The sequence below is a fragment of the Colossoma macropomum genome, unplaced genomic scaffold (assembly GCF_904425465.1).
Source record: "Colossoma macropomum unplaced genomic scaffold, Colossoma_macropomum, whole genome shotgun sequence".
In the NCBI taxonomy this organism is placed as follows: domain Eukaryota; kingdom Metazoa; phylum Chordata; class Actinopteri; order Characiformes; family Serrasalmidae; genus Colossoma; species Colossoma macropomum.
Window position 1 is genome coordinate 2207589 of NW_023495267.1, and position 62118 is coordinate 2269706.

The 62118-nt window shown below is 37.7% G+C and overlaps 2 protein-coding genes across 6 annotated transcripts; one reads left to right on the top strand and one right to left on the bottom strand.

Annotated features, from left to right (window-relative positions):
- Positions 1 to 18771: 18771 nt before the first annotated feature.
- On the top strand, positions 18772 to 55755 carry plin1 (perilipin 1). 4 transcript variants are annotated; one of them, XM_036561707.1, is made up of 9 exons: positions 18772 to 18852; positions 18963 to 19084; positions 19242 to 19305; positions 20894 to 21089; positions 26188 to 26270; positions 26653 to 26821; positions 33954 to 34141; positions 40165 to 40338; positions 54782 to 55642. In XM_036561707.1, the coding sequence occupies exons 3-9, from the start codon at positions 19261 to 19263 to the stop codon at positions 54986 to 54988; spliced, it is 1062 nt and encodes a 353-aa protein (XP_036417600.1). In that variant the 5' UTR covers positions 18772 to 18852; positions 18963 to 19084; positions 19242 to 19260; the 3' UTR covers positions 54989 to 55642. The 4 variants fall into 4 exon arrangements, with proteins under 4 accessions (XP_036417600.1, XP_036417603.1, XP_036417601.1 ...); XM_036561710.1 differs by lacking the exon at positions 40165 to 40338 and having other exon boundaries at positions 54782 to 55755; XM_036561708.1 differs by lacking the exon at positions 18772 to 18852 and having other exon boundaries at positions 18955 to 19084.
- A 108-nt stretch (positions 55756 to 55863) lies between these two features.
- si:dkeyp-59c12.1 (uncharacterized protein LOC555379 homolog) lies at positions 55864 to 59307 on the bottom strand. 2 transcript variants are annotated; one of them, XM_036561712.1, is made up of 4 exons: positions 58776 to 59307; positions 58569 to 58622; positions 58401 to 58477; positions 55864 to 57631 (listed from the first exon to the last, which is right to left on the bottom strand). In XM_036561712.1, the coding sequence occupies exons 1-4, from the start codon at positions 58846 to 58848 to the stop codon at positions 57206 to 57208; spliced, it is 630 nt and encodes a 209-aa protein (XP_036417605.1). In that variant the 5' UTR covers positions 58849 to 59307; the 3' UTR covers positions 55864 to 57205. The 2 variants fall into 2 exon arrangements, with proteins under 2 accessions (XP_036417605.1, XP_036417604.1); XM_036561711.1 differs by having other exon boundaries at positions 55864 to 57634; positions 58776 to 59302.
- Positions 59308 to 62118: the final 2811 nt, after the last annotated feature.

Below are 62118 nucleotides of genomic sequence, written 5' to 3' on the forward strand. Positions count from 1 at the left end.
ACCCTTATTTTCACCCATTTAAGCTAAAGTTGGAACTATTTTTCCTGTACTATTCCACTTTCAAACACTGGGAGGCTGTAGCACAGGGGCGTGGTGTAAAACGTTACTGCACAGGTATGTAGTGTTAGCACAGTACTACCTTACTTACTGCAGTTAGAGGTTGCATATCGAATAACAACAGACCTACGAAAATGAGGTGTTGCTTTCCATTTTGAAAAAAAAAACAACAGAACACAGAAATCTGCAGGTAGTCTTTTAACTACACAGAGAAGTTTTTTTGTGTTTATAATCAATAATGAGTCTCATTGTGTTCCACACTGGCTTGTCTGTACGACCTGAATTAAGACCCAGATGTGGTTTAAGTTGGTTGGCATTTGGGGTAAGTGGAAAATAATGTAAGTTTAATTTGTTGCCAAACTATTCCTTTAAGCTGGTTACAGTTACTAATAGAGGTTTCAGACAGAGCATGAAAAATCTAGTCTACATTTAGTAAAATACTTGGAAATACATTTACGTCTTACATTTTCTATAGGAGCAAGAAAACAACATAGCTGTCATTGGAGCCACTCTGGGTACAGCATTATTACCTTATAAATACCTTATAATATTCATGTTGAAATACTGCACAGGTGACATGATCTGAAGAGATACAGGTAGCCAGAATAATAGTAATAGGATGGTCACTGTGAGTGGGTGGTATTTTCATGTTTTCTTTGCCTTTTTCGAACACCAGTTCTGGCAGTTCTGGAGTGGTTTACTACGGCTGTGACACTGCTGTCTCTTTCCCAGCCAGACCTATAGCTGCGTTCTCAGGGGAAATGTCTAAGGGCTTCTCCTTGTCAGATCCAGTACACAAACAGGTACATGTTGCAAACAGTCCTCAGTCTTTCAAAATCACCCACAATCTTTACGGACCTTTTCTCATGGGCCTTGAAATGGGCTGGCTGAAAAACTTTCAAGAACAGTCTTGATTGAATTAGCCTTTGTGTGACCTGTGATTCTTGGTCCATTAATCAAAGCTGGAGTCTTTTCCTTCACAGTTATTTCTTGCAGACTACATTCATGGTCATAGAAACTGTAGTATTCTGTTGCTACTAGTTTCTATTTTTGTTCATACCTACAGTGTGTGCCTTTAAACACTGTGTTAACACTGTTGAGCCTTGATAAAAGGTTTCCAATGAGAAAAACTGACTGATGTGTTTCACATTTTCACACACAGTAATGGATTTTAATCATGATCTAAATTGCAATTTATTTGACTGTGTTTTTTTTAGTCTATTCATTTAATCTGAAGTAATGCTTGTGTTCTCCGTTTTAGAAATTAACTGAAAGGTGTTTAAATGGATTCAAAGTGGGATTACAAATGGGTCTTTTCACATTTGATTAGTGTGTTATCTTCATGCCTGTGGTCTATACTTATTGCATTATGTTTTACTTATGTTATTTTCAACTGCAGGTTGATAAACTAAGCTTTTTCAGTGATAATATATTCATTGTAAAACCCTCAAAAGATTTTCCTTTAAGCAGGACATGCACGTAGCATTGCGTTAATTACATGACTGCTGGCTAAATGTAACTAATGCATCAAATTACTGCAGTGCATAATCCACCGCAGGGCAACAGTGATGCCCAGTATGTGATTTGATATACTCCATTAGTTAAACCAGGTGTCATTCACACATAGTCTGAATTACAGAGTAACACCAAATTTGTGGGCATCTTTTGATTAATCATGTGCTCACTTTTAAAGGATGATTATATAAAGAACCATTTTGAAAAACTAATTTTTTTCTTTTTTTTCATTTTGTCTACATTTCAGTTACTAATTTTTTCTCCTGGGGTCCACTTATGGAGTTTGTGTGGGTTTATGTACCTAAAACAGACCTAATTACATTTTACATGACCATTACATGAACATTTCTTATAACTTTGGTATAAATGGGTGGGGCTAAACTGTACAGCTGGATATATGTAAATTAGTTGGTTTTTGACATCATAAAAACACCAAATTCAAAATGGACTGTTTGTTGCAGCTTAGTTTCCCTTTATGGACTGTATGGACTGTATAGAGGAGTAAACGGCACATTTTAAAGTTTGAACCGTGTTTATATACCACATAAAAACTGCTGTATAACATAAAAAGTAAGGACAAATTGGTTTTCTATGACAAATCAGAAATTTCAGCTCCTTAAAATTGATATCAGTATTTACCACAAAATGTTTCATATCATTCAGCCTCTAATTTGAACAGAAGTGAATGAGTGCAGATGCTAACATACCTAAAGGACCAGGCTTGTTGTACAATGCTTAAGGGCAAACCAGAGGCAAGGTAATAAGTCAGTATTTGTGACAGAAAGGGAATTGGGAACCTAACCTGAGAAACCTGCCCACGGTTGCTAATCTAGTAGATGATGATTCTCTTTCAGTAACAACCAATTATGAACCGGTACATGCCCTTTGTCCCCATTATCTCACCGTCTTGAAATGCACGCTTTCATCTGATGCTCTCCTATGTATTTCTTGTCTCTAGGAAACTGGTGCATGCTCTCTTCTGAACTCACATCACTGTGGAGAGAAATAATTATGTTTTATGTAACCGGAAAAGCATAAGGTTGTGAAATGTCACTGCTGTCCAGGAAGAATAAATAAATAAATGAAACAATAAGAATGCTACACCTGCCTTTCTACCACATGTGCTGTGAGTGAAAATGAATTAAAATAAAAACCAGTGAAACCAAATGGTTTTCTATTTGGTGATCTGGATCTAGATCTTAGACTGATGAGCGAAAAACATTGATTATCTTGTCACAACAATGCACGTCAAGGTCTGGGATAGGCAAACAGTTGGTTCTTGTAGTCAGTGTGTTAGATGTGAGAATAGTGGGCAGGCGTGAAGACCCGAGCGATCATGAGCGTCCCATATTCACTTACAAAATGCAACAACTAAATACAAACAACTAGAGAAATACACCTCCACCATGGAAATGTATTCACGAAATAATAGACAAGGTGAAAATTTTCATTCAGCACCAAACACAATGATTCATTTAACCTTTTAGAAGGTGAAAGGGTAGACTTCAATATGAAACTTCAATATGAAATATTTATTTTGAGAATTAAGCAGGTCCAAAAATTCAGAGATCTCCCCAGACACCATACTTCTTTGAATGCTGATTTAGATAGATGACTGGTCCATAGGTCTTGCTCTTTGTCTTATTCTTTCATCCAGTCTCATTTCCTTTGAATATCTGCTTTCATCTGATGCTCTTTTAAAGTGTTCAAGTCTGAACGACTGGCAGAGTGTTTTCCTTTCACATTCTGCCTTCCCATCAATGGACATAACTGCGCATCATTAACAACAGTGTCAATTTGAAATGATATTTCAACACTGTGTTGTAATTTCAAATGTGTTGGAATTCACAAGTGTCACATGACTACAGTTAGAGCAATGCTCTCGGGAAGTCTTCAGGGGGCCATGCTTGCCCAGCTGACCATTTTGTATAATAATACACATGTACACACGCATACATACACAATTGTCTCTAAATGGTATTCTGAACAAACTTGCAGTGAGAACGACGGTGGCAGTAAATTAGTTTTAATAATAAAGTTTCAAGATGATGAAGAGACTGGGGAAAGTAATTCAGACACATGCTATCTTGATCATCCTGAGGGTTGTTTTTTTTTGTTTCATTTCTGAAGCTATATATATATATATATATATAAAACTATATAGAGGAGTCAGAATGATTAACAGACTCTAAAGTAAGCTAAACCTTGGCTAGATTGCTGTATTTGTTAACATTTATTTTAATCTAATATGTAACAATAAAGAACACATACCTCTCAAGTCTCATGCATTGGGCTAGATCTTGTGGTCTCATACTAAACCTTTCAAATCTCACAAATTACAAAAAAATCTGACTTGAAACTGATTAAAAATGCATGAGTACATGTATTATGGACTTGGCCACTGTATGCTGTGCAACATGAGACAGCTTGAAGTCATAAAGCGTTATATACAATTGTGGCGTTCTCTGTGCTGGAGCTTCCCAATCACCAGTACTGGCCTTGGACTGTTTGATTCCAGACTGCAAGAATGTGGCAGTGGGCAGGAAGAGTTAGCAGCAGCCCCCACTCTCAGTTGAAGACATTTTCTGAACTTGAGAGGTATGATAACATTACAGAACAATGTTAAGATCAGTTAGCTAACTAAGTTAGCTTTTCTTAACACGACTATACAGTGCATACATTTGTTATTCAAACGTTCTGTGTAAAGGTAAATATGAATGCACTCATACACATGGCATCATTTGTAATGTTTCATTAGATTTAGATTTAACATTAGCCTTAGTGCTATCTCATCTGAAGGGGTAGCTTCCATCCCTAAAACCTCTTCCCTATTAGACACAGAAAAACCTGCTGCTTTAACATCCAGTGGCTAAAAGATGTCCTTGGTTTGATTTATGTAAACATGGTTCTAGAATATGCCTTTCTGTTTGTTTTTTACTTTCCTGAATTGCCCTACATTTATACATTGTCAGTTCTCAAATTTTTTATGTCTACCATGAACATTCTGTAAAGTTAGTTGATTAAATATATATATATATAGAGAGAGAGAGAGAGAGAGAGAGGTGTACATTTATTATATTGCATTGCAGTGCTTATTAGGCAGAAGGCAGGAAACACCCTGGGCATTAGGTTTATTATTTAAAAAAAATAATAATAAATTAAGTCAGACATTGATAAGTAGTTTCACTGGATGAATTTCAAGAGGCAGGGATCACAAAATAGTTAGATGGACAAAATGCAAGCAATCCATCAATCAGTCATCTGCAAACAAAACCTGTTAAAAGTCAAAAATCAGAAGAACTAATGAGGCACACTTGCAAACTTGGGTAAGAGCTACATGAAAAGTGCCAAGAACAAACTAACACAAGGAGCAGCAGGTTTGAGGATAATGAAGGAGCAAACCGGAAATGCTCCAATTAGATCCAGGAGGGGGTCCTGTGATTTTCAGGAACAGCATCGTAAGATGTACCCATTTGTTTTGTCTTAATTTACAAAACAAGCAAAGCGGCTCTTCAATGCGAGTCAGCTCCCAACGCTCACCTAAAAGAGCCAGCTCAAAGAGTGGAATGTTTTTAAATGCCAAGTGACGTCTTCAGTGGTAACAACATTGCTATGGTTACACAAGTGTGCACAAATCTTTTTTTTTTTTTTCATATCAGCACAAAAAGTGTTCCTGGCAATGCTTTTTTTATCCAAAAAATGTCCAAAAGTGTGAACACAGCCTTTTCCAAACTGGAACAGACACAAAACTATGAAACAGCTAAGATAAACAACACCTACACTGTACTGGTACAGGCCGCATAGTTTCAGTACACACAAAGATGAAAAACAACTTTAAGGTAACTCCTAAATGGGGCAACTGATAAATGTATACAGGTAAGCAATTTGGTGATCAAAAACCCCCATGTTTACCTTAATTCTGATTGGGTGGTTGACAGATGCCTTTGCCAGAACCTGTCCACTGAGATCCAACTGCTCAGAGTTTGTTCCATATCGGTCCAGCTCTAACTGAGGAATTAGCTGTCATAGCTTTTGTTTAAATGAATTACATTTCTCGCTCATTACAGTTCTTTAAAACTCTTCACAAGACTGCAGTCTTCTGGGCCAGCCCTCAGAAGTCTGTTGACAGAAATATGGTCACTGTGATGTGGGTTGTCTTATCACAACGAAGTAAATTTAGTCATTGCTATTGTCAACCACTGAATTGGAAATAAAGAATGGCTTTTGGAAGAAGGGCTGTCATCTATTGGAAACACAGGGCTCACAGTGGGTGACAGTTTCAAAAAGAAATTTTATATAATGTTCATAAACGAATTCATTTCCTTACGTAGAACCTTTCACATTATTTGGTGTGACAACCTGAAAAAGGCTATTATTCAGGGCAAATCAATTATTCCACACCAGACATCTTGCCACATCTAGGCTGTGTGAACAAACACTCGCATAATCACTGGTGGAAATGTGAAGTTCATATAAAGGTATGGATCAGTTACGCCAGCTTGGTGTCTTGGAATGGCTTCAAATGAGCGGTGCTGAAGTGATAATGTCAGCACCCTTCACTTGCCAAGCATTACAGCTAAGCTTCTTAGTGTGATGGGGGTGTTGAGTGGTTTCCAGATAGCTGAGGCCCTGGGGCTACTTAAGAGCAGTGACTAATCAATGATCCATTTGAGTGATTGCTAAATAGCATTTATTAAGACACTCATTACAGGAAAATAAATATAAAAAAAAAATCAAGAGTCAAATGTTATTTCATGGCTCTGTCCTGCCACAACTACCATTTTTCTGGGGTAGAAAAAAGAGTTAAGAGACTTTTTAAATACAACTGTTACTGGTATGTTTCTGCATATCGTTGCTGTCCAAAGAAAAATAAGTGTGTCCAATATGGTAACTTTATAGGAGAGGGTAAAAACTTTCTCTACTTTAAATGTAAGTTAATGTGAAGAGAATTTATTCAAAGCAACTTTGGAGCATTTCTATTGGTCCAATCATTATGAGCTCAAATTATACAAAACACACACAAAATGGAGATACTTGTTTTTTTGGACAGTGACGACCCAAATAGGGCTGTTAGGAGTTGGACAAAAGTGTGTGTCGAGGGCATGTCCAGAACATATGCACATGATCGGCAGGAGCCCGAGACATCTCTGAGGCATCATTTTGCCAGTTTAGCATTGATGAAGTGAGCTTTATGGAACACCTCACATCACAGTAAGCCATGTCTGGCACATATGGATGAGGAATGTACCCAGTCAAGGATGTGAATCCAATTGCCATCCGAAATAGGAATTCCCAGGTCCTGTTCCTGGGATCTTTTAAGATATTCAGTGGGTGCTACATGTAGAGAATTAATTAGATCGTTAATAACAGATATGAGCTGCTTCTGAAAAGGGTCATAGGTAATAAATTGATCAATATGAGATTCAGGAGGATGGTTGGGAAAGGGGGGTGAAAAGGTTTTCAATGCAAGGTCAAAGCAAGATGTTTTTTTAGAATGGGTTTTTCAGACCACGTCATACATCTTTGTGTATTAACGTCACATGCACAGCCTGAAAAAGGTCTGGCTTGATGTTTAGGTGATACTGATGAAGATAGTGATGACAACAGTAAATAATTCACTTCCTTCACCAAGTTTTGACTGAGTTCTTTTTGAATACTCCTTCAGTGTGCAGGCAATCATTAGAACAGTTATACATAAACGTTTATAAAATGTAGAATTTATGACTAAATCTACCTGAATTAGCATTCCAAAGAAATATAACTAATTGCAAGTTGACAGCTGGAGTAACACACATATTCAGCAGTTTATTCACTATGTGAAGTAAGTAAGTTTCTGAAAAATGGACCTCCCTAAGAATTTTGATCCCACTTATGTCCCTGATACCAATAATGATTCTAATATCATTACGCATGCCTGTTAAATATTATCAAATACCATGATGTATTTGAACAGTATTGTGATTTTGAATTTTATCAATATTGCCTAGCACTAGTGTGAACACTCAGTGATGAACAGACCAATAGAAAAGGTCCAAAATTACTTGGAGTAAAATCTTGTTGCATTAACGTATGTTCAAGAGGAATTCCACCAATTTTTTAATAATTCAGTGGTTGAGACGTAAATAAAGTCATTCAGAGAGGTTTGATGTGAAATGGCTCATTGTGGAGAAACCTACCAACTTAAACTTCTTTACAGTGGTGAAGATATGAACCAGGGGTCTCAATGTCTACAACACAAATAAAGCCATTTTGTTTATTTTTCCACAACAACCAGGCAACCTACATGTGTCTTCCAAAAATGGTAAAATAGTAGGAAATCTGAAAAAAAAATATTTTCTTGTGGTTCTATATGGCCTTATAATATCCTGCATCTGCTACCCCGCCATGAATGGTTTAAAAATATACACTTTTGACCAAAATCTTCTCAAAATGATTGTAAAACAATGTCTTAGACCATAGGAAGAGTATTCAGAAACATTTCATATAACAACTTTATGTGATGGAGCTTTTAGATACATTAAACTATTGTTCCTGTCACCACAACTGTAAATAGTTCTGACTCTGCAAGATTCTCTAGAATGGAGCACTTCACATCAAACCACTCTGAATGACTTTGTTTACATCTTAACCATTTAATTATGAATGAATTTTGTATCCCTTTTAATTGCATTTTTTTTTCTTAGCTTATAAAATTGCCATTTCAGATATCAAATGTTGTGTTACAATAGCAATAGTACACAGATGTAGTGCTTTTCCAGCTTTTGGCCACCCTTAGTCCTATATTGTCTCCACTGGAGCAACAGTCTCCTCAGCTATCTGTGCCTTCAAGGAGAGAGCTCAGCAGGGCATCAGCCTCAGGCAGACACCAGTGTGTCAACTTCATTATGAGCCAATGCAAGATTACAGTGCTGCTCTATTAATAGGTGTGCGCTCAAAGACGTGATTATCAGATTATTCTTCCTGCAATTACAGCTATAATACTATCATTTCTCACTGTGTACATTTATCTACACAAAGGGAGAGGCGAAACACCAGTGAGCTAAAACATGCCAGCAATTTACGCCAGGGCAGGCTCATTTATCAGTAGGCAGCAATAATTACTGTGATTATTACGGGGATGCAGAAATATCCTGTACTTGCTAGCATGGTCATTATTTTAGAGGTTAAACTCTACACATGTTAATTACAGCCATGAATTAAAATGACATACATGCATAACGGCCTCCTGTAGCCCCGTGCACGAGCAGCGCTTAGGCTGGCTTGCCAAAGGAAAGCTAAATGTCAAAGTTTGAATGGACCATTATGACGACTGGAAAGAAGCGAAGACATTTTTACAAATGGGCCTGACACCTTAATAGCACTTAATCTAGCACTGAAGAAATCTCAGCTTTAAAAAGTCTCTCGCTCTACAGTGAGTTTCCTTTTTGGGAAGTCGGAGTGTGTGTGTGTGTGTTTGCGTGTGTGTGTGTGTGTGTGTGTGTTTGCGTGTGTGTGTGTGTGTGTGTGTGTTTGTGGGAAAGGGGCTGCAAAGTGTCTGCTGCCTTTCTATTAAAATTGTTAAATCGTTTTCCATCAACAATAGAACTGTATCCTCCCACACTCTATCATACTACACTGCACTATACTGCTGGACACAGTGGTGTGAATCACTGAGCAAGCTGACCATCATCTCTGAATCTTTTCTGCAGGCTTTAATCTTAACTGTGTATCAAGCCTAGCTGAGCTCTGACATTTCACAAAACAGTGTAGCCTCCTCACAAGGTTTCAGACTTGTACAGTTCTCATCCACTGCATGCGAATACATGATGTCATGTTATTTCAATCTATTTTTAGTGGGGAGTAGCAAAAACATTCATGAGAAACTGTGGAATAGATCTTGACTAGCAGCAGAGATTCTCTAAAATAAGGAGAGATGGCAGTCATCTGCTATTTTGCACTGGGGAAAAAGCATAACACCCAGCTTAACCAATCAAATCAAACCTTATAAGTTGTAAGCCAATCACATCTGACCTTGACCTCAGTGAAGCTCTTGCAGACAATCTGTAGTTAAGAGAACTGCAACTCAATAATGTCTTGTGGGCTTGTCAAACGCTAGAGGGCGCTATTGATCCAAAATGAATACGTTTTTATGGAGCTTTTGTGCAAAATCATAATTTGCAAATGCTTAACCCTCTGGGGTTGACGCAAATGCCTGCACGTCAAGTTCAATGTTTCCATACATGGTTCTTTATCTTTGTGATAATACAGAGCAGAACTACGGTTCAAACATTTCCTAAATCTGTAGAGTCTGCCTTTTTGATCCCATCTTATAGCAAGATTGTACATGACTCATATTGGGAGTTTTGAGGCTGTGAATAGAGGTGGAGAAACACGTCATCTGCCTCTCACCATGTGTAATTAGGGGATTCGTCCATCTACATTTTGTGTGAAACTGACCAATGGACACTCAGCAAATCACTAAGGATTCATTACGTCAGAAACCATTCATTCTTCATTCACTCGACATCGGAGACACATGTGAAATGGCAGGCAAAGAGCTTATACCTGCTGAAGTTACTGTAGCGGTAACTACTTGGAAAGTAGTGACAAAAATAACTAAGCATTTTGATATGAAACATATGGGTGTCATGTTATATGCAAATGCCTTTAAAGAAAAAATGCCCTTAGACCCCAGAAGGTTAATCATTTTTCATGTAGAGAAATGCACTATTTTTCTGAAGATGACATACAATGTTTCAACAACTGTATTTATAAGACTTTCTAATGATGCCTCTTGTATGTCCATGATGTCAATGTGAACTGCTTCACTCCACTGAGTTGATCAGCTCACCAACCAATCAGCACTCAGTAGAAGTAATGCTAGCATCCTACTGCCAAAAACCTTTTTCTGTGGAAAAACTGAAAGATACTGGTAAGCTTTCTTAGATTTTCTAATGGAATACATCCCTCTGCTTTCCAAAATTTCCAAAGCGAAGATCCCGAGCAAATGATCTTAGATAGCAAGCACATATCAGTCTGCTGTTTTAATAAGGTCTGTTTGACACAGCTGGTCCACCCTCAGAATAACAAAACAAATATTACAGACAATAGAGAGAAAAAATTGACTAGGCCTAATATAAAATGATTTTGTTACAAATGTTGTTGCAGACACTGTGCTAGATTAGTTACAGCTGAATAAAACAGCTTTGTTTTTGATATCCCTGGCAAAATTATTTACTAAACTACATTACAAAGGATAATGAAAAAATAAATGAAGGAAAAATAAGTAGGTTACTTAGTTACTGTTGATATGTATGTCAAACTTTGAGCTCAGGCCACCTGGTAGCATCTGTACACGTCTGCTAACAGACTAAAAATGTTTGAGTATGAATGTAGTCCAAAAAAAGCCCAAAACAAAAAGATTCTTGAAACCACATTTACATTAGTCAAACCAAGTGAAATTGTTTAGCCACTCAATGTTAAAATTGAAGGTTTGCAAGTCTAATAAGAACAAAATCTGGGAAGCGGAAGCTACCTCTTCAGATGAGTTTATTCTAAAGCTAACATCTATGCTGGTCATTGCAATTTTACATGCTGAGGAGGCCTCATCAGCTTTTACACAAGGTCTTTTAGCTAATTTTAATGATGATGGCATCATATTAAAATGAATGTTTGCAAATGAAATAACCAGATAAAGTTTTGCTTATCTTAGAATAAGCATAGCTAAGCCTGTTAATAGTTTTCACATTGAGCTGTGAGTGTTGTCTTCTGTGTAGTTTAATCTAAAATGTTCTGTTTCAAGAATTTAACTCCTCTCCTGAGGATTATGATGGTGTGTTTCTGAATTAAACATTCCCCTGTAATACATTTCACATCTTTTAACCTAATAATTCTGACTAATTTATTGCCACCACCGTTCTCACCGCAGATTAGGTCTGAGTCATTTTGTCAGAGTTTTATCTTTGTTTGACAAAGGAAGTGCTTAGAGATGGTTGTGATTGGCTGAGAGGTGTCTAATATTTTGCGATTGGTCAATTGTCTACCTCTTGCTGACACAGAAATATATTCCGAGCAGGCTAATGCCTTCCTTAAATTCATTGATTTCAGTAGCTGTGCACTAAGTGCAATTTCTTGCCATCAGTGAGTCTGAATCCTACCTTAGCACTAGCAGTGACTAATTTTCACAAACAACATGCCATTAAACAAAATACTAAAAAAATCAGCAGCATTCCTGCTAGGTCAACCACAATAGGCAAATACACTGTATCTGATTATATGGATCTATGCATATTTCAGTATATTACACCTATTTTATGGTCCATTACGCTTCCCTTAGACCAGACCAACTGAATGTAAGTGCATAGGATGCACTGAGATCATTTTGTGTCATTATCTAGAAAAAAAAACAGAAGGAAAAAAATACAACATTAATGGAAGCCATTAATGGCATATTCTCCCATTGACGTACATAAAGGTATGGCCCTTTAGAAAGACACTATAGAAAATGTCAACTTTGTCTCATTCTGCTGATAGCTGATGTACCTGTATTCTTCCAGGTTCAACTTGAATCTATATATAACGTGGTGAGACTTAAGTGTCACTCAACCCATCTCCCCCAAGCAGAAGCTTCCTTTATTGTCTACACAAAAGAAGATTCTTTGCAAAGATGAGCCACTGTCATAGTGCCACAAGATGACAATTGCACACCATTTAACAGTGTCATTTGAAAGCGTTGACATTTACTAAGCAGATAACATTGTGTCGACCAACTCACCTGAACCAGGTTTCTGCTGATTTCTGCTGATGGATAATACCAAACTGCTGGAGACACAAAGGCTGTTGGGTTTCAATTATGACAGCATAATTCATGATACTATCCCACCGCTATCTATATTGCCGTCTTGAAACAGAGAATAAACATATGAATGCATATTCAATTTGAATATTAAAAACAAAACTTTGGATAATAGCGCATGGCATAGGTGTTGTTTACAGTTTACATGCTGGAGACATGCCCTCAACACATTTTGAAGTGTCCCATTTCGTTCCCACCACTTACTGAAATGGGACAAAATGAGACATTAAAAAGTTCTGAAAAAGAGCAGAAGTCTGTGCAGAGGAAAAGCCAGTCAGTCCTCACAATGCCTCCTGGAACAAGGGGGACAAGCTGGCGTTTGGCCCAGAAGTTTATTAAAGCACTGAGGCCACTTTTTAACTGAGCTTGGGATGCTGGTGAAAAAAATTAAAATCTCCACTCTACTTAACCACACGGACCAGTGACCAGTATGAACAGACAGACTGTCTGGCAAGATTAAAGTTTCCATTTAACCTTATGGTTAAAAAAGTGAAACGTGTGATTTTGTGTTTAGAGAGGACTACTGCAGCTCACTAATCCACCGAATGTTTTGCTGACTTTGTGCCTGTTCAGTAAAAGAGCACTTGTGAGGTCGGGCACTTGTGTTTGACAAGAAGGCCTGGCTTACAATCAGCGTTCCAGTTGATTGTGTTCAATGAGGTTGAGGTCAGGGCTCTGTGCAGGCCACTATAGTTCCTCCACACCAAACTGTTGCCACCAAGTTGGAAGCATATAAAAAAGTTCCTTTTCAGACAATTATAGGCTCATTATTGCTGGTTTGCTTTCACACACAATTCCATCCGAACTGTGAATCGATTGCGCAAACCTTATGTCACTTTTCTGCATGCAGGTTTGCAAAATGGTAGCGTTAAAATGGTAACTTCACCAGTTTGCTGCTTTTTATTATCTTTCTTCAATACGAACCCTCAAGTAGTGAGGAGCAGCGCTTTTTGTCCACAACAATCCTTTCGCTGCCATAATGAAACTTGGAAAAGGAAAGTAGTAGAATTCTCTGGAAGCGAAACCCAGACCATCGATTTCAGGAGGCACACAGCTTGCTTCTCTGGACCACACCAGATCGAAAACAGATTTCCCAGGCATTTTTTACCAAACTTGCAGAGCAAGTGGTCCTGGGTCCGGAAAAAAGCTCTAGTGTCAAAATGCCCTAAGAGGCCCAAGCCCTGTGCGATAACCCTTTTGATATGCTGGAAGGTGCGAACACTGGGAGCAGGGTATGGAGACATGGAGCTCTCATTTTATTATCACAAACACAAACACTTAAGCTTTTCAGCTTGTATAACTACATAAGAACTGCTTCACTGGTGACTTTTCAGCCTTGATTAAGCTCAGCTCCTCTGTGTCTCTCCCGGTCTTCTCTCTCTCTGGTCTTCGCCCACCTACTGAGAAAAGACATGGCTATAAATAGGCTGGCAGAAGCAACACGCAGGTGAACATCATCAGCTACTCAGCCCGCTGGTTCAGCGTGACTGGCTCTCTGTCCTGCATATGACTCTCGTCTATGCCCCCTGGAAAACAGTCCCAGACCATTATCTAGGAAGTACTGTCCTCCTGGCATCAGTCAAACCCAGATTTGTCAATCAAAGTGCCAGATAGAGAAGTGTGATTTATCACGCCAGAGAACACATTTCCATTCCTGCTTTACATCACACCAGTCAATACTTGGCTTTGCACATACTGATCTTAGGCTTGTGTGCAGCTGCTTGGTCATGGAACCCCCATCCATGAAGCTCCCAACACACAGCTGTTGTGCTGATCTTGCTTCCAGAGGCAGTTTGGAACCTTGTAGTGAGCGATGCAACAGAGGATAAAGGATAGCGCTTTAGCACTCAGCAGCCCTGCTCTCTGAGCTTGCATGGTCTACTGCTTTGTTGCTAAGCTGTTGTTGCTCTTAGATGCTTTTATTTTTCAATAATAGCACTTACAGTTGACTGGGACAGATCTAACAAAGCAGAGACTTCACAGACTGACTTGTGGCATCCTGTGATAGAGCCATGTTTAAAGTCACTGAGCTCTTCAGTACTCATTCTACTGCCAACTGTGCCTATAGAGAATGCATGGCTTTGTGTTTGACTTTATACACCTATTTGCAGTGGGTGTGGCTGAAACACCTGAACTCGGTAATTAGGAGGAGTGTCCACATACTTTTGGTTAAAGAATATGTTAAGCTGCGGAAAGTTTCTCAGTATGACTCTGTATTAATGAATGTTTTGTTGTTATTTAAGCAGTTTAAAATGAAAATATTACAATGAAGGTTTTCATATTACACAAAAATCATTCATTTAATTATCATGTGTAATAGTAATGCAAAAAAAAGGAATTGTCTAGGAATAATTTCCGACTCTTATTCTGCTGCAAATGGGAAGCCTAAATTTCTGATTAAATTCTTCTCCAATTGGAAATCCTATGATGTTTAAGCATAATTGAGATTGAACAGATTAGCACACGTGAGACATGCACTTCCTCACACTAATACACTACATTTGGTCTAGAACTGTGCACTTGCATGTGTGTAATGGCTTTATACCTCAAATATTTGCAAATATACAAATAGAGCTGTCTAATTAACTAGAGGAATAAGAATGAGGTGGAGACTTGCCAAAGATGGATGTGAAAAAACTGAAACACAAATGCCTTGACTGGCAGTCAGCCAACACCACTGACTGCCAATATCCCTAAGGGATCATTAAACCAGGAGCTGCTGTTGAAGAAACTGCAGCCAGAATTAATTGCTTTCACTCACTGAGGAAATACTACCACTTCTATTACTACTACTAATAGTAATAATAATTTTCAGTGTCAGGAAAAAAGCAGAAAACATATGTTCAACAGAAAATTACAGAGAGGCCTCAACAACTAATTATAATTCAAAGCATTTCAGTATTTAGCATGTTAACCCTTTTCCCTTATTAGAGATTCTATTCTTTTTAGTGAGACTTGCTTTCAATTTTATCTCCAAAGTTCAGTCAAAAAACAGTGGAGTACATACACTTTCCACCTTGGCTTTAATACAATTTATATCTTAAACATTGACATGTGAAGCTTGTAAGCCATGCATGTAACTTGTTCTTTACGTTGTATGCTGTAGGTTTTCAATGAATACCTTTATATTTCAATTTAAAGCCTAATATTACTGGAGGGGTGTGTTAGCCTGTTAGCTCTCTGCTCAGCTGGTTAACAGTGATGTGCTGGGTGTCTGTGACCGCTAGGGGCCGCTTGAGAGACTGAGTCTGTGCGAGAAGTTGAGCTGAAAGAACTGAAAACTAGTTTATGAGATAAACCTGAGAGCTGCTGTGGCAGTTCCTGTCAGAGCCAAACCTCAATGGTTTTTGAACATGTTCACTAATGCACTGGGTCACAGTGCATCACTCACAATCAGTGGAATCCGGTTTCTGCTGTGTTTGACTGAAAATTAGACCCATAGAGCACTGCACACTTATGAGGTTTGACTCAGGTTGATAGTATTGTCAGTAAAATTTAAGCTCTGGTTTAAACACAAATATTAAGTTCAAAACAAACGTTCAGGTAATGTTTTTTAACTTTGTACACTGGAGTTTTATAACGACTATAAGTCCTCTCTTTGAATATTCTTGGTATGTTAGCTTTCTGCTGACACTGGCTTTAATGAGGGCAAAATGCATTCCAGTTATATGCCTTGGAATATGATGTCCTTATGCAGTCTCTTATGGGTGATCCTCCATTTTCGGCAGGGTTAGTCGGTCAACTGATTTAGAATGGTTGAATAAACCTTCCTTTCCGATCTGCTTTCTTTGATTTTCACTGATCTGAAGCCTGTGGACTACTTGGATACCAGATGAACATCAGAGCAAAATCAAGATAAGCACAGCACAGGAAGCATCAAGAAGTGTTCTGATAAACATCAAGCTCCAGCTCATTTTATAAATCCAGTTGTATAGGAGTAAAATCTGGCTGTGTATGTGAGTATTTTCAGCATGTAAACAAAGAACACACCCTGCCAACATGGCATGACGCAAGGTCCTGATTGCTATAGAGAAATGTAAAATATAGACCAGATGAAGAAAGGTTGTTTTTATTTAGTTTTCACCAAATAAACCGTGTTTCTCTGTGTAGTTTTCTTACTGGCTTTGAAGTACATTGTCTTGTACCCCTGAGTTCACAGAGGATCAGTTTGATACTACTGAATCAGTCTGCTCCACAGCCAGGAATAAAAACGAATTGGGTATAAGACATCCGATTTATTGAGACAAACAGTTTGAAAGAATTGATTCAGTAAAATGATTCGACTATGCATATGTGCATTTGGGCATTCGTGCATCCTACAGTTTCTTACTGTTTTTACACACAAAGTGAATTGCATTGGACCTTGAAATGATGTAACAGGAAGTAATGGCTGCACCTTATTACACCTTTATTCTTGCTTTGATGTGTTCCTTTACCCTTCGAGCGAGGGGAATATTCTTTAATCTGAATTAGATTGTGTCTCTGCTGCTTTGTACTATAATATATCAGAGTAATATGGGAATGAGGTGGCCTTGTAACTTCAAAAACACTTTTTCAAAGAATTGATTGGGATCTGTGTGTTGCATATCCAATGGAACAAAATTAAAGTTGGAGAAGCAACAAGGTCAGCTTTACCTCTGACCAAAAATAACTTTTTTTTTTCAGAAAAAGAATCTCCTGACCACTTCAGAACGTGTGGTTTTGTAGTGTTTTCCAATGAAGTGAGAGTAGGGAGAGAAATGAGCACTTCAGATTGATTGAACCTGTTACACTTTTTGTAGTTCGTGTCAAATGAAGGCTGTTCTTGAGAGTTTTTAATATCACTTTCCCTGCTTGCTTCTTAAAATATGCAGTGGAGTGGACAAAATAAGAGTAATGGGATTGCTGTAGTGATCTGTAGTGGGTTGTAGTCAGTAATATTAAAGGGTTAATCTTATTTAACCGTAACACCTACTGCATCTTTCATTTTCTTGATGTGTTCTTCTCCCATAGACATACTTTGTTAACACTGACATCTAGTGGTGATGAACAACACCTCACAGCAAGGCATTAAAGTTGCAGTGAATTTTACCAGAAGCATTTTATCACTTTTTTAAGCTACATGTAAGTGGGTGAAAGTCAAAGGAAAATAAATAAAAAAAACAAGAGCTTCCACTGGAATTTAAAAATCTATATATTAAAAGATGTAAAGGAAATGGGACTCAACTGTGCAAAACCTTGTTGACCACCAAAACTGTTCCTATCAGAGTGTTTTGGACAAGATGATACCTAGAAGCACCAGATGATCTAAATCTGGGTAGTGATGTTTCTATATATAATCAATTTCCACTTTGGTGTAAATTATTATTTTATGCTGATTATTTCATAATACTTATTCATGATTCGCAAAATAATTTGAGGCAATTGTTAACTGCTTATGTTTGCGGTTGTACAAAGAGTTTTGAACCTGACCTAGGTGCAGTTGTAAAACCTGTAGTAGCCTATTAAAGGTAATAACACAAAGGCCTAGTATGTGTAGTTCTCAGTTTTAGCACTGGTGTACCCCTCCTTTGCATATTTTAGCATTTTCCCTGCATCAAACAATCCATATCTTTATATTTTTCTTGGATTTTATTTTTTCACCTCCTGTCCACTTTAATGTTTGTGTGGTTTCAAGTACCTATAACAGTTCTAATTCTTTTTTACATGACCATTTTCCAACTTCTCTTTATCCTTTAGAATAATGATAAAGAGAAAAACATAATGTTTTTGTGACTAGGCCTTTAAGACTGATATATGTAAATGCTCTCTATTCCAATATGGCTGCCCCTCAAAACCATCCTTAGCTGAAACGCGCTTTATAACTTTAATGCGAATAACTTTAGGCTAAATAAATTATATATAAATGTCTTGGTTTTCCCAGCATCACAAAAACTATGAATTCAAAACATACTGTTTGTGCAGCTTCGTTTTCATAACTGTGTGGGCTGGGGAGTGATTTGATACATTTTGTAACCTAGTTTGCATATCATATCAAACAATGAGAAAAAAAAGTGAGGAAAACTCAGTTTTCCGTGAGTGGGCCTTTTAACACCCCCACTTTAACTCAGGTGGGGCTTGTTGATCAGCTGTGGCTCAGGTGTTTTTAGAGCAAGGAAAACACATAAAAGTGTAAGGTAAAGGCCTAGTGTAGGTTTTCATTCCAACAAAGCAGGAGCTCACATCTTCAGTTGTTTGAAGACTGAAACCAAGTGATTAAACAAGTGGAATCAGATGTGCTCCTACTTGTTGAAAATCTGCAGCCTGACCTGCCATTTGTAGTTTATACACGTGCAGTCTTAACTTGTCCCAGTTCAGGAAGTGCAGTTTGTTAAAATATGGGCGTAGTAAAAACTAACACTGCCAACTAGGTATTTCTACAATTGCAGCAGCCGCAAGAGGTAACTATGGGGCATGGTCAAGTTGACGTAAGTAAGGCGAAATGAGGATAAATCAGGGCATTAAAAGTTTCCTTAATGTCCCCTTTTACGCAACATGGGTGAAAAGTGCCATTTTGAAATCATGTCTGTCTCAACAGTGATGATGGATCAGGAATAGAAGCTGAGCTGGTGGGAGTAGCCAGAGAGGTTCAGCCATTGTTAGGACATGTCTCTGTACATACAACTGGCTCGAAACTGCAGATAGAGACTTAACTTTACGGTAATTTTCATCATTCATCAAAAATATTTCAGTATTATTAAGATACCTTTTAGTGTGAGTCAGCCTGTAGTGTAATGTGTTGTAAATAGGGAAATGTGCTGTATGTCATTGGAACATGATGGTTTAGCTAACTGAAAGTCTGTCTTTGGTTCTTCAGCTGTCAGCAGTCTTGGAAAATGCCACCAGCAGAAAGGGACCACGATACATCTGAAAATAACCAGGTAATACATTTTAAGGTTGTTTGTTTTGTGTGTTTGTGTGTGTTACAAGTGTATATATATGCACAGTAGTGTGTCAAGGCACATTATTTAAAATCTCAGCAATAACTTTGTTTCTGTTAAATACAGTATGATTAAATGCAAGTAAACATAAATACAGTAAAACACAATGAGAATTTATTATTTTGAAAAAAAGTAGCTGATATCTTGTGAGTTAGACTGAAGAATACACGTTTGGTTCAAGATTTCTCATGGACACCCCCAGCCATCACATAGATTTATCCAGCATCAGCACACTTTACTTCATTTGATAAAGGACCAATTTGCTGAACCAGGTATTGATTGATAACTACAAATAATACTGGGCTTCTTCGAGGAGAGGTTTGAAAATTATTAAATAATACACATACATAAATTACCTTTTGTTGTATTAATGTTATTTGTATTTATTGTAAAATTAGTGTTTTTGTCTGAAAATAAACACTGCCTCAAAAAACAGCATTTTGATTCTAATTTTAGGTGCCTACAGCTTTTGCTCAGTACTGTGTGTGTGTGTGTGTGTGTGTGTGTATATATATATATATATATATATATATATATATATATATATATCTAGTAACAACGGCACATTGTCAAGGTCTGGGATATATTCGACAGTAAGCGTAACAGACGGTTCTTGTAGTTGACGTGTTAGATGTGAGAGAAATGGGCAGGGATGAAGACCTGAGCAACTTTGACAAGGGCCAAATTGTCAGACGACTGGGCCGTTGCATCTCTAAAAACAGCAGGGCTTGTGAGGTGCTCCCCCATCAGCAGTGGTGAGTACCTACCCCCATCAGCAGTGGTGAGTTAGACACCCAAGGCTCATTGATGTATATCATGTGTGCCGTTTACACTGAGGAAGCGATGGCACCAGGATGCACTGTTGGAAGAAGACAAACCAGTGAAGGGAATGTGATAATCTGTATAATGTTCTGCTGGGAAACCCTGGATCTGGTCATTCATGTGGACTTGAATTTGACACATGCCACCTACCTAAACATTGGTGCGGACCTGGTACACCCCTTCATGGTAATGATATTCCCCAATGGCAGTGGCATATTTCAGTAGGAAAATGTGTCCTGCCACACTCACACTACTCTTATTGTTCAGGAATGGTTTGAGGAACATGACGAAGAGTTCAAGGTGTTGCCCGGGCCTCCAAACTCCCCAGATCTCAATTCGTGGGACGTGCTAGAACAAGAAGTCCACTCTGTTGCAGCTCCACCTTACAACTTGCAGGATTTAAGGATCTGCTATTAATGTCTTGGTGCCTGATACCGCAGGGCCACAGAGGTTTTTGTAAAGTCAATGCCTTGGCAGGTCAGAGCTATGGCACATGGACGACCAAAAGTATATTAGGCTGGTGGACAAAATGTTTTGGATCATTGGTATATATATATATATATATATATATATATATATATATCTGTACTATAAGTAGTACTATGCAAAGGTTTTAGAAACTTGAGAGACAAATAAAATTACATGTTTAAATGTAAAGATTAACAAAAAATTATAAATATCTTTCTCTGTCCTGTGCTTTCCACAGAATGTGTTTGCAAGACTCCGGAATCTTCCAAGTGTCAATATCACATTCGAGGTCATCGGGAGGTCATACTCCAGCGCTAAGGCTGCTAACCCATTCCTGTCATCTGTTTGTGGAGTTTGTGAAGAAGGCATGAGGAGTGCTGGCAGTCTGGCTGCCCGGAGCGTGCAGCCTGCTGTCCACATGCTGCAGCCTCAGCGTAAGTTCCCAAACTGGCTGTCTGACCCAGATAGTAGAAACTCTTATCCTAATTATGTTAACTGCGATTGTCTGAAGCATTATTTCCAGGAACTTTTAATCTGCAAGGAGGAATCTTACATACTATATTGCAGAGGTGGAAAGAATCTTGTGATTTGATTAATTCTTAAGCATTATGAACATTCTTTGTTAAGTAGACATAACCAGTGGTATCCACCTCAGTTGCTGTGAACTGAAGTGCTGCACCTTTTTGTGGCATTTATGAAGGCACGAACTCTGTAATGTAAAAAAGTGGAGCAAGACAAAAGGTGATTTGAAGTGTATTTGAGGTTTGAATTAATGTAAAATATCACTTTTGTGGTAACATTTTACTTAATTCCTGCTACATAACATTGACATAACCATACCATAAACATGTTATGGTAGATGTAATATGTTAACATCACAGGTTATGTCCAGTAAGACAGCAGTTTCATGTTACCATTACATTTGATTGTCTTGACAGAGGTCATAATATTTGATGTCATGATGGTTAACTTGAGTATATTTAGCAAAAGTAACAAGTGACATTAGAGGTCATGACTGAAAACTTTATGGCGTCTGTTATCACAGTTACCACTAATGGTAACATGACCCTGTTATGTTGCTGAACCACACCTGTCATATGACATCTGCCATGACCTGTTTATGTCATGGTTATGTTAATGTTATGTAGCAGGGTTCAAGTGAAGTGTTATCACTTTTGTTAATCTCAACAAAAATTTGTAGGGGATAAAACCTGCTGGTGACTAAATAGACTGGGTGTTATCCAGCACTTTGAACATGAGATTATTCTATTTCTGGACAGTTTTATTTATTTATTCCAAGGGATCTTATCAAGAGAAACTATATTATCTAGTCTGTTAATATTAATACAACCCTGTTTCCAAAAAAAAAAACTTTTTAATGTTTTTTTGTTTAGTAAATACATGCCCATTTTGAATTTGATGCCAGCCTGTCTTCAGTCTGTAAAACACTGTGCAGGCAAATGGTGCAACAATTCAATAAAAATAACAAAAACCTGGGGATTTCATCATCTGTGGTACATAGTAATATTATTAAAAGATTCAGAGAATTTGGAGAAATCTCTGTATGCAAAAAACAAGGCTAAAAGAACAATATTGGCTAGCTGTGATCGTTGGGCCCTCAGGCAACAAAAACTGACATGATTCTGTAGTGGAAATCACTGCATAGGTTCAGGAACACTTCTGAAAATCAATGTCTGTGAGCACAAATGCAAATTTTAATTCTACCAGGCAAAGAGAAAACCATATAAACAGAATCCAGAAACACGGCTCCCTTCTTTGGGCCCAAGATCATTTAAGATGAACTGAGGCGAATTGGAAACGTGTCCTGTGGTTCGATGAATCAAAACTTGAAATTCTTTTTGGAAATCATGGATGCTGCATCCTCCAGGCTGAAGAGGAGAGGGACCATCCCGCTTGTTATTAATGCACAGTTTAAAAGCCAGCATCTGTGATGGTATGGGGTGCATAAGTACACATGGTATGGGTGACTTATCTGTGAAAGGACCATTAATGCTGAATGATGTATACAGAATTTAAAGCAACGTATGCTGTCATCCAGATGACGTCTTTTTCAGGGATGGAATTGCTTATTTAAGCAAGACAATGCCAAACCACATTCTGCACATATTACAACAGCATGGCTCTGTAGTAAAAGAGTATGGAGGCTAAACTGGCCTGCCTGCAGTCCAGACCTTTCACTCATTGAAAACATTTGTCTCATTATGAAACTAAAAATATGACAAAGGAGACCCCGGACTGTTGAGCAGTCCTACAGCAAGCGGCTACAGCAATTGGTCTCCTCAATTTCTAAATGCTTACAGAGTGTTGTGTTAAAAGTAGAGGTGTTGCAGGGATAAATATGCCCTCTCAACTTTTTTGGAAACGTGTTACTGGCATCAAATTTAAAATGGGCATTTATTTAAAAAAAAAAATATCAGGTCTAACATTTGATATATTGTCTTTGTACCAGTTTTTATTACTTATAGGGTTTAATGATTTGCACATTGTTGCATCCTATTTTTATGTACATTTTGCACAGCATCCCAACTTTTTTATTATTATATAATACTTTAAATGGGCCCATATCCTACATTTCTGTGTGTTTTATTTTTTCCCTTGAGGTCCACTTATGACATTTGTCTGGTTTTGTGTACCAAAATTAATTTTTACCTGACCATTTTCCAACCTTTCTTTATCCTATACAATTAAACAGGCTGTTTTTTGTTACTGTGCCTTTGGGACAAATTTATGTAAATGATGTCTGTTCTGATTGGCTGCCCTGTATTTTGCCTCATTCAGAAAGCATTCAGAACTGAAACACACTTAGAACTTCAGTATGAATTGGCGGAGCTAAACTGCTGTAGGCAGAATAGGTGGATATTATGTAAATAAGTGTTCTTGTGACATCACAGAAATTATTCATTAAAAGCTGTCTGTTTTGCAGCATATTTCCTTATATGGACTGTACGGACAGGGTCGCGAATGGTAATTTTAACAATGTTTTCAAAAAAGTTAAGGGAATTCAGTTTTCCATGATATGGGCCCAATACATACCACACTTTTATTTTTCATGAGACCTTTTCTGCAGTGAAAGAGCAGGTGGTTAGAACTCCAGCTCCAGGTTAGCAATCCAAGGGCAGCGAATCTCTGCCTGAAAGCCTTTTGAGCTGCCCCATCTGCCTCAACCCGGATCAGAGGTTTGGTATTTCACATTTTAGCGCTGATGTTCCTCTGGGACAGCAACACTGTCTAGACACGGTATGACTCATGACTTTAGCTTGACCTGTGTACAAGTGGAAAGAGAGCACTGTCAGATCAAGAGTCATGCTGGTCAGTTGTGCTGTGGGCCTGTTTTTTAACTGGTGTGGATTAAGCCTTATAATGGTTTGCTTAAAAGTGATACAGTTAAAAATTGATTAACTAGTAATGAGTGATTGTATTAATGTTTCTACAGTAGTACTCTACAGGGTCTACAGTAGTGGTTAGTCCAGCTTTTTAAAGTAAATGAGCTTTTGCCTTTCAGTTACGAGTGAAGGCTTTTACCCAAGGTTGATGTAAGTCATCCAGAACTGGGAGGGATGGAAAGTTCTTTTGACAATTGGCCTTTTAGTCAGATGTTAGACTCTAAACACTCTTCAATGGCTCCTAGAAATTAAAAGCTAGTTTAAAAGAATGACAGGAAATTAAGACTCTGAGAGAGTAACTGAAAACATGGGAAAGTATGTGTTAATACAGAAGTGCAGACTCTCAGATGAATTAAGTAATGATTAGCAGTGGCAGGTATGGCCAAAAATGTATATCATGGTATAATAACATTTTTTGACAGTTTTGGTATATATCACTCTCTTTTTTTATTTGTTTGTTGCTTTTTGCATTTTAGTTGCTTAAGTCAACCTTTTTTGATTAACAGTGGCTTATTATTCTGGGATGTCTTCTTAATTTTTAACAACAAGCATTTTGATAAACCAAAGTAAATCTGAACTAGTAAAAATAGCAAAAACAAAACTGAACAATATATAGATAAAACTATGTCAATACTATATCTAACACTTGCTCCACAGGCCCAGTGCTAAATGTTGCCTCACATCTTAATTTCTTTGAGACTGAAGTTGGCTTCTCATTTGACAGCTTTTTGTTTGAATATTCTGTCCCACCTTAGATGAAGCAGAAGATGCATTCTGGCACATGTGCAGGCACATTAGTGTAACTTCATCTTTTTAAGGCGGAACAGTAAATTTGAATAATGAGCCAATTTCAGCTTCATTAAATTTCTCAAGTCATCTACCAAGTCATACTTCCAACAGTCAAACACTGCTGGAATTTGGAAATATTACAGTTAAATTTACTGTCAATGGTTGTGACAAAACTCTTACCTGAAGAAGAATTTTAACTGGTGTGACACCCAGTACAAAAAACAAAGAGACAAACAATGAAAAGCTTTTAGTGTGCTCTGTGTTAGCTGTGCTTTTCCCCCTTAGGTTGTGTATGATTATTACAGTAGTCATTTTAACATATATAAACATCAGCTAAAATTTTTTATAGGTTCCTCTAAATGATCTATAAATGCCCTAAAAATCTGATGTCTATTATAAACTGTTGACTATTAACAGTGTTACGGTTCGGGTCAGGTTTAGATTCGGGTTTAGGTTTTAGGGTTAGGTAAAAACTAGCAGTTAGATTTGAATCTAGATTCTGTTATATTCAACATTCAGATGCATTTAACAAATATTTAGTTAGTTAAAGATAAGGTAAGCAACTACAGTTCATAGATAGTGGAAACTCAAAAAAAAAAAAAAGCTTTACCACACCCATTTTCAGTCTGGTATTTCCACAGTGTTCTCTTTCCAGTAAATTACTAACTGTTCAGTGCATTTACATTCTTACTTTTAACCTATTCTCCCCCACCCCAGACACCCTTCGTATTAATTTCATGTCTTTGGGTGTAGCCTCTTTTTTCCAGGCTGTTGAATGCGTTTTCACATTTTCTGATGTTGTGAAACTAGAACTGAGCAGTTTTACTGCTCCCCTGACACTGCAGCCTTGACCTTTTTTAGACTTTAGATGATTAGATGATAGCTTGAGAAATAACGTTAACTGTTTGAATAACTCATGATCCCACTTGAGGATTGCATCAGATGTCTGCAGCGTTGCCTACTCTCCTACAACATTTCACATTCAGTGAACTGAATATTGAATCTAAATATGTTTATAATTCTAAGCAGCACAAATGGGGGGAATGTTTAGGTGTTTGGTGTTGATTGGGCTGACCTTGTGGGAAAAAGGACACTGGGTCAAGATTATATACAGCTTGCAATGAATAATCACATAAAAATAAAGAAATTAAATTAATTAGGAATGTTTTCTCAAGAACAGAGCGAGAGAATGGTTTTAATCGTAACTTACTTGTAAAGGCCTCTGTAATTTCGTCCGGTAATAGTTTGAGAGGAGTGTTGCTAACAATGCCTATACAAACGTACCAAAGACTCCTAATTAGTTACCTAATTTTATACTTGAATCTTTAATTATTCTTAGTTGTAGCTGCCAACTCACTGGCCTGCCGAGGATTGGACCGCCTTGAAGAGAAAATGCCAGCTTTGGATTTCCCCCCTGCAAAGGTAATGCACGTTTGTGCAACAGCTGAATGATGCTGAATTAATGCACCTCTGTAGGTGGGGACAGGGTCTGGGTATCACATTTCAATATTTTGATAGTAGCAGTCGAATTATTTAGCATGGAAAAACTTCTCTTTTAGAACCAAATTTCTATACCTAAGCAATCAATCAGCGAGCCAATAAGCATGCTTGTTCTAGACTGCTGACTGACTGTCCAAATTACATTTTGTATGCATGTTATTAACATCAGAGCTTCTATCGTGGTCAGTACATATACCCACTAACAGCACCTCCAACTCATCTTATAGACCCCAGTGCAAGAAATGCCCAGTGCTTTTGTTTTCCTGCACTGCCAGCAGTTTCACCTCTGTTCTCTCCTCATCAGTTGGCAGCAGGGATCGGAGACCTGGTGTCTTCTGCTGTGCAGAGCCCAGCTGTGCAGTACGTCCTGAGCAGCAAGATTTCACAGATGGCAGAAGAAGGAGCTGACACTGCCTTGACTTTCACTGAGCGTGTAGTCAACTACATACTCCCAGCAACCTCTGAGGAGAAAGGTAATCAACATGGTGTCTGGACATTTTGAGGATATAGACTTAGAGTCACTGGACTGGAAGTGAGAACTAAATACATTTGTGCTTCTTTAAATTGGCCACTAGATGGAGCTATTGTATTCACAGAGGCTAAATGTGCCTGCCTTGCCAAATAATGGCTCTTGGTACCTGGTGAAAATCGGATCCAGAAAGACGTTTATGTCGCCATCCTTTTTGTGAAGGCTGGCTACAGTTTATATTGTTTTTATTATTTCTTTGTTGATCTGAATGTTCTCTATCATTATTTTTTTATAAAAGTAATACATATCTCTGAACACTTAATGGTCACCTACAATGAACATGGGCTACACTTTTTGTAGGTCCCATAAACCTACATCAGTGTGATCATAGCATGCACACATCACAGTCAGGTAAACAGAGCAATAGAGAAGTCAGAATCCTAAAGGGCAGGAGTCTAGCAGTGTTTGGTGAATTCCATATGTAAACACATGATTCAATTCAGCATTAAATACCAGGTTTAGTTGGTGTATTAGGACAGAAAAATAGCCAAACTGTGTGAATTCATATTTGAGCGTATGTTTTCCCCTAATGGACCCTATAATGCTACTATATGTTTATTTTCAGGGCACCTCCCGAAATTTTCATTTTGAGATTTTCGGGGGGTCTCAGTGTCTTGGACCCCTCAGGTTTGCTCATGTTTTGCATCTTGTGTGTATTAACACTATGTGATTATCAGCTACCTTACAAAGTAGCTATTTGACTCTACACAGCATCCGCAAACTAGATGAGTCGATTTTGGAGGGTCACAGCTCACACAGATTGAGTATATGTTTGACAACTTTTCAAGTACATTAGCATGGCCAAAACTATGTAGACACTCCTGGTAATTATTGAATGCAAGTATTTATGCCACCCATTGCTAAAGTCATGCTCATAGCTATGCAGTCTCCATAGACAAACATCAGAAACAGAATAAGTCATACTGAAGAACCTGAAGAACTGAGTGGCTTTTAACTTGGCACTGTCACAAGATGCCACCTTTGCCACAAATCAGTTGGTGAAATTTCTGCCCTGGTTCACTGTAAATGCAATTATCATGAATAGAAGCATCTGGGGGGAACAACAGCCTCTGGAAACTACATCAGCACAAGAACTGTGTGTGAGGAGCTTCATAAAATGGGTTTCCATGGCTGAGCAGGTGCACATAAGACTATGATGACAATGCACTATGCCAAGCATACACTGTAAAAAGTGGCTCGTCAGATCAACCAAAAAAAATTACTTCATGTAACAATTGAACTAGTTTAATTCGACTTAAAAAATGACAGCGATTGAAAGAATTGTTTATTCAAAGCGTTTATTAAGGCTGAATAAAACTAGTTAATTTACTTGTTACCTCATTAAGTAATTTTTTAGGCTGATCTGATGAGCCATTTTTTACAGTGTAGGCCGGAGTCGTGTAAACATGCCACTGGCAGTGGAAACGTGTTCTCTGGCGTGGCAATTCACGGGTTTGGTGTGTGCCAGGAGAACCCTACCTACCAAAATGCATAGTGCCAACAGTAAAGTCTGGTGGAGTACAGAGACTGTCGGGTGGAGACAGAGACAGTCTGAGACTGTTTTTCAGGGATTAACACCACTAAGGGGTGGCCAAATCCATATTAATGGTTTTTGAATGGGATGTCCAGCAAGCTCATATAGGTGTAATGGTCAACTGTCAACATACTTTTGGCCATATAGTGTATTTAGTCACCTTTTGATTACTTGGCAGTTTTGTTTTAGCTTTGTTATGCTCATGTTTGAATTTGTGTCTGCATGGCCCCCAATCGAGGTCGGGGTCTTTTAGACCAGGTAAGCCTGTGTGTTTTATCTGTTCACCACATACAGCAAAAACATTACCATCTTTACAGTAAATATGCCCATCTGTAATAGTTTGGCATCTTTGGGGTAGTTTCCATTTGATATCCTCTCTGCACTCCCTTAAAGGGGTTGATCAATCCCAGCATTGTGCTGCATTGGAGGACAGCGTGACTTAATTTCTGAATCGATCAGGTTCTTTGTGCCAGAAAACAGGAAAAGCTCAACTTTGTCTAGAGATGATAAATATGCTCAGTATTCATACACAAAAGTTTCTTGCACTGAGTTGCCTGACCCAGACTGAAGAGTACACTATGTACAGGAACTAATGATATACAGCAGGGGGCTGATGCTGGCCAGGTCATTTCCATTATAACTGTCATGTCTGCAGACAATACTGCTTACATAGTGTTGCAGTGTGTAATAGAACATCCTAGACTTGTGACCTGTTTAATACACAGCATGTCCTGTCCAACTGCCTGGAGTACACTGAGAAATTAGTTGGTTGGATGATGTACTTCAGCAAGACAATACGGTCAGTGACCCAGCACTTTTTAAAGTACAGGGCGAAAGAACTCTTTTTCAAAGAACTGAAACGCTGCTAAGCTACAATTTGATGTTCTTTGATTACATCTATAGTGTATACCAGTCAAACGTTTGGACGCACCAACACACAGAAGGGTTTACCTCACTTTTATGGAATAATATTGAAGATAAAATTATGAAATAACACGTATGGAATTACACAAAGACCCAAAAGTGATATTCCATCCCCTTTTGCCTTGATGTTAAATTCAGCGAGTAAACAGTAATTCTGCAAATTTGCAGAAGTGTGTTCTCTGTAGAGAACGTCAACTTATTTTCACTTACAAAATCAACAAACCATGTAATTTGACCTTGGGAGCCCAAACATTTCCATACAACTGTTTATGTATGAACATTCTGAATTTTTAATGGGAGTAAAAGTGAAATTATTAATTCTAAGTAACTTTGGAGATTTTCTGTTTGTCCATTCATCACGAAATATACAAAATTTAAAGAGCAGCTGCCATTTTGAAATAGTCTAAGAGAAAAAAACAAACAAAAAAAAAAAGATTTTGCATCGATATGCCCCAACTTCACTATTTGCATTTGTCTTAGAAACTAATTTAATTTGCATTTAAGCCTACGTTTTAGAGCAACACCAGCAGCTGGAACCAAATTTCTTGTGTGTGTCAACATACTTGGCCAATAAATCTGGTTCTGGTTCTGATTCTGATGAAAATTCATATTCAGACAGCTGTGTCCAAATGTTTTACTGGTAGTGCAGATTTAGGTTTACAAATGATTTATGTGTTATGTTTTACATGCTAACTAGGCTGTATATTACATACAATGTTATAGGCATGACACACCTATGCCAGTAAGTGACCTTCTAACACTGGAGTTACAGGAGAAGTCCTGGTTTCTCACATTTCATTAAAGCTTGCCTGGCAGTGGTGCGATTAAGGCCTATGATGTTCTCTGATATCTGTGAAGTTTCATACACATCCTTCCTGGTCTGTTACGCCAGAGTTTAACAGCATATCGCTGCTGTCGGAAGAAAACCTTGCACCTCTATTTTTGTCGTTTTTCAATTTTTTGTCCTTTATATTGTGTGTAAATTTCATGATGAATGGACCGAAGGAATTGGAAAAGTGGAAAATGACTTTGAAAAGTCTGGTTCCATTGACTTACATTAAAAGTAAAGTATGTTTTTTCTTTCTCCTGTAAAGTTACCATTTTGGAGATGCAAGGTTTTGTTCCGACAACAGCGATATTCTCAATCATCTCATCATCAAATCCCACTTTTGGAGCCACCTTTTTACTTTGAAAACTTGGATGACCAGCAAGAATGACCAGCTTCACCTGCAACCCTAATGAAGGAAATGGCCCCAATAACAGCAGCCTGCAGACAAACTTAACTGTTTCCATTTGCGGCTTCTTTGAGTTTCTCTTCGTTTTTTTTTCAGTAACTTCAATTTATTCCCACATCACGTGGCTCTCTGTCAGCAACACATTCTCTCATCACCTCAATCTACCCCAAGCCCGAGCTTTTTCTCTGTGCTTCTGCCTCCCATTGGCATTTTTAATGGTGCCACCAGCGAAGGGAATCTGTTTAGCTGGTGTTTTGTCTAGCCATCTAAACCAATTTGGGGGCTTTTAATGCTGCTTGGCCAGCACAAGAGGCACTGAATATAGGCCGGTGAGCTCTGGCTGAGGCCGCCCCAGCCCTTGAGCCTCATGGTCGTTGGCTGTTATTATTACATTGGGGGACATGTGCTTGCTGTTTACTCACTGTGACAGTGAGGCAGTGCTCAGGAACTTCTGCTGATGTCCACATGCACAATTGGATCAGCTACAGTGATGATTGTATGAGTTACTCTCAGCTCACTATCAAATCGAGCTATTTTTGTCATTTTCTTGTCTTCAAATAGGTCTTGGATTGTTTTGTTATTGTCCCTGTTTCCTGTCTTGTGCCCGTGTGCTGCCCTGTAATTTCAATGCAGCTTACAGTGTATAGATGCGCACAGCATATGTGATAAGTCTTGCACATTACATTAATTCTGACCTGTTCAGCTGCAAGACTGTACTGAGCTAAGAGCGATATTCAGTTTTTTTTGCCATTATTATTAAATAAAAGGTAGCAATAAAATTCTAAACAGAACTGTGCAAAAGTCAGAGACCATCCTTCATTTATGTAATTTCCTGTCAAAGCAGCCATTAAGTACAGGTTATTTACTTTTCAGGTACTTTTCTGAGTAATTTCTGGAGCTGTTCTTATAGTCCACTTGCATAAGGATGGGGAAAAAGGAAAATCCAAAAAAATGATCAAAAGATACAGAGAAAACATGACTTAACACAACACTTAAATCATGAATATTTGAAAGAGAGGAGAAATTCAAGCTCCACTCTTGTTTCAGATCTGAAAAAAATCAACAGGTGTTTCTGTCCATCCTTCCACTGTGAGAAGACAACTCAACACTTGTCTAAATTTGGGTCTAAATTTGTAGTTGGGACTGCTTAGATTGTGAGAAGCAGAAAATGCAACTGACTTCTAAGACTGAACTATGAAGGTGTGAAAAAATATTCCTGTAAATTTCTTTTAAAAACTGAAAGCAAGTGTCCCGAAAAGAAAGGAAACAGTAATAAAGGCAAACAATTGGCTAAATACTGAGAAATACTGAAATGTTGATAAAATATTTAGTTGTTGAGGCCGCATTTCTACTTTGCTGAGGCAATTTCTTTAGTTACATACATGTTTTTTGTTGTTTTAGTCTAATGCAAAAAATTAATTAATTAAAAACTTCTACATAAAGGCTGTTTTGTTTGAAAATAACATCAATAAAGGTGGTCATGCAGCGTCATACAGTAACTGCTATACTTATACATGCTGCTAAGAAAGATGCCTTTATGGTTCCCTATAATGATAACTCTATTATATTGGTGTTATTTCTTTTGAAATCTATTATCACCCAACCAACACTTCACATCTGGTAGCAGTGATCACAATTGTAAATCTAAACCTATGAATATACCAGCTAGGAGTGCCAAACATATTATGTCACGATTATGTCAAGACATTTTCACGACACACGATATGCATCACAATGTTTGGTTTTTCAGAGATTTAAAAATTAGCATAGAATAGAACAGAATCTGTAGTGAAACATTTTAAAAATGTTAATAAAAATAATAATAATACTAAACCTACAACTACAATGATTTTTATTCAGTGTTTTACAAACTGCACGCATATTTTATCACGATAATGATAAAATATCATCACATTGCCCACCTCTGAGACCAACAATAAGGTCAGGAAAAGGATACATTTCACAATACCTGCATGATGCATACGTGACTCAAATTTGGATGGAGCTGTACAGTTAATGCTCCGTCGTCCTCATCATCCCATTTTATCCCATCATCCATATGTCCATATGGGATGGATATCCAAAACTCCCTAGCAGGATGAAAAACCTCATGTTTTCCTACTGCTCGCTGACCCGTCACATTTATCCATCATCAAAGAGACAGGCTAATGAAGACGGGTGGGTTTTGGGTGGTTTTGAAAGAGCATGGATGTGCAGCAGAAAGGCCTCCCTTCCTCTTTTCTGCCTTCACAGGCTTTAGAGGTGCATTCCACTTAAAACCATTCATTTAATATGAGATTCCTAACTGTGAAGACAGTTTGGAACTGGAATTGCAGGAGTTATCATGCGACTCACATTGCATTGGAGAAGTGAATGACTTCTAAAATAAAATTTTAAGGGAGTGCATTAAATCATAGAGCTGCAAGGGAAAAGTGTTAAAGCTCTGGACTCTTATGGTTATGGTTTTAACAAGTTTTAATATTGCTCTGGGTTACGTTTTATTCATATTTTATCAAATATAAGACCAAGAAAGTCTCGGTGAAGTGCACACCAACATACACTATATTTATTTTTTTTCAGGAATATTTTTAATGGATTTTGTGTTTGGACACTCTACATTGCATAAGAATGGTTTAACATTTAAACAATTTCTAGATGCCCAAGCTCGACATAAAAGCAAACAAACAAACAAACAAAAAACATTGGGTCTTGTCTCCGATGCATCTAGTGCAAGAGATCACTGAAACCCCACTATTAAAATGATGATGGAGTTAATATAAGGCTCCCATACCTTGTAGAAGTGGTCTGTGTTAGAATGGAGTGCACAAGTTAAATACTCCTTTAAATTAAGTTCAATTAAGTCTCTTAATATCTTTATGCCAACCACATTTGGAATCTTCTCAGTAGTCCTCTGTAGTAAAATATTCTTCTGTGCTGCAAAGGTAAGTGTATTGTACAACCATCTACCTTTAATGAAGTTACTTTGAAGGGGACACCCAGAATCAAAGATTACGGAGCTCAATCAACTTCAGTATCAAAGATACTCCCAATTTCTTGCGCTTTTCTTAGCTCTTTTGTTTCCTACCAAAGCATAGTAATACTACAATTATAATTCCTACAGAGTTATATTAAATAAAAATGAATTCAGAATTACAGACATGTATTTTTTTGTTTCACAGAAATCATTAGGTCTTCTCTGAAGGGTTGCTCTCTAATACATTAGTAGTTTTGGCCATCTATCAAGTATATTAAAGCCAAATGCTAAGCCTTTACTCAGTTCTACTCCATATATTAAGGTTAGCAAATGCCTCCAAATTGACATAACAGTACAGAGTCATATGGAATGCTTATGGATTACTCCTGAGAACAGATTTGTCTTGCAGAGGAGGCGGCGTTGGAGGTGCAGAAGTCTAATGTCGGCACTGCTGGCACAAAGCCCGGTTTTAGAAGACTGGGAGCGCTGGCGAGCACCGTCTGGAGACGTGCTTATGGGCAGACAGCCTCATGGCTCCAGCAAACCAAGAGTCAAGGTCAGCAGCTGGCCGTACACATCCCCAGTGTGAACCCTCCGGTAAGCTTCTCAGTTTAGCTTTGTAAACAAATTTGACTTCAGTGTTTAGCTTTAGAGGGAATGTGTTGACATATAGTGAGAATATGTTGACGTATGTAGTGTGTATTGTGAACAGGAAAGCGTAGACTATTTGAGTAATATTATTTGCACCATAATCATTATCACCCTTATTACCCTTCAAACCTTTGAATACTTTCACATAGGGATGAATCACCAGACTTCTTCAGCTTCATTTAGAAGGTGTTCACTTGAGAGGCCTTTAAACTGATATTCAGTTGACAAACTGATGTGTTGGTAGCAGTTATAAAGAGGCAATAATGGAAATAACTGTGAAATACCAAACAATTGAACAGCAATATTACCTAAAAATAAAATCAGAAATAAACATTTTATAGACACCCTGCGTGCCAAGAGACTCATTTAAAGAATGAGGGCAGCTGAAACAGACATGATGGTTTATGCTATGTAGTGGACAATTGATCATATATTTATTATCATTGCGACATGAGTTTCTGCGATAAACATATTGTTAACTTCGATGACAGAACAGGTCAAGTTACAATACAAGCATGTAGCGTAAGAGTGATTATTAGATTGGCAGAAATCTAGTATTTCAGCTTCCCTGAACAGGGCTGGAGATTTATCCACTCAGCTATACAGCTTCTTACAGAGTATGCACAGGTGCACAACTCATAACTACACTATTCTTAACAAAATAACCTGTAAAAATACTTTAAACATGATATTCTCACTGTCAGTTCTGTTTGTAAAATGTGTGAAGCAGTAATGGCAACTGTCACAACACACTTGCATCATCATAAGGAGCCTGTAGTTGTGATATAAGTAGCTATTAGTATTTCATTATTTTTATTTTGTACTTTTTACAATAGTGAAAGGGAGTTTTATAATTTTGTATTTTTTGGTTAAAGGAGAGGTTAGTTACATTTCTATTTACAGTCAGGTAAATAGATATGTAGATATCAACAAAGTTATTTATTTTAGCTGTCTACCATGGCATATTGGAGTTGAAATGGAATAATGAATTTGAGCTCAAAGTGCAGACTTTCAAATGGTGTGAGAATTATAACTGTTTTCATACATAGCCCCACCATTTTTAGGGGCCCCAAAGTGATTACACAGTTGGATACTCAGCTGTTGGCCAGGTGTGTGTTATTCTCTCCTTACTTCACTTACAAGGTAGCACATAAAATGTCTAGAACTGACAACCCATCAGAGAAATAGCATAAACATTAGGTGTGGCCAAATCAACTATTTAGTACATTACTAAAGAGAATTAATGCACTGGCAAGCTCAGAAATATCAAAAGGCCTGGAAGACTGTGGAAAACTACTGTAGTGGATGAGTGAAGAATTCTTTACTTGGTTTAAAAAATAAATAAATAAATAATCATCATCAGTTGGCCAGAACAAGAACACCCTCCAGGAGTTAGGCGTATTCATGTCAAGGTCAACAATTAAGAGAAAACATGATCAGAGTAAATACAGAGGGTTTATTGCAGGATGTACAGTGGTAAGCCTCAAACACAGGTAGATAAAATTAGAGTTAAACATCTAAAAAAGCCTGTACAGTTCTGGAACAAAATCTAATGGACAGATGAGACAAAGATCAACTCATACTAGAATGATGGGAAGAGTATAGAGAAGTGAAGAAATGCTGATGATCCAAAGCATACCGCCTCATCTGTCAAGCATGGTGGAGGTAGTGTTAGAGTGTGGGCATGTGTGGCAGCAAGTGGAATTGGTTCTCTTGTATTTACTGATGATGTGACTACTGACATCCTTGTGGATAGGGTGTATAGGGCTATGTTTTTTGCTCAAAAGGGCCTGACTGTACACAGCAAAAGAAAAAAAAAATAGTCTGTACTCCTTGCACAGCCAGTCAGAGACACACTTTTTTAATCAAAATTTATTATCCAACAACTTTATCAAACATACCATTTTTATTTTAGGACAATTTTCATCATCTTTTCTTAAAAGTGGCCACTTTTCCAGTGGAAAGGAAAAAAATTCTGCCTTGCATAAGGTCATTTAACCCCTTAAATGTCCAGGCTTATTACATACTAACGCTTATTATTCAGTAACTACAGGGACTTCAGTGAAAACTGGTTAAACTTATAACTTAGGTTATAGAAGTGTTGAATAAAACTTTGGGCTTGCCAGTAGGCCCTGGATATTTAAGGGGTCAAATTGACTATTTAAATGATGAATCCTTTCTGTGCAGTCCGTTCTGTGGAGTGGGCACAGTTGCTGTCTAATGAATGATGCCTTTTGGGTCTGAGCCCATGTCCACCAGTTTGACGTCAACTGTCCAGATGGAAAAGATTCACTTCTTAGCTCTTGAACGAGTCCAAAAAATGTACTGCGCATATAATCAAAGCGGACGGTGGGTCTGTCTGAGACACTAACCGTGACATTACCCACTGTGGCTGTAGCAAACCTATTGATTTGGCCTCTATTGTGTATCTATCCAGGTTGCAGGGTCATTAAACATTTATTATGTACTTTATATGTAAGTACTATTTGAAAAACAAGAACAACACATTAAAATTGCACTTGAGCATGTTAGTGGGTCAATAGGGAGTTTTGTATGAATAGCAATGGAGATGTCCTAAATGGATGAGATTGAATCATATCTAGGGCATGTTTTTGACCTGTAGAAAGGACTTTTTGTACATTCTGTATTTTCTCTACAAGCATGATAAAGAAAGAAAAACAGGTACCATGAAAAGTAAAGATTTAGCAAAGGAAAAAGGAAACAAATGTAACAACAAATATTAAATCATTAGTTAAATCAGTGTCATGTTGAAGGGCCCATATCCTACATTTTTCTTGTATTTAATATTCCTCGCTGAGGTCCTCACTGTCTGTGTGGTTTTATGTACCAGAAACAGTCCAACCTCTCTTTATCCCTTAGAATTAGACAGGCTGTTTTGTCAGTGTAGCTTTAAGGCTGATATACCTTCAGGTCCATAAATATTTGGACACCCTATAGCTGTCTACCACAGCATATTGGAGTTGAAATTAAATAATGAATATGAGCTCAAAGTGCTTTTCAGTTAAAAAAATCAATAAGCAATGTTTATGACTAAGCCAAAAAAAACCTTAGGCATAAAATTGATTTGTCATTTTCTTTACATTTCTTTCATAACGTAGACCTGCCTGAGATGAAGACTCAGATCACTTTGTAGGCTTATATGAGACATTTTATCGCAATGATGCACAAGTCCACATCCATGTGTTTAGATTATGTGACAACAGGATTTGTATGCTCATTGATTAAAGCTACTAAGTCTATGCTAGTCACGTTCCCCCGGGTTATCTGTCAGATGAATTGCATTTTGCTAAACATTGAATGGGAAAAATAATCATTGAGGATCATCGCTACTCTTTACAAGCGGACATGGTGGGAAGTCGACAGGTAAAATTTAAAAATGTGACATATTTTTGAGTATTCCAGTTATGTTGAAGTTGCTCGTTTTCTGCTGGAAATGTGGGGTCAGAATTCTGTCCTGCAGCACTTAGTACTGATGTAATAGTGCTTGGTTCTCATCAGGAAGAATAAATAATTGGCTAAGCTGCATTTTTGAATGAGACATAATACAGGGCAGCCAATCACTACGGAGCTCATTTATTTTATATCAGTCTTAAAGGCATAGTAACAAAACACAGCCTGTTTGATTCTAGGAATAAAGAGAGGTTGGAAAAAGGTTGTACTAAAAATAATTATGACTATTTTTGATACAAAAAAAACACACATATGTTATAAGTAGACCTCAAGGGAAAAAATAAAATACAAGAAAAATGTGGGCCCTTTAAACTGAGCGAGCATGTCTGATTTATATGTAAAGGAAGTGAATTCCAAATTTATTTTGATGATAACCTATTCAAGTTCAACAAAGCAGCCCTTCTCTTAAAGGAATTTGTGATCAATATCAACAGCTAGATAAATAATGACCATGCCGAAACTAGTCTGAAAAAAAAGTTGCTTCAACTATGAGAAACACACAAAACATACAGTCTAGTATGCCAGACTGTTTTTGTCAGGATCTATCATTAGCAATAATTTTCCACTCAATTTCACTCTAATTTAAAGCAAATATTGGGACAGGCAGTGGATTTGAAGACCGTCGGCTCCTGTTTGGTTTCTGTTGCCAGGTGTATGTTTGTCTTCCCCACTACTGTAAGATGCCTTTTAAGATTCCCCTGCTCAACCCAGGAGCTCATTTTAGAGAAAATTTGCTGAAAGATTTTATTAAAGACATTCTTAGCATTCATCACACGTTCCCTCAGACAGCCCATCCTGAACACTAATGTGGAAAGAAATGGTTTAGACGAGAAGATTTTAAGTGGTATTATGCAACGTGTTCAGCTAACAGTCTTGGCCGGACGCCAGATCTTTAAGGATGTGGACTAATATGGAGCTGACTGTCCTTTTTGCGTGTGGATGTTACATGCCACTCAAGATCCTTCAATGAGCTGACTTAACTGGGCGGAGAAGGAAAGATCTCACATTCTGCCCTGTAGCTGTGAAGTAGTTGTAAAAATGTAAGATACTGATGGGGAGATGACTGAAAAAGAATCAATTCTTCGACTCCAACCCATCTGGGAGTCAGGGTCAACTCTTGGCCAGTGTCTCTTTGATTCTGTTGAGTCATTGTAATTGGCTCGAGGGACTAGAGGTGGCCGATATGGCAAAAATATAATATTGTCATACTTTAAGAAATATTTACGATACACAATATGCCACAATATTTATTTTTTTGGATATCTGATCAGTTGGATCAGATAAAATGGATAATAGATATGTATATAATAGATAATAGATCATAGACAATGGATATACTAGATAATTTAATTAGTAGAATGTAAGGTAAATGCAAGACAAGCATCTACAAAGCATTTACACTGGGCTATCCAAAAAACTGTTACCTTTTATTTTGACAATAAAACTTATCCCAAGATTTTTTGTCACTGGTGAAATAAAATGTCATCTGTCTTTTTAGATTTCGAATAAATTTGGCTAAAATACTGACAGCTTCAGGTCTCACAAAAGGATTGTCAGTGGTGTTACTCATGAAACATTAATTACATTAAAATAACAACTTGAATGCAATATCAATAATTTCATCACTGATGTCCAGTACTAGCAACAGAGGCCGCACGTTCAGACCAATGAGTGTATATATCATATACTGTCACTGGTTCTTATTCCTCTGATCGCAGCTTCTTGACCTCTTTCTCATTTTCTTTTGTTAGTTTGTTGCTTGTTGGTTTATCCATAGCTCTCTCATGAGCAATGTGAGTGACTTATTTTATTAGTTTGTTAGTTATTTTATTCATTTATTTTGACCAGTTATTAGTTTTTTTATCTCTTGTTACTTGAAATTTTTATTTTTGGAAATGCTTCATTACAAAATAATTGTACTTATGTAGTAATTGTCTTTTTTATATATTTTGGGTGCATTTTGTCTATTCAAACTTCACAAATATTAGAAGTGTCACAATTATGTTCTATTTATTTTTCCAGTATGTTAAAATCAGTAAGTAAATAGAAATTCTGCAGTAAAATTAGCAGAAAATGCCATATTTATGTTTGTTCTCTGTAGAGGATATGTAAACTTATTTTTCTCTTAAAAATCAACAAAACACATAGTTTCACCCGGAGTGTTCAAACTTTTGCATGTATATAGTGATTCATTAACAAAAGGTGACATTCAGCAAGTTTGCTGAGTGAAAGGCTACCAATAATGTGTTTGGTCGCTGATAGAAGCTGCTCTTTTCTGAAGCTGCCTCCCCAAAACATGATACCAGCCTCAGCATTGTTGGTCAGTGTGGATCAGCAGTGTGCCATACTTTTCATTTTGATTTGTCTATTCTGTGCATATTTGGGATTGGATTGACTTGTCATATTTACTTTATGTGTACTTAAAATTCTCATAGACTAGACATTTTTTTCCATTTGTATTAGATGTAATGGAATTTGCCGAATCCTCTCTGTTTCAGAGAGATGGAGACTTGGGGAAGCAGCTTCAGAAAGCCTATGTGTCAGTGGTGGCTGGTGCAAAGAACGCTTCCCATGCCAGCATAGACCTGGCAAAGGACGGCGCCATTGTGCTGCTGGAGTCTCTGGCCACAGCTAGGCGGAAAGTGCTGGACAGCATCACTTATTATGGGCCGGTGAGTCAGTCCTCCCTGGGCCTAATTCAGTTTGCACGTGCATAGATGTATCTGGAGGTTGAGATCATGTGGAGTCTTCACGTGTGGGAACCGCACCCCCTACACACCCAACATAAACAAACACACACACACACACACACACAGTCACACATGCTAACCCAATTACCCATTACTTGGTGATTACATACCAGCTCTGCCCAGAATGCAGCGAGGTGGATATGGCTTTGTTTGTTTGTATTTCCTGTGCTTTGGGCAGTGGATCTGATGGCAATAAAGGAAGACCTTTATTGATAGGTCGATACAGGACCTGGTTGACCCTTACATTGATATACATCGATTCCAAGAATGGTCCATGGCTGAAGAGAAAATGTGCATCTAAAATGAGTTTACTGGTCAGTTTAGGATGTCGTTTTAGACATAGAGTACTGTGTAACTGTCAGAGACCGCACTTGATTTATTTAATATCCAGTCAAAACGGCCGTTAAGTACAGTTTATTTGTCCTTTAATGTCATGAAAAAAGAGAGGAGGCATATTTCTTACAGACAGTTACACAGAAGCCTCAACAGCTAAATATCACATTTTTTAGTATTTAGTGTGGCCACACTTTTCCTTTATTACCACTTTCATTCTTTTCAGTTTTTCAGAGGAATCTGCAGGGATACTTTTCCACACTAAGACAATTTAGTCTTAGAAGTTGGTTGCATTTCCTGCTTCTCACGATCCAAGCAATTCCAAACACATTCAGTGATATTGAGGTCTGGACTCTGGGGTGGTCAGTCCATTGTTCTGAGAACACCAGCAGTTTCTTTGTTTCACTTGCCAATTTTCTTTTCTTAGTAATGGCTTCTTGAACAGCTTCACATCCTTTCAGATACACAGCTTGTATTTCCCCTATAAGTAGGGGAGCACAGGGAACAACCTAAGATGGGGCACATTTTAACACAGACTTTTTATGTTGATATACAAGGTTAAGCAGCGTGTGCTTCTGCCCACATTACCACCATGGCATGATGCATGAGACAAGCTTACAGCAAGCGCTAGTTAGGCTTAAGTACAGCCTCCGTACTGCGGGGTTAGTTGTTACACAGTGTTACAACTAAGCCACCTTTAGTAAACAAATACAAATAAAGTAAATTTTATCTTTTTGTTTCATATGTTTACATCTATTTTAAAATGAAAAACAGAAACATCTGAAAACATTCATTTTCCTCTACTTTATTAGTATCTTTCAGATGTTGGTATTTTGTTTTAAATAAGTATATCAATGAAATTGATATTAACAGCTGGTAAAGCTGTAGCTATTCAGAAACAATGTTCCATATTTTACGGAGGTGTGGTGTTTTTCATTTGCTGTTCTAAACTGGACAAAAAAATAAATGTATTATTTGACACAGTTTCATGTCAGTTTTCATATATAATTTGATGCATGTTGATGTGTATCTATCATTTAAGCTGCCTGTCTTAGATAATATATGATGCATTATGGGTGGAAAATATGTTTATTTCTTATAACATAGAATTATATTGAATTAACATTGTTTGCACAAATTCATCAGACTTCATCAGTCACAACTAACCCTCTGTATGTTACAATTAATCCCACCCATGGGCTAAACTGTAACATTGGGCTTCCAGTCATTTTCAGTAGAACTCAGTACATGAAGGGTAGGTAGAAACAAAGGTTAGGTGTTTGTTTGTAGCAGAGATGTTTGTGTTGCTTGCATAAAAACATTATTATTACAACTTAAATATTTTATAAGTATTTAGCAAAAACCAAAATGTGTTAGGTTGTCCCCTACCCTTCACCTGATCATGACACTTTTGGTTGTCTACCAGGTCTTACATGGTCCTATTTTTTCTATATTATTTTACATCTTGTTTAACTCTCGACTTATGCAAGTAGGTTTTCTTCTATCTGACCTCCTGAAATATCTTCTGAAAAATTAATTGTACTTAATGGCTGTTTTGACTGGAAAAGAAAATGAACAAAGGGTGGAGAGTGGTCTCTGATTTTTGCACAGCACTGTAGAGAAAATGACCCAAAAAAGCATTTAATATAAATACATACAAACACTCCCAGTTACTCAGATGTAGCTTGTAAGAGCACAAAATGTTCTCTTTGTTGTTGTTGTATTAACACAGCATAAATATTTTTCCATCTTTATATGTCCTCAGGGAATATGTCTTTCCAGGGGAAGTGGACACGAGGCTTTATTTCTAGCGTACTTAAGCGTGTGTACTCTTAGAACGAGAGCTTTATGACTCTGATGTGTTCCATTTCCCTGCCGTCCTGTGAACTTCCTGTGTCGTCTCAAAAGTGACAGGTCTTTTCCCATAACTCAGTAGGAACTTGATTTAGCTGCAGAAGTGCATAGCCGCTTTCTGTATGGAAGCCTTTGATTTCCCTCATCACCTTTGTTTGCATTATTAGGATCTTGAGGAGGACTTCCTGACCAGTGCTAGGCTGTATTTTTCAAACCACTGTTTGTCTATCACACTGACTTCAGAGCTTTTCCTGGAAATAATCACTGAATGCCACTATTGTTGTATGGTCATTTGGGATAACTGATAATTTCTTCATATTCATTCATATTTAAGTAGTGAATATTTGCTAATATAAAACCAAACAACTCTCAAAGGTAATAATCTGTAAAAATGATTGGTCAGTTGTTCATGATGGTTGAACTTTCAGACAACTCTGACCCCAACGGTTTATCCCACTGTGCCTTATCTACTCTTACTTCCCAGCTGCTGTTAGGCATTCCTTTATCTTTCAACGGCATGTTCGTCACACCTCTATCAGTCAGCAAAGTGGAACGTAAACAACCAAATGTGCTGATAGTGTTGCCCTCACCTGTCACCCCATGCTCCTGGTGTGGCTTCTCCTGCTGCCAGCCCTAACATGGTTGTGGACAGAGCAAAGGCTCTCTCCGACAGCAACAGCTAAACAGTGCGGCTACTTCCCTTTGTTTGCCCTCTGAGGTTGTACTGAAGAACTCACCATCATTGTCAAGCCTTTCAGCTACAGCCCTACATATATTTTCTTTAACCCCTTAAAATCCCAGGCTTATGATGTATTAAGGCTTATTATTCAGTAGCTACATGGATGACATTGCAAACTAGCTGAGTTAACCTCTGCATTTTTCAGAAGTTAACCTCTGCATTTTTATAATCAGCTTGTTGCTTGTATAACAGCGGTCGTCAGCTGGTAGACTGTGGTCTAGATGTTGACCCAGCAAATTATTTCAGTAGACTGTACCAAGAACTTGACAATAATTCTACAGAAAATGTAGAAAAAAAAATCCTATTTCAGTCACATAACAGAACGACTTCTGTAGCAGCCCTGTGCTGCAGTTTATCCAATCAAATGCTTTTATGTAAATGATGACAGCACAGGAAGCACATCAGAACAGAGACAGCAGGGCTGGATATCAGATCAGAAAAAAATAACTTCACATATTTTTGTAGATTTTCATTTTATTTACTATTCCTAGTCTGAGTAGCGAAGTGACAACATGGCTTGTCTCATCTGTTCAGAGTCTGTGGCTCTGGTCAAAAGTGGAAACGTTGCCACTGCTGAACAAATCATTTCAAATTAACCTACCAACAAAATTCAGTTCTTAGCAACAATAAACAAAGAGCTCAGAGTGACAGGTCCACCAGAGTCATTGTCCATTCCCTGACAGAGCAAAAGTGAAATGTTCATTAAGAAAAGCTTTCTTTAATTTTAATTTAATATTTTAATTAGTTTATTTTATCTTATGAAAACAGGAATTTTTTCTGTGGACAAATGTTTTAAAAATGTTTAATTTTGTTTTCTTTCAAAGCGATTTTCTGATTTTTTTATATAGGTATATAGGGGTGTAATGATACATTCAGCTCACAATTAGATTTATGATACTGAGTTCACAACTAAATATTTTCATGATATTCTGAACAAAACTATTGTGACTGTAGCATGACCTTCTATTGAGACCAGAGCTGGAAGCGTAACAAATGACATTGACCATTGCAAGGCCTGTCTCGATTATTACATTACCGTGATTATTTTTCACATTCGTTAGATTTCTAATTTAGGTTTAGGTTGCAGCAAATAGCCTTTGAATTGGTTTGTGGGCTTATTTGATATTTGGGGTGAGACAACTACATATAAATAATAAAAGAATGCAGAAATACACTGTATACTGTAACTTATAAAAACAAGAAAGGAAGTACTTACTGGTGCAATAACATGTTCAGAGGGAAGCATTTAAAGAGTCAGTGCAAAGTTCTCCTCTTGGAGAATCCTTGCAGCCATTTACCATGTTGTAAAGGGTTTGATAAGGTGACATTATCTAGTTGTTTCATAATGTAAGCTTGACTCTTTACCTGATTCTGTACAATTCCAGATGTTTATGTGGGAGTGTGTGCAGAATTGTGCAGTACTGTTTAATTTAGTGTCATTTAATTTAGTGTAATTTACTGTCAATTTAGATGTTTTAGGCTTATATCCTGTAATAGTGCCATTAAAATGATCAAGACAATTAAGTTGTTAATCAAAGTCATTTTTTTGACAGTTGTTCATCAGCTAAAATTTCTGAATTGTGACAGGCCTACTGGTTAAGTCAGGGCTCGGCAACATGTGGCTCCACAGCAGGATTAGATTAAAAAAAAAACTCTCCTCATTTGCAGTAAAATAAAGCTCTGCTGATTGTCCAAACACAGTTTTAGCAATAAATGGTATTAAACGCTGGAGTTAATGTACAACTGCTAATTCACCCTTTAACCCTGAATATTGGTGTGCAGACTGCTGGTCACCATAGTGACACAGACAACAATCTCACCTATCTAGTAGCTAACGAAATGGCAAAGACAAAGATTTAAGACGAACATCGATAATTTATAGTATATTTGCATTTATAAGAACTCAGCCGGTTTCTTGATACATTTAATCTGCAACTGACAAACACTAAAAAGTCGTGAAGCTGAAGTGAAGCTTCTTATTTGCCAGCTTGTCATTCATATTCCTGTTCCACCTTAAATGGTGCAGCAGTTACATTCTGAAGCCTCAGGCACCATTTAAGGCGGAACAGGAAAATTTCAACGAAAAGCTGACGAATGAGGAGCTGACTTCAGCCTCATTAAATGTTGTGTTATACGAAACTTATGCTTTTGTGAAAAAGTTTCCTGCCAGTGATGCGAGAAAAGTGACTATAGCTGAGCTGAAGCTTAAAGCAGAGCAAAGTAAATCTGCATTTTCGTTTGTATTATATTTTTAGCTTAACATTATACTTGTACATCAGCACATATACATATAGTTTCCAGTTTTTGGCATTCAGACTGCATTAAATCACAGAGGCATTCTGCTTTAAAGCTAGTGTTGAATATATTATTTGTAGAGTTATGTAGTCTTATGTAGTATTCTGTAGCGCAGCTTTATAGCCCCATTGCTTTAATTCTATAAATTCACAGTTTTTATTGAGTTTTATAGAGTTTTCATGTTTTCGCTCATATTAAATATTGTTCTCTCTCGACAATATTTAATATACATTACGAAAAACACATCACACAACCATTGGGAATCTGTGTGTCAACCAATCCTGACTGCCAGCCTGGTCACTGATCTACAGGCTAATAATTACAACCAAGCTAGTAGTAGAGTAACTCCTACCTCAGTCATCGAACACAATTGTGAAAAAAAGAAAAGAACCATTCTATCTTTATTCAGCACAATGTCAGAGACAATTCTTACTGGGGTAAAGTATCTAGATGTTTGTATCATTACCATTTCACACATTTAATAATGTCTAAATACATGTAACATATAGTTCTTTTCTACATGGCACATTAGCTATCTGGCTTCCATCTGCATTTGCAAGGTCCCAAAACCCCCCTCATTTGTAGGTTTTCCACAGTTCCTCCCACCTTCAAGATGCATCATCAGAGGGTGTTTTCCTAGTTTTTAACCTATAAAATCTCGCTCTACAGACTGCTGCAGGCAGTCAGTGCTACATCATGGCTGGGCCAGGGCTTGACCTTGCAGATCTCTGTTACCAGCAGATTCCATAACAACATGCCAAAACACAGAGCCACACTGATAACCCGAGTGTACGTCAATGGCCAATCTTGGCTGACTTCCTTGAGGATATCATCAAGTGGAAAGTAGCTGTAGATTTGTTTGTATGGCACAAGATATTTTGTGTCCAAGTTGAATTTTCCCTCTAATATCCAAGCCTTATTAAAAAAAACTGGTGGGTCTTGGCCAACGCAAACCTTTGTCTCCATTACCAAGAGGGTGGGGGTGGGGGGGGTGTAGTCTGGTTAGGCTTCATGGTTTCAGACAAGGGCAGCACAATATTGACAAAAGCACTGCACAAGCACAGGCAGAGACAGGCTTTTTGGACACATGTAAGGGCCAAGATGTACTAAGCCAGACATCATGTCTGTTGTTAGTTTTGAGAGAGATTTCATTGCTGGAAAGAAATGAAATGATGTGGATCAAACTGTTTAACAGTTTGGAGAAAGTCTGGATTTAATTACAGAAAACTTTCATGCTGAAGTTTTGCAAATTTACCCTAACAGTACATAGTTGTAATGTTTAGATTGGACTAATTCACTTTTTGGCTGTTGTCATGTATTATTTTAAACACATTTTCATGACTCTTCTAACTAATTGATTGACTTGAAAAAAGCACAATTGAAGAAGCGCTGCAGGGGGCACAAAAACGAAGCAAACAGACAGGCCCTCCTGGGGAACGGGTGCAGCAAACTCAGAGTAATGATTTCCTGCTGGGAGTGATGAAAACAAGAAAATCCAGCCACATCCACAAGACATGTACAAAATAAATCCCACACCAAATACATTCCCAGGCACACTGTCTTAAGAAAAATATAAAAAGCCTTTATTGACACATGAAAAAAGTATAAAAATGTGCCGATGTGTTGCGGCCTAATCAGTTCATCCCCCAGGCTTAATTAATAATGTTCCTTTTTGGACAGTTCTTGCGGTTGAGGAGGATCTGTAACATAGACAGCAATTTTGATAAACAATCTATTATCATGTATTCTAGATTTAAAGAGAGGGGCTATAAATCAATTATGGATAGGAGTGACTATTTCAGGGAGTGGTGTGATCTCAAACACACTTTCAAACCCATTTTGTGACTCAGTACAGTAGACAGGCTGGCCGCATTAAAAGCATTATTTTAAGAAATTGGAATATAGAGCAAAGTGACCCTCTTCGATGTACAGTGTTGCCTGACCCATCTTTCTGGGCCACTATCCATAAAGATAAATCGGTGCACACATGGCCTGAAAATACAAGTAAGGCCACATGGCTGCAGAGTCCCAAAGGCAATTTTAGATGTGGTGGGTGCAGTCATTGCTCCAATATAATTAGAGGTTACTCATTTGTGGAGCTTTTTATTTGGTAAATCATTCAAACTTAATTTATTTGCTAACTGTAACACTAATCTTGTAGCATACAGACTTGAATGTGAATGTGGCTGTTTTTACATTGGTTGTATGAAAAAGAGGTTTAAAGATAGATTATCTGAACATAAAATGCTATTGTTACCCAGAAACCTAACTATCCTATGGCCATGCAATATAAGGCAGCTAAACATCCGAGCCCCAGCTCATTACGAGCAATGGCCATTGAGGTTATTCCAAAGTCCGTTAGAAGATTTATGCTCTTAAAGCTATAGAGTATCCTGGCTTGAATGAGGATATTGATTTCTCTCCTTTTCTCTGATTTTTTTCCCTTTCCTTCTTCCTGACCAACAGGTGGCAGAAGCTTGTGTTTATATATGTGGGTGTTCTTAGGTGGTTTCTACTGATATGCCATTTTTTGTGTCCTGATAAAGGCCTGAATAGGCTGCAACGTGTCAGCACATTTTTATACATATTGCCATGTGTCAAAAAAGCTTTTCATATTTTTCTTAAGACAGTGTGCGCAGGAATTCCTCTGGTCTGGGATTTATTTTGTACATGCCTTGTGGATACAGATGGATTATCTTGTTTTTACCACACCTAGTATGAAATTTAACCTTTTAATTGATTTACTTGTTGCTATGGTATCCAAAGTGGTTGCTAAGGTGTAGCTAGGCCTTTGCTGTGGTATCCCAGGTGGTTGCTACTGTTGAACTTGAAATATTGAATAAAGCCTCTGTGTTTCATTGTAAGCCAACATCTTTTTGGCCAAAATGGCATAGCGGTTGGAGTTCAGACAATCTGGTGGGGAAAACTTGCCAAACAGAACTCCTAATCACCACAATGTTAGTTCTGCAACATCCGTCTGACTGTGGTTGGTCCACTGCAAGGTGCTTAAGTGTTGTGATTATACTTATAACATTCGATTGTTGTTCAGTTTTTGTTTAGTTCTTTTGCCATTGGAAGTAGACTGCCAGCTTTAAGTTTCAAGTTTATTTGTCATTTGCCCAACATGTCAGGACATTCATGTATTGAAATGCTTGTGGCGAGGCTCAGGTGATCACTCTACAGAAAGTGAACAAAGTAAAAATAAAAATACAAGAAAATACTGAAATTGAAATATATTAAATATACACAAATATACACAAAATATAGAGACAAGAGGGACCTATGTAAGGAGAAAAAAAATCCTATCCGCTATGTACAAATATATTTATATTAAACAAGGGATAATCTGTGAAGAATATATACATTTTAAAGTGACTTAAGTGACTCAGTGACATTACATGGAAAGAAGATGCCTGTTTATGCACAGGCTGTAACATCAGTGTTAAAGAATGATGTTTGGTTTGTTGTTACAAAGTGACCTTATGTGAATTTTAGGTTCTTTTTTATTTTTTTCTCGAACAGAATAATGCAAACTGTGTTTGGACACAATAGTTCAGTGGCTACAGTTCAAGAGTATGACGTCTTGAGCTTTGGTTTTTCATTGTACAAAAAAGATTGACCGATGCCAAGAAGTAGCACAGGGCAGTGTGGCCGCTGTTTTGTCAACAAATGGGATGGCTATAGGGTAGGCGGATCAAGGCCTATTGGGAGTGCCCTTGAGAAGACATGCTCTGCAGGAGGTACTTATGAGCTCTGCTGGGGAGTTCAGGAGTAGCATGGGTGAACTGGATTGTTGGGATTTTTGAACTGTTAATGCAATTTTTTCCGTTTTTTCTTAGCAAATAGGTCGACTCAGGGTCCAGATGTTTTACAGTTCACACATTCCTGACCCCCTGCAGTGCGTGACAAAGCCTTTATAGCAGTGGTGAAAGTCAGTATCAGCCTTGCACACAGTGGCCTATTGGTAGCGTTGTGAACGGTAGCTAGTGAATGATTAATTACAGGCTTTCTTGGAAATCTTGCATGATAAATACTGAGCTAGCTTTTGTTGTAAACTTAAGAACTCACAACCGCATGGTCAAGTCATTTTTCATCACATGTTTTCACTCCCTTTTTCCTGAAAGCTCAGTTTGAAGTGTTTTCCTCACTGGAGATGCATGTAATGACAGAGCTAAACAAACTTATTAAGATACAGAACTAGAATGAGGGATGGTGAAAGAATTTAAACCATGGAGTGTCCATATTCATTGCACAATATTTGCTGATATTTGGAGCTTGTGAGGTTGTTTGTAACATGCTGGTTGTATTAGTAGTATGTAGGAGTGAATGTGTGGTTCTAGGAATGGTTTCTATAGTTCTATTTAACAGAATCCATGAGTGATAACCACAAGTGTAAAAACCTGCACAGTTCTAGCAATTGGAAAAAACACACTTTATTATTGGTTTGGTAAGCCTAACTTGGATGGTTGATCAATCAATCTGTTTGAAATGGTGAGCAGATAGAATAAGCTTGAGCTAGAACAAGTGAAATTGTCCTCACATTCATCTCATGTTTGGGAACACTTCAGTTTCCCAGTCAAGTACAATAATGATGGGCAAAGAGTGGTAGATCAAACAGAGACAGCGTGCCAACATTGCTCAAGGCAAGAATCAAATACTTCAACTATGCTGTCTTATTTTTGAAGACATCACCCAAATGTGTCCGTTACCAGCGTGAAGAAGTTAACCTCAGTCTTGTGGCAAAATCGGAGGTTGCAGCAGCTGCTTCTCCCCACAGGAGTCAAGCATCCTCAAAGTTTCGATTGTGAACAGGTGTAACAGATAACTTGCTCCACAGAGATGTTTACAGCTTCTGATTTGCAGCACTACTCAGTTGTAGAGAGTCCTGGATTCCACAGTTTGCTAGAAGTGATTAAGCCACATTTCAAAATCTTAAACTTTTGTTTATATTATTTTAAATGTATTTTATGTCGTCTAAGAAAATGACTTCCTAATGACTAATCCCAGTAAGACTTGTAATGCCAGTAATCCCATCAACAAGCTCTGTTTTCCTTTGGGAAAACAGTGGAAAATTACCAAAAAGAAAGAAAAAAAAATAATAATAAAAAAAATAAAAATATGTGAAAGTTGTTAGCATTTCTTTTCTGCATCTGTACCAAAAATGTATTGTGATTCAAAAATTGCCAATCCTCAGCTAACAGATAGATGATGACAGATGATGAGGGAGGGTCAGTGAGGTAGGTTATAGCTTCTGATCTAAAACCAATCTTTTTTTGTTAGTTGTTCTCGAATTGGATAGAGGGAACTGCATCTAGCACAGAACTTAAGGGCAACCACTGCCAGGAGCTTGTTTTTTGTAAATGTGGCTTTGCCATATCAGATTTGGATAACATCTGTTGATGTCTGTGGCCGGCTAGTGCGCAGGAATCGCGTGCACCTCTTGAATGCTCGAACTTGATCTTGTTAGGCTGCTCTGAGACTGTGCTTAGACCTGTATTTACACATTTACACACTGTTTTGTCCCCCCACTTGCCTATTCATACTGCTGTACCACAACAAAATTGACGGTAGCTGAACCATATATATTGATATGCTTTTGATCTTTCCTTTAATGTAAACCAAGAACATGGTTTGTGAGAACGTGCAACTCCTCATTCATTTCATGTCCAACTAGTTGAAGCTAAATACTGATCTAGGAACCTCCATCAGCAAATGCTTTTGTAGAATACTTTAGGATAGAGTAACAGTTATAATAAATGTGGAAATACAAAAAATCTGTTTACTTATTTCCCTGTAAAATAGTATGAACTGTGCCCAATTCGAAGTTGGGAAATATTGACCCCATCTGTTATTTCAGTTACTATCAGAAATAGTCAGAATCTTTTTCTCCTTACCAAGAAACTGATCTCCAGAGATTTTTTTCCATAGATTGTTTGGAGAGAGAAAGCCAGCTTTGTGCTTTGAGGCTGCAGAGGAGTCAAATGACATTAGGCCATCATGGCATTTTTTGGTATTTAATCATGTTCAGGATCTAAACTGCATAACACCAGGAACTGATTTTAAATCTACATTAAAAATGTACCTGAAAATTACCTGAAAAAAATTCCCTCACTACAAAAAATTTAAAGACTTGAAAATTACTACTCTGAAATGTCTAAAATATCTTTTGCTTGACATAACAATGCTTTAAACTTCATAATATGCATTAAGAAATCAATGTTGTGATTTGTTTCTTTCATGGATAAAGTAACATCCAAACCTGGCCCAGCCTTAAACACTATGGTATCCCATAGCATGCTGAAGTTTAAGCTTGATCAAGCTCCTTTGGTGAAATAGATAATGATAGATAGATAAATAGACAATGCAACATGATTTGATCGTCTGTCCTGATTAATTGCAGCAGAACGCACATAACAGATGAGATCTCAGATAAAAGTAGTAAATCAGTCAGCGAATGTGGCTTCCTTCTCACCGTATTTGTCTCAAATTCCCTGAAGAAACAGCAGGCAAAGCTCACTAAAAGAGGCCCTTTCTCGGGACAAGCCCTGCTGGTTTGTTCTTGGAAAATATTGTCTGATATTGGGATTAATCTCACACCCTGCTGCTGTACACATCATACTCAGCAGCAGGCCTTACTGAGCTTAGCAAAGGACAGCGATTACATCAGAGCAATAAAGAAAATTGTTGAGAGAAAGATACCTCGCACTTTGAATTTGAATTGAATTTCATTCAGTAACAAAACGTCATCAGTACTATGACCAAGCAGCAATGACGCAACTGATTGCGCACAAATTTTCCAAATTGTGTCTAAACCAAGACTATGTCTTAAATAGTCTTATCAGCATCCGTAAGCCAATAAACAACTTTTGTTCCAAAATCTAAACTGCTCATTAGATGCCTAAATTACATGCTATGAGTAAATTATTGGTATTAGTGCTTCTTAAGCTGTGTGCAGTGCTCTTTTGATTACTACTGCTGTCTGTTATAATATATGACTTTTAATTAAGGATGCATTGATATAGGAAGTTTGGCCCAGATATCTGATATTTATTTATGTATACAAAAGTGCTGTGCAAAAGTCAGTGACCACCATTCATTTATTTAATTTCCACTCAAAAAGCCCAAAATGTGTATTTAGCAGAAAATTACACAGAAGAATCAGTAGCTAAATAAGTACAATGTTTCAGTATTTACTTAAAGCTTTCCTTCTTTTTAGGAGACTCCTTTTTCAGAGAAATCCACAGGGATATTTTTCCACACTTCCAAAGTTCAGTCTTAGAAGATGGTTGCATTTACTGCTTTTCACAATCCGATTAATCCCAAACACATTTAGGGATGTTGGGGCCTGGACTCTGGGGTGGTCAGTCCATTGTTCTGAGAACACCAGCAGCTTCTTTGTTTGATTTGCAAATTGTCTTCATATCTGAAGAAAGAGTGGAGCTGAATTTTCTTCTGTCTCTCAAAGATCAAAGCTTTCACTTCTGTTTATCTGATGGTGACAGTGTTGGTGGTCTAACAGGTCTTGTATGGTCGTTTAGAGTCCCATTTTTTCTATCCTTTAATATTTTTTTCTTTGAGGCTTAAAAATGCAGTAAAATGAATAAAATACAGACTTTTGAGTATAGTAATCCAGCGTCATCGCAGTATGATACTTGTCAGTATGAAACATCTGCCAATCATTTATTTAAAGCAATTATCTGCTTTCATATTTACACACAAACATTTAAAAAGTGTCAATCAGGAATTGCCGTCAAAGTCAAGGCGTTGGTATCAGTAGCTGGGTATGGTTCAAAAATCTTGAACCATACCCAGCCCTAGATTGTTAGTACGTTTGCTTAGTCTGCTTGGAGATCACGTTTTGTGAAGGATCTTACCAGCTGGGTAAAGATGTGGTGTATTTTGTCTAGGATGATGTTTGTTTTTGGAAATTGGTTTTATCGGTGTAGCAGTGGGTTGAGACTTGTAAAAGCCTGCATACTGGCCACGCTCAAGGGATTTTGTGAGCAGAATACTTGTGATAGGCACAGAGTGTTGACTTCATGATTCTTTATACACAGAACAGATAAGGTGCAGCCTGGCCTAGATCACGATGACATGCAAACCATCTCTCGTCAATGACTCCTTAAGAAAGCTTTCTTTCACAGCTCTCAGGCAGACTCAGCATTGTCTACTTTGAAGCTTTGCAGAATCCAGACTTTTCACTTTCATACTGACTTTTAAGCACAGAAGTCTTACTGCATGACATTTCTTCAGATGAAAGTCTTAAGTGCCGTCAGACAGACTGTAGCCCAGACCCTGAGTCATTCAGCGCAGTGATCTTTAAAGGGGTCATGGAATGTGACAAAGAGCCGTCTACATGCTGTAGACGGACCCGTCCCTCGCTCATTAACCCCTGGCACGGGCCTGTTTGAGATGCCTTTAAACCACTAGACAAAAGCAGGAGACTCCAATAGGTCTGGCACCAGTATTACCTTCACCCAGCTTTGTGCCACACTAAGGGCCCCTTTGGTAAGGTGTCAGGAAAGACAAAGGTCACCCAAATTCTGGCCTATGGAAGGTCAGTCCAAGTTCACCACTGCAACAGCTTATAGGCTGCACATGTGGTACTTGTATGGGGTTTGGTCTCATAGTTTCATCAGGGAATTTTTAGGGAGAGAGATTTTGCATAACCAATCTACCTCGTCTCCTTCCTCCCGCATTAACAAAGAGCTTCCAAATCGCCATTCCGGAAATAATAGGTTTGCAGTGTTCTGCTAAGAAGATGGCTATTGGAACAGACATGACTGAGAACAGCCAAGAACATCTGGTGGGGATATTACTGGCCAGATCCATCAAAGGAAAACAGAGAGAATGTTCCATAGTAACAAAGTATTTGTACCTAGTAGGCCTAGGCTTTTGTTTTTTCAATACAGTAGTATTGAATATCCATACCGTTCTGTCCTAATGTGTACTGTACAGTATCCACTTTTCATTATCTGTCTCTCATGGTTTCAATGAACATTAAGACCCAGTAGACAGTGTTTCAGAACATTGTGTTTTCAACATATATAGAACTATATCATTTTCTGCTCTTAGCATGCCAGTTCCAAGAAGGTGGTCATATAAAAGAACTGTGGAAATTGATATGTTGTTGTGTATGAACAGCTTCCTGGCCAATCTTCCAAGCCCAAAGAAGAGATCCTTTACAACGGGGAGGAAGGAGAGAAAGCAGAAGAGACAAGAAGCCAGTCGAATGGCTCTCCTGCAGTGGAGTCTAATGGTTCAGACCAGAGGAACAACCCCTCTCACAATTCCCAGGAGTCAGTGAAGGATGGAGAGAGCGTCGCCTCCTCCATACAAAGCAGATCCTAGAGAAAAGTTGCCCAGAGCCTCCTTTGGAAAGTTGAGACAAAATGAAGGTTACAGTGCTCAGTCTGCAGATTTATGCAGATTATGAAGGGGGGGCATGATACCATTGGATGCCACAGGTCTGACAAAGTAAGACAAAGTTAACCCTTGGAAGTCAAATTTAAGTCATAAGACCACCCTTCATTTATTCAGTTTCTAGTCAAAACAGCCAAGTTGTTCATTTTTCAGCATCAGGAAAAAAGCAGAAAAACATATTTAACTAAAATTTATACAGCTTTTGTCTTTATTACAACTTCTGTTCCTTTCAGGATATTTGCTTTCAGTTTTTTAAAGAAATCTGCAGGGATATTTTTCCACACTTCCAAAGTTCAGCCTTAGAAGTTGGTTTGCATACCTTTTAATAAATTTGTGAACTCCAGTTGTACTTATTTTACAAGTGAGTTATCATCTATCTAATCTCAGAAAAATCATCTGAAAAAATTGTAACTTGTACTTAATGGCAGTTTTGACTGGAAATGAATGTTACGCAATGATAAAAATGTGGCAAAAGTAAAGAATGTTTTTCCCACAAAATTATATATATAATAATTTTGGAGTAGAAAAGGATGAATTTTATCATCAAATGATATTGAAAGTTTAATAAGCTGTGAAAACTAGCAGATGACATCCTGCTTTTATCTCCAGTATTTACTGCAACTTCTAACAATCTGTCTAAAGATCTTCAAGTATACAATAACTTTATAAGTCCACTGCAACTGCATGTGCTTAGCTTAAGTTTAAATTCACATATTTACTTTTCTTATCAGGTATAAGTGTCAGACCCAGCATTAAATTAGTTAAAAGTGTGACAAAAAGAATGTTCCATCAGACATCAGGCGTAGTTTAAAATCGTTTATTTTTGTTGAAAATCATTAAGAAAATGTCAACGAAAAAAAATGCTAGAAAGTAGGAACAAACTACTCTTTTTTTCTCATTGACTAAAACTTAACAAGTTCCATTATCAAACCAGAAAAAAATGAGAGCAAATGTATGACTGACAACTGTGTCTTTCACCAGAGAGGCCCATTCAGTTGTGACTGCTTTTATAGAGTCTTAACATTTTTTAAGTATCTTTTATTCTGCAGGTGTTTTTCCCATATTTAATTAATGGAGGATGGAGACACAATACTTCAGTATATGTAATACATCACATCTACTAACAACAGACTTTTCTAGGCTTCAGATGTTTTTAATAAGTCCATCTAATATGCTCAGATCTCTTAAGTAGTACAATCAAATAAGTCTGCTTTTAGTATGTTGCATCCTTGTATGTTCACACTTAGCAACATGTATAGCATTACAACTGCACATCATATATTTCAATGCAATCAATTTTGGCACATTCACAGATTCCATCCTTTCATCATACAACACCAATACACAGTCCTTCCTCTGCTTTCTGAGTCACAAGAGAGTTATCAAATAGAAACATTGCTGGTCTGGGGAGAAAACAAAAACCAGTATGTATTTGAACATCAGTCTTGTGACATGCACAGGCAAAGCAATGAAACTACAGGACTGTAAACACTGTGTTTATACAAATAAATAATCAGTGCTGACTTAAAAAGATCTTGGGATGGTGAGAGATCACACTTCGGTGACTCCTGTAAGACATGGAACTTTGGATGAAACTTTGCAGCTAAAAACAATGCATTGTTGTTTCTGTTTAGACCATCACAGATGTCACCAGGATATTGCTTTGACTAGAATGACGTATATGTTACTCCTCTCTTTTCCTCTGTTTTTAATAAGCAAATAAACCTTTGAATGCCACCAAAATGTTTCCACTTTGTGGCATATCTGACATTTGAATCTATTTTCACTGGAATAATGTGAAGGTCAGTGTTTTAAAACACTCCATACATTTCACAAGGAACCTCAGCCTATTCTCTCACACAGTCATGCCTGGTTTCCTCAAAATGATGAACACTGCAGTCATCTTTGACTTGGTTTCGACAGCGACTACCAACACCATGGCACACAGACTGGATTGTTGATCTCTGCCCTTCATCGAGTGGTTTATGCACAGTTCTGAGCAAACATCAGCCACAGGGCTTCTTCCACATCCTCACCAAAGCCGTAACGTTGGGGCCAAAGAGGAATCGGCCTGCCCTTGTTTCTGGCATCTAAAGTAGGTCACCTCAGACCAAAATCAGGTGTGACTCCATGACACCGTCTGCCTCACAGTGAGTCGGTGCGCTTCCGGGCAAACACGGCAGACATGCTCTTGACAATGCCCTTGATGCCTGCCGGCTTTTTGACTGCTGACCTGGACTCCCTGATGCGGTTAACCAAGCCATGGAACACCATGAGGACGCTGTGGTAGTTCTCAGCGGCTGAGACTTCATAGAACTGACAATCTGCGGAGAGTGCCAGCATCCGGCCCTCCTCGCTGAGGACTGTGCGCCGGTGGTGCAGATCTCTCTTGTTTCCTACGATAACTACTGGCACTTTCTCTAAACCTGCATAGTCCTTTGTAGCCTTTATGCTCTGGAGGAGTTTGCTGACGTTGTTGAAACTGGCTCGGTCACAGATGCTGTAGACCAGGACGAAGCCGTCGGCCCACTGCACTCTCTTTTCAAAGGTGATGGACTCGGAGGACAAGTCCTGCTGAGAGACATTCAACACCCATACAGAAATCTGTTACATGGCAATATATATTTCAAATACGTAACATATATTAGCATATATGGATTTCCCTTACTTCCAACTTATTCTCATGTGGTCATTTATGTGACATACATGCCAACTTATTTGTATTAGGCCATTTTCAAATATGGGACATGTATTTCAGTCATATATCAACATGCATAAGCATATATGTGTAATGCAATTAACAATATATAGAAAACCCTACTCCTATGTTGATGGCATATATCGCTCATATATGTTAGCTGCAAGTTATATAAGGATTTTTTTATTGTATGTGTGTTGCTGGTTTATTTCATTTAGATTTTTTGCCTTAAAATATCTTTTGGTGTTTGTACCAGACCTATGGATCAGACATATATCAGACAGACAGTATATGTGATCTATGTATTATGAATATATATGTTCATCCACCTATCAGATACACATATACCATCCTTCTATTAGGCATATATGTCCAATATTTGATACTTGTAAATATGAACATATCATATATTTACATATATTTTGAAATACATGCCTGACCCTTGATGATATATGTACATATATGGCCATATATCAGACTTCTGTATGGGGATGTCCATTTCATGGGTATGAGTTACCACTTTCCACTCCAAAAGTTCTTTTAATATTACTAATTGACTAGTAATAGTATTAGTATTCCTAATTTACTCCTGAATGTCAGTCATTATAGCGACAAAATTAAGTTAACAGTGCAAACTCTTACCTGTGAATAGGGAGAATCCCAAATATTGAGAGTCTGCTCTCTTCCATCCACGATAATGTTGTGACTGTAGATAGACTCTGTGGAGAAACACAGAGTTTTGGAAATTTATCTCAGGGCTCAGTCCTCAAAGTGAAGTGAAGTTATTCAGCCTCAATAAGAGTAACTTACCAATATCTCCATATTCCCCGATGAATCTCCGGGTAAGGAAGCGAACAGTGAGTGCTAAAGCGAGAGAAACAGAATCAGTATTGACTGTCTGCGCCCTCGACCTTGACTAAGACAGACTTTTCGTCAGGAAAAGTAGCATTTCTCATTTAAAAATAACTTCTAATGAGCATAATCGTTTCGTTTCTATAACTTGAATAGATCACCCACCTGATTTACCGACATTATCTGTTCCCAGCACCACAATATTTGCCTCCATCCTCGGTGTGTTCAGTCCAGTCATATCGCTCTAAATGACGCCGGAGTCAGAAACACAACAAAGTCTGAGAGGAGGCGGCACGCGCGCGCCTTCCCACACGCCGTAACCTAGTGACGCGCGAGCACAAGCACGAGCTGCGTGGAAGGTTCCATCTGAGTTCGAGAGGGGTTCAGCAAGTAAGACTAAAGAGTTTAAACATGCTGTCGCTTTTTAACATAAGGATGCTATGAAAAACGAGCAAAACCCGATTTTTATTCTAACTAACTAACATCTACTGAGTAGAAGTTCGAGTCGGTACAGAGCCGATTTATTGATTCACAAGTCAAATATTCTCCTCTCCTCCATGTACCACGAGGACTCGGTTCAGCGAGTCAGCCTGATTCCTCTGCTTCTACTCACTGATGGAGTTGGACAGGCACGCAGTACAAACACACAGAAGCCAGCTACGAAAGACGTGGAGCCTAGTCAGATCCAGTAATTAATATATAACATTCTGTGTTATGATTTTATGATTGTATAAAAATTTTGTTTGTTTTCATTTTGTATCACAGTTCTTCAGTTCTTCTAAAACACGGGCGTAAACAGTCCTATACTTCGCAGATGCAACGAAAAGTTTGATTCAGTTGTACTTCTGAATCGATTCTCCCGATTTGTTGAAAAGAAAGTGTAGTGAAGTTACTCAGCCTAAATAAGAGTAACTTCTTCGTTGAATCTCAGGGAAAGGACGGTTTTTCATTATACACCCAATCATGGACAATAAACGCTTAAACTAAAGTAAACAGAATCAGTATTCCAATATTCTGCGGATGCAACGAGAAGTTTGTTACAGTTGGAATTCTGAATCGATTCGCCTGAATTGTTGAAAAGAACCGATTCAAAGTAATGATTTATTCCGGATGTTCCTAATAATAACATTAAATATCAAATTTTAAGAGCTTCCCAACTGTCTTCTTTAAATTCTGTGTTGACGCTGAAAAAAAGATAAATCTGCATTAGAAACATTAGAATTTAAGCAGCCTTTTAAACACCTGATTTGTTTGTTTGTTTTTAACAACACCATTTCTCCTTTGTTAATGAATCTGTTCTTACACATGGGCCAAAATATAGGCTTATAAACCAAGTATTACATGTAGTTTTTCAGACATGGAGTGGGCCTGTAGGTCCAGGGAAACATGCTGATCTTTTTTTAGTTCAGACAGAGAATAACAGTGTAGCTGTAATCCAAAATATAATATGAGTCACAAGGTGGTGCCAGTTGTTCATGCCTTGGAAAATCAGTTTACAAGAGTTGCAGACACTGACCCAGTCTGTTGTGTTTGTAGGGCTTTTCCAAAGACTGTTAAGCTGAGAATTTTTATTTAAGCGGTTAGTGTATGATCTGTGAGTACTCAAACAGATAGACCATCTCCACACAAACCTCACTCCTCTCTAGTTCTGGTGGGGCTACTGCATGGCTAAGCCCTTCGAGAGTCCAATCAGGTGAATCACAAAACAGAAAATGTACCATTCAACTTGGAGATTGCTGGAATTTTGCAAAGTTGATACCATTAAATAGAGAAAAGTGTGCAATTAAAACATTAGTCAAATAAAGTGATGGCTGTAGGTGACAGCCTGCTCCCATTGCAGTCTATTCATTGTACATGACCGCTCATAGAATAAAATCCAATCTCAGTACATCCTCACAGGCAAGATCATACTATTTTAGAATTTGTTTAATTTTTTTTAAGCTATAATTAAGACTAAATAGGTCATTGTTATCTATTGACTCTTAACCCAATCTCTGCATATCAGATGTCTCCTCTTTTTTTATAGCAGTGTAACTACTCTGACTGGACAAAGACAGTTCACACCTTCTCCTCCTCATGTATAAAACCTGTCATCACATCGCTTTCTTCTGGTCATGTTGTCACCTTTGGACAGGTGTACTGTCTTACTGATTCTTATGTCAGATGGCTGCCTTGAACAGCTTTGGCCCAAATGATGTAGGAGAATCCTGATTGTAGGATGTACCACTGCACTGCTTTTACTGGTTGACCCTTTAATGGGTACATGATATGCACTGATTATCTTTGTAATTATTATTATTATTATTATTATTAGTAGTAGTAGTAGTAGTAGTAGTAGTAGTAGTACTGTCACATCATATACATGTAGAGGAATAACAATGATGTCCCTCTCTATAAATTGCACTCTATAGTACAAACCCAATTCCAAAAAAGCTGAGACAATAGGAAAAATGTAAATAAAAACAGACAGCAATGATTTGCAAATCCTTTTTGACCTGTATACACTACCACAATACAAAGATAAGACATTTAATGTTTCAACTAATAATCTTTATTGTTTTTGTATATATATATATATAAAGCACTTTGAATGACAGCAGTGAAAGGTGCTTTATAAATAAACTTGTCTTGCCTATATAAACTTATTCTGAATTTGATGCCTGCAACATATTTGGACAGGAAAAAACATTTGGACAGGGATGTGTTTACCACTGTTTTACCTCACCTTTGCTTTTAACAACATTTAGTAATCATTTGGGAACTGAGGACATCAATTGTTGTGGTTGTGAAAGTGGATTTTTTTCCCATTCTTTTCTAATATAACACTTCAGCTGCTCAGTTGGTCTCTATTGTTGTATACTGAACTTCATAATGTGCCACACAGTTTCAATGGGGGACAGGTCTGGACAGTAAAGTTGATAAGGTAAAATATTAAATATCTTTATTTTGTACTATTTTCATTAAATACCCAAAGAAGATGGTTCACAAATCACTGCTCGCTGTTTTCATTTTCATTTTCCTTCTGTCCCAACTTTTTTGGAATTGGGTTTGTACTTTCAGTGCTCCTGACACACAGTGATAGTTATGTGAAAATTAGGGCAACAGATGGAATCCATCTAAACACAACCTGCAGTTTGTTAATTATTAATGCTGAGTAGTTAGTAGAAGCAGACAGTTTGTTTGTGCGAAGGTTTTGTGTTTAGTCTAATGTATCGTTCCAAACAATGTAGGAAAAAAATAGGAAAACGCCAAGAAACCCAGTCATACAATTCAGGCACAAAAGCTCCTTGCAATGCTGTATTCTACCAGAAGAGTTCAGTGTTGTTTAATGCACAGCTTGATATCCGTTCACCTGACCAGAGAGCAAGAGCCTTAATAGAACTCAGCATAAATCTAGCATTTGCTTACTTTCAGCTGTTTAAGTAGAAAGTAAATCCAAGTTTACATCCAATATGTCAAGGATGTAAAGTATTTCAGTCTTTACATTCATTATCTTGTCAAAAAAAAA

What these genes read in the sequence shown, in the direction of transcription:
- plin1 (XM_036561707.1), top strand. Translation starts at nt 19,261, where the DNA reads ATGCCACCAGCAGAAAGGGACCACGATACATCTGAAAATAACCAG. An exon ending in ATACATCTGAAAATAACCAG is followed by an intron (nt 19,306 to 20,893) that starts GTAATACATTTT and finishes TGCTTTCCACAG; the next exon opens with AATGTGTTTGCAAGACTCCG. An exon ending in GCATCACTTATTATGGGCCG is followed by an intron (nt 40,339 to 54,781) that starts GTGAGTCAGTCC and finishes GTGTATGAACAG; the next exon opens with CTTCCTGGCCAATCTTCCAA.
- si:dkeyp-59c12.1 (XM_036561711.1), bottom strand. Translation starts at nt 58,848, where the DNA reads ATGACTGGACTGAACACACCGAGGATGGAGGCAAATATTGTGGTGCTG. An exon ending in AGATAATGTCGGTAAATCAG is followed by an intron (nt 58,623 to 58,775) that starts GTGGGTGATCTA and finishes CTCTCGCTTTAG; the next exon opens with CACTCACTGTTCGCTTCCTT. An exon ending in GGGATTCTCCCTATTCACAG is followed by an intron (nt 57,635 to 58,400) that starts GTAAGAGTTTGC and finishes AATGTCTCTCAG; the next exon opens with CAGGACTTGTCCTCCGAGTC.